This window comes from Bidens hawaiensis, unplaced genomic scaffold, assembly GCF_021521415.1.
Source record: "Bidens hawaiensis isolate Kalapana, Puna unplaced genomic scaffold, B.hawaiensis_p1.1 tig00001206_1, whole genome shotgun sequence".
NCBI lineage: Eukaryota > Viridiplantae > Streptophyta > Magnoliopsida > Asterales > Asteraceae > Bidens > Bidens hawaiensis.
In genome coordinates this window covers 46441-118529 of record NW_027491069.1, presented here as the reverse complement: position 1 = coordinate 118529, position 72089 = coordinate 46441, and the positions used below count along the sequence as shown (strand labels likewise).

Genomic DNA, 72089 nt, shown 5'->3' with positions numbered 1-72089 from the left:
ATCAATGCAAGCTTTAGAACATAAACTGCTGAATACCTCATCGCTATGTGATGCCTCTGAACTTGTAGCTGAAGATGAAGATGCTTCATGGTTTGAAGTAAAAGCCATTCCTGCCATGTTGAGGTGGTTCTGCAGCTCTTGAAACTGATCATCCCAATCCATACCAGCCTGGACCTCTGTCTGAGAGACAAGGGCTCTTGAGTTTGAACCTTGATTGCCCTTGTGTGGATGATTTCCAATCTTTGGAACTGAAGAGCTGGGTTTGTCTACAACATGCTTCTTCCCAATTGGCTTGTTGTTATCTTCATCAGTCACTTTTGTCACACGAATGTAGTTTGCTGGTTTGGGAGGATTTGTGCACTCCCTTGGAAAGTGGCCCAATTCACCACAGTTGTAACACCGAAGCTTCTCTTTATCAAACCCAATCTGTTTCCTGTCGGAGTCCTTGAAGCTGTCTTTACCATAAGTCTTCAGGAAGTTTGTGGCTCTGTGTACTGCCATGGCCATTTGGTACTTGATATCCATCTTCTCGAGATCCTTCTGGTTGATGTCTTTTAGATCTCCAGTCTCAAATTGTGGTGGCAACAGATTTCCTTGCATAAACTCTTTATAGCTTGACAAGAATGCATGAACCAGTGATGCGTTGAGTCATTTAACAATGGAAGAGCTTCACAGTAACTTGAACTTTGTACTTTGCTGAGTTTTTGAAGAAGATGAGATCCCATGGGCTTTTAAGGCTTGTTCAACCGCACTATCAATTGCCTTCTGAAAAGAGCCTGATCCAGATTACGCAGATTGATTGATAGTTGAGATAACTGTTGTCGTCTGTGGTGGCACACTTGAGGAGTACTTTGGAGTAGTCACTGGATACACATTTTGCTGAGTTTTGCTTATGAAAGCTGTTGGCATTGATGAAGCAGTACTCATCCTAGCTTGATTAAGAGAACTCAGATGATTATTCATTCTCATTTGCTCATCCATTTCAAATGATTTGATAGTGGAAATCAAATCAGTATTAGTCATGGCATTCATGTTGGTAGTTCTCTTGATTGTCATGGTGGGTTGGTACTCCAGCTGTACGGCAAAGAATTCATCAGCTTGTGGTTGATTTCAGAGTTCGTGATGTTGACACTAGCAGCTTTGATTCTTACCATCAACTTTTCAAATCTCTTTATCAAGTCCAACACATTCTCACCTTGACGAAGATTACACATATTGAATTCTTCTTTCAATAAAGCTTTCTTGTTTTCCCTTATCTCAGAATTACCTTCTACCTTTTCAACAAGTGCATCCCACAAACCTTTGGCACTTGTGTGTTCACGAAGATTCTTAGTAATCTCATTGGAAAGACAAACAGTGAGAGTGAGGTACACCTTCTTGTCTTGCTCAATAAAGGTCCTATTATTTTGATCATAGTTTTCAACGGGTTTTGGTCGTTCCCCATTTACAGTGGCTATCATGGGAACATGAGGACCTATCTCAAAACACCTCATCAACTCAGAGTCAGTCAACGAAATGAAGTTCATAAACCTCCACTTGAAATCAGCAAAGTTATCATCTAAGGTCATGTATTTTGGAGGTTTGGTAGGGGTTCCCACTTGGTTCTCAAGCAACAAATACCCCTTCAACAACTCATAATCAGTACTGGTCATGGTTACAATAGTCTCAAACACTAACAGTCCTTAAACAGTTGAAATTTTAGCAAAAACAGGAATTTCGCGCGAAACAGATTGTGCGAAGCGAAATGATTCCAGGCGAAGTGAAACTGTGTTATGCGAAGCGAAAACTGTATGCGAAGCGAAACTATTCCAAGCGAAGCAAAACAGTGATGCGAAGCGAAAAACCTAAGCGAAGCGAAATGATGAACAGTGATGCGAAGCGAAAAAGGTATGCGATGCGTAATAATCTTATGCGAAGCGAAACACAATCTCAAGCGAAGCGAAATCCTTTCAAGCGATGCGAAACAGGGTGGTGCGAAGCGAAAAAGTTCAAATCTTCCAGAAACAATCTTTTTCGGGATTTGTGACACCTAACTTGTCAGTTTTTGTCTAGAGTTAGTACAACAACCCCATTTTCATGCGATGCGAAATTTTAACCTTTTAGTTTTTTAACAATTTTAAAACCCGAAACTTTTAGATCTTAGACTTTTATACTTGTTATTATCACCAAGAACACTTTCTAAGTCATGGTTGTAAACTGGAAGCCGATACTTTTTATATTTTTGTGGTTTTTCTTGCAAGAACACTTTCTTTCCTTTATTTTTTAAAGATCAAAACCCAAGGTTGTGATCCAAAAACCTCAACTAGTGAGCCGAAGCTCTGATACCAATTGTAGGTCCCAACGCGGGTGGATCTAACAACCTGTCTTGGATCAACCAAACTTGATGCTAGCAGAATATCACACCAAACACCTTGGTCTTGGATCTTGAGTGTTATTTTTGGATGGAGAGGTGAGAGTGAAAGAGAGAGAGAACAAGAGAAAGTAAGATAGAGTTTTTGGCAAAAGGTTCTTGTTTCTCATGGCATGTTTCCTATATATAGGGAAGCATGCATGAGAAGCATGTTTATATTCATCAATGCCCAATAGGCTTTTTACAATGGACCTTGGCCCAATACATACAAAATGACCAATAGGCCCAAATACATAAACAACCAATACAAAAGACTAAATAAACAAAATGGGACCTAACACTTTGGTAAGGATGTTTGTCCTTTGCCCATACAAACTCACGAACTCTATTGGGATTAACTCGTTCTCTAAAGATTCCCTGATAGTGAAACTTCACGTTGATGTGTTTGCTTCTTTCATGGAGCGCCGAGAGCCCAAGACTAATGGACATTAATGTGGTGTTTTTCAAGATACGTTTGAGACAATAGGTGATACGTGGAAAACAAGAATGTGTTGAGCCGACGAGCTTAAAGCCACTTAGCAATAGAAAGCTAATCAGTTTGTGTTTGATATGGTTAGATTCCACGCGTTAGCCTCATCATCTCCATGCCCACTTCCACGAATCCACACCCCATGGTCTTATGCTTCTAATTTCCAACCTTCATGTCCAAAAAATTACTTACATCAAAAAAACCTAGACATTTAATTGGCCGTATGGAGGAGCTACCTGGTCATATAAGGCTAGATCTGCCCATTATTTCCCTTCGTCATTAGCCAACTATAATGCTATTAAGAAATATTTTTTTTTCAAAAAACAAAATAATAGTTATATTTCAAGAGCTGAATTGGAAACACGAATTGTTAGCAACCACCCAAACGATTATTGTATTAAGAAACTCACTCAAAACTTAATTCCAATAATGAAAACCCTACACGGTTTACATAGACCAAACCTAGACACGTTTGAGTCTAACTAGGATTCCTAAACAATAGGTAAATTAATTAAAATAAACCTAACAATCCTAAACCAACATGTATTAGGAAGTATTAGGATCCATATGTAACTTGTGCATTGCTCGCCAAGTTACTTGCCTTGCACTCCAAGGCTATGATTAGAAATTGTCAACATTCCCCCCCCCCCCCAATTTCTGAGTCGTATAGGGTAGGTCTTCCAATTTCAGTAGGTCCCACATCTCCTTGAACTTAATTCGCGCGAGAGCTTTGGTCAAAATATCAGCCCGTTGTATTTTGCCACTTATGTGTTCGACTTCCACCTCCTCTCCTTCAACACATTCCCGAATGTAGTGGTAACGGGATTTAATGTTTTTAGTCCGACTATGAAACACCGGATTTTTCACGAGAGCAATAGCGGATGTGTTATCTATATATAACACCACTTTCTGAGGTGGTTTCCCGGTTAACTCGCTTAACAACTCCCTAAGCCAAACCGCTTAAGACGCAGCTGCACTAGCTGCAATGTACTCTGTTTCACACGAGGATAAAGCTACGGTCCCTTGCTTTTGAGAACACCAAGAGATCGGTGAAGATCCATAATAAAATATATGACCCGTAGTGCTCCTTCCATCGTCTTCATCAATATTGTGACTACTTTCACTGAACCCAGTTAACACGGTTCTTTCTCCTCGGTCATACTTGATACCATAACTCAGTGTCGTTTTCACGTATCGAAGTATATGCTTTATAGCATTTTCGTGTGACTATTTTGGCTGCTGCATGTACCGACTAACAACCCCAACAGAATAAGTGAGATTGGGTCGGGTTTGTAGCAAATACCGAAGGCATTCGACTACCTTTCAGTATCCGGTGGCTTCAACATCTGTCTCGTCTTCAGCTTTTGACAGCTTCAAATTGGGATCCATGGGTACATAAGCTGGGTTACAATTTTCCATAGCCGCTTCTTTTAAAATTTTCGAGCATACGACTCTTGTTTAATTTTGATCCCATCTTTGCTTTGCGAGACTTCGATTCCGAGGTATAGTAAAGTTTTCCTAAATCGGACATATCGAACTTTGATGCCATATTCTTCTTGAACTCGTTTATCACATTCAAGCAAGAGCCTGTTACAAATAAATCGTCAACATAAACCGCGACAATTAAAATGAAATTCCGGATATTTTCCGATAAACGGCTTGTTCTTTCATACACCGATGGAAATTCATCATCCTCAGTATCCCATCGAGTTTAACATTCCAAGCTCTCGGGGCTTGCTTTACACCTTATGCGCTTCTTTCAATTTCTCGAACCCCTCCGGTTGGTAAACATAAACGGTTTCTTTTAAGTCACCGTGTAGAAACGCCGTCTTCACGTCTAAGTGGTGGATTTCCCATCCGTCATTGGCTGCAAGAGAAATTAAGAACCGTATCGTCTCGATTCGTGCTACTGGGGCAAACACTTCGTCATAGTCAATCCCGTGTTGTTGCACGTAGCCTTTCGCCACAAGCCGCGCCTTGTGTTTATTTATCGACCCGTCAGGATTTTGTTTTACTTTGAATACCCATTATAAACCGATTGGTTTAACACCTTTTGGTAACTCCGTTAAACTCCAAGTTTTGTTTTTCTCGATTGACTCGATTTCGGCCCGCATCGCTTTCATCCACTCGGGTTTCGATTTCGCTTCGTTAAAATTGCTCGGTTCATCATTCGTTAACAGTAACAACTCTTCGAAAAATTCGTTGGAATTTAACTCATAATCACCATATTTTACGGGTAGGACCGAAGGGCGAGTGGACCGTCTAACCGGGGTTTGCGCAACATCATTCACGGCTACATTACTGCTGTTTGTGACGGGGCTGCTGCTGTTAGCGGTAGTCTCGTTGCTGCTATTGCTATTAGCGACAGATTCATTGCTGCTGCTATTGCTGTTTGCGTCAAAAGCGTCGTTGTTGCTGCTGTTTGCGACAGATTCGTCATTGTTGCTGCTATTTAGCCCAGAATGGTCGCTATCTGCTACTGATTGGTCGCTACTGCTGCTGTTAGAAATTCAAATCCGGATTCGGCTGGGTTGAGCATGATCAGCCCAGTTCCGGTATCAACGATATTGCCCCACATCATAATGAACATACCCGGTTCTTGGTTATTATCGGGTTCTTCTGTTTTATCGCAATTCCACCCTTCTTTCTTGTTAAAATTAACGTCTCGACTGACGATAATTTTCCGGTTTCGTGGGTCATACAACCTGTACGCCTTGCTACCCGGCTCGGTTCCGAGGTGAACGAGACGCCTCGATCGATCATCTAATTTTTTCAAGTAGTTAGCTTCAATTTTAGCATAAGCAACACACCCAAATACGCGAAGATGTTCGAGGTTCGGTTTCATTTTCTTGAACATCTCGTATGGGGTTTTTCCTACCAAGGTTCGTGTAGGAGAGCGGTTGATCAAATACGTCACGTGTCGAACCGCCTCGCCCCATAAATAATTCGGAACATTCATTGCCTTCAAGATGCTTCGGGTCATCTCCATGAGAGTTCGGTTTCGCCTCTCGACCACACCGTTTTGTTGTGGCGTGTACGGTGCGGTTAAATGTCTTGCCACGCCTTCATCTTCAAAGAACCGATTTAGTTCATGTGAAGTGAACTCTCCGCCCCTATCGGTTCGTAAAGTTTTAATCAAGCACCCGGTTTCCTTTTCGACAGACGCCTTGAATCGTTTAAGCATCTCGGAAGCTCCGTTTTTTTCTTTCAACAAAACCAACCATATAAAACTTGAAAAATCATCAATTAAAACTAAAACATACTTATTACCCGTTAAAGTTGGAGGAGTAATCGGTCCACATAAATCTCCATGGACAAGCTCGAGTACTCAGGATGCTCGATAAGATGTTTTGTTCGGAACGGTTTTCTCGTCTACTTTCCCACCATGCATGATTCACACCATTTATTTTCTTGATGAATTTTAGGGATGCCCGTAACCATTCCACTCATCGTCCTCAATGTTTGGAAATTGAGGTGACCGAGTCTCGTGTGCCATAACCATGAGTCTTTGTTTATTTTTGACAATAGACAACCGGGCTTCCCACTTTTAATTTAATCTTCTAGAGCCGACTTTTGTTTCTTGTGACTTTCATTAACAACACCCCATTTTTGTCATGCATTGTTAAGTAATCGGCCCTCATCCGAACATCACACCCGGACTCGGTTGCTTGCCCAAGACTTATAATATTGTTTTGCAAGTCCAGGATATAGTAGATGTCGGTCAAGAGATTTTTTTCTCCAGTTTTGCCATCGAATAGGATGGATCCTTTTCCTTTTATCATGACACACGATCCGTCCCCGAATTTAACCCGACCGGTAATACGATTGTTGAGCTCGGCGAAATAAGCTCGGTTCCCGGTCATATGGTTACTCGCGCCATTATCGAGATACCAAACATCTTTATCACTCGAATCGGCTTTGAGTTTGTTCGGCAACACTTTTTCTTCGTTGAGGTGGACGGTCTCTTGAATGCTATTCATCATAAAAAACGCACCGTCAACTTTCGGTTCATCCTCGTTCGTTTTCGCCATATTTGCTTCTTGTTTGAACTTCTCCGGGCACTTGGAAACGAAGTGCCCGAACGTGTCACACCGATAGCATTTAATATGTGAAAGGTCTCGTTTTCCCCTCTCGTTTTGATCGCGCCGGTTTTGATTACTTCGGGTTTTGGTTGGTTCCCGGTTTCGGTCTTGCCCAGCATCACGGCCTCGACCACACCCCCTGGATGAGGAAGCTCCTCGTCCACGACCTCTATTCACTTGATCACGAGAGCTATTTCGGTTAGTATAAGAATCGGATTTATGAAACATCAACTTACCTCGGCTGTCGGGTTGATCCTCGTCTCTTGTTCTCTCTTCATAGGCCTTTAAGCGTCCCACAACATCCTCGAAACTTACGGTTATGAGATCTAAAATTTGTTCGAGCGAAGCAACGATGTGGATAAATCGTCTTGGCAAGCTCGTGAGAAACTTCTTGACGAGCCTCTTTTCTTCAAACGGTTCTCCAAGCGTTGATGCTTTTGACTTTATTCCCGTTATCTGCGTGGCGTAGTTGTCAATTGTATCCGAATCCTTCATCCTCATAACATCAAACTCTTCAATCAATGTTTGAAGTCTAGCTTCCTTTACCCAATCGGCTCCGAGATGTCGAGACTTGATCGCTTCCCACATCTCCTTAGTCGTGTTCAAATCACCGATTTGCAAGATTTGATCTTTGGGAATTGATTGAAACAAGACCGCGGTTGCGATATTGTTTTGCTTCGAGTCGGTATTGTCGGGTTCGATTGCACCCCAAACACCATGAACGTTAAAAATTACCTTCATACGCATCGCCCAAATAGTATAATTTGTTGCGGTAAGCATCAGACATTGAAACGAGTTCGGGTTCGTGTTCGTTTCTTTGGCCGCTTGACCCTCCATTCTTGGTTTTCGTCTACTGTAGAAAATCGAAACAGATTTTCGTGAAGAGGAGCCTTGATCCAGCCCTTTGAATCACAGCTGGTCGTAGTCCCTGAGCACAGACTCGATCGGTAATAGATTCCGAATCAATATATGCCTCTTCCTTCGTAACTTAATTTAAATCCACAAAAGACAAAACTATATTGTTTAACTTTTTCATGATTTAATTAAAGCTTCAACTAACTGGAAGTCTCTTGGTCATGGACGCCAATCTTCAAATCACGGGATCGTAGCTTAGTTTCTTGATCGTGCTCTGATACCAATTCAAGAACTGAATTGGAAACACGAATTGTTGGCAAACACCCAAACGATTATTGTATTAAGAAACTCACTCAAAACTTAATTCCAATAATGAAAACCCTACACGGTTTACATAGACCAAACCTAGACACGTTTGAGTCTAACTAGGATTCCTAAACAATAGGTAAATTAATTAAAATAAACCTAACAATCCTAAACCAACATGTATTAGGAAGTAGATCCATATGTAACTTGTGCCTTACTCGCCAAGTTACTTGCCTTGCACTCTAAGGCTATGATTAGAAATTGCCAACAATATTGCTATCAGGAATACAAAAGGGTATTTAGCCTAGCGAAAACAAAGTGTTGAATAATTAATGCTTTGTTTTCTTAAGAGGTAAGGGCTTAAATACCATGGTAGCATGGGATGAAGCTGTGTTAGCTGTTATAATAACATAGATAATTTCTTAAATGTTTATTGTCTCACTGGCCCACCACTTATTCACAATTATCATAAGTATAAACTATAAAGCTCACCATACTTGTGAATGAATCATGAGTTTTGTTTTAACTATACTTTTTTTGTTTAGCCTTTGGAGCTGATTCTAAACTAATGACTGCAAATGCAATTGCACTTTTAACTGTTTCTTTTAGATCTTGTAAATCCTATCATAATTAAATGAGGTTCTTTGTTATTTCTTTCAGTAACTCCATATTGACATGAGTGGTAGCATAAACAGCAGTACTGAAGAGGTAGGTCCCAGCAGAGCCCAGTTGGACCCGCAAGACTCACCTTGAACAGGGACGTCTGCGCGATGACCAACTGTTCCAGCAGGACCCACCATGCTCAAAGAACCTTACGCGCAGTACGCCAGCTGTACCCGCAGGGAAAGCCTCCCAATGGTGAAGTACCCCGCCTGTTCCCGCAGCTGCGGATACAAGCCATCAGGGAAGGCTACCCGCACTAACAGCAAGGCTACACGCACAAGGCATTCGTTACTTCAGTTGTCACATGAAGGAATGAGCAAGGCGGGAACACTCCCGCCTAAATGAGCCAGTCCGTATGCTTCTGGAAGGTCTTTCGTACTATACCTACTAAGGTATGGGCGGAACAGACAGTTTGACCAGAGCAGCCCATGAACTAATCACAGGGTGACAGCTCACCGACAACAATACGAGGAGGAGCACCCTCTAGTACTGTTTGTCACTATTAGCCGCTGCCTACTCACCAACCCTTATGATGGGACGTGCGCAGCCTACAGTTGGTGGAACAGTATACAGCCGACCTTATTACTGTTGGCCGTAACCTATCCACCAACCAGCATGGCCTGTGCATAGTCCACTGTTGGTAGAACAGGAATACTATTCAGCCGGCTATACCTGCTTGGAAACCTACCTTCGGCTATAAATACTCCAACACCTTGGAATGGTAAGGACATCATCTGTTATCTCAATCTTATCTAGCAATCTCTTAATATACACTTATATTCAGAGCAATCTAGTCTGATTCTCACGCCGGAGGGTGGTCACAAGGAGGAACCCCCCCCCCCCCCCCCTTCTCAGTGACGAGCTTACGGTGTCTGTTTTGCAGGTCTCCAGAAGAACAACCTTCTCTGCCAGACCTCATCCGTGGGAAACATTACTTAACCCCCAGATTATCTATAATCTGCCTGTGGGTTCACTTAGTGTTTCTTCATTGGCGCCATCCGTGCATAAAAGCTAAAACTATTTTAGTTTTTTCAAAATTTCTGAAGAAATGGTTAACGTTACTCCGGTCCTAAAGCCAGTAACCGACCAAGAAACCCCGGTAACCACAACCCCAGCAACTGGGGGGAGCACCGGCGGTTATACAAATCTTACGAACACTACCCCGACTACCCAAGCCGGGGCAAGTGCAGTAAATATTCCACTGGGGTTCACTGATGCCCAGTTGGAAAAACGACCGAGGGCCCCTCGCCAAACACTAGATCAAGTGAAGGCCTGGGCCGAAACACGTCAAAGAGAATTCCAAGCTGAATTGGATGAACGCTTGCGTTCAGTTCAACAGGCTGACGAATTCGGCAGTACTCGCCAACAGCTCAATATGAACAGCGAGTGCGAGTACTCAGACGAGGAGAGAGAGGAATCCGACACCGACGCAAACCCTCGCCATAAGGCGAAAGGGAAGCGTAAGGAAACGGATTCCCAGCCAAAAAGGAATTTTGGGGAAGCTTTTAAACCAACAAATGCGGAGAGAAACCCGCGTGACTTCTCAAAAACCTTTAGGCCAACTGCTACAAATGCAGGAAAGTCAAAGTTTGCAAGGGACATTGCGGAAGCAATCGCCCCGAGAAGTGCCAAACAAATGTCTAACATTGGCACTTATGATGGTCTATCCGACCCAGACGACCATTTGAACAGGTTCATTGCGGGGGCTACCGTCAGCAACTGGACGGAACCCACGTGGTGCTACATGTTCCAGATGACTCTGGTCGGAGCGGCCAGGGCATGGTTCGATCGTTTACCGGTCCACCACATATATGACTGGGCGGACTTTCAGAACAAGTTCAGCCAGCACTTCAGCCAACAGAGGAAGTACACTGAAGAACAGTGGACGATCCTCAACTGCGTAAGAGAGGAGGATGAATCTTTACTAGACTTCATCACCCGCTTCAACTCCAAAAAGCTAAGTCTCGGCAACATAAGTGAAGATCTGGTTCGCGCCGCTTTCATCCAAGGCGCCGAATACCCAGAACTTATCCGCACATTGACGGGTAAGGATGGCATGCCATCAACATGGGATGCCATCATAACGGCGGCAAAGCGCTTTGCCGAGACGGAAAAGCAACTGGGAAGGGATCTTCCCCAGAGTACACACCTCTACACGCAGAGGACAAGAGAGAACAATGTCCGGATCGCCCGGCAGAACAAAAAAAGGAAGCTAGGTATCTGGCAGTCAAGGGTAAACTTTGACACCTCATCTAGCTCTCGCCCTCTTGTTGGCGGAAGAAATCACACACACCCTTCAAGCCAAAAGCACCGGTGGACGCCACTCACCAAAAGCGTCACGGAGATATTTGCCACTGAAAAGCTACCGTGGCCAAAAGCTCCAGTGATCAGGCACAGACCTAATGCGGATCAGAGCAAATCCTGTGACTTCCACGGGACAAAAGGTCATGGTACGGAAGAGTGTACATCCTTGAAAGATATCGTTGAAGCGTTCGTCAAGGATGGAAGATTGGCACACCTGGTGGCATCAATCAAGAAGGGAGGACGGAACGACAACCGGTACCGGGGCAACGGACGAAAGCCCGTTGACATCAGCATCAACATGGTTCATGGCAACATCAGAGGAAGAAAAAGGCGAACGCCAGAACCATGCGCGTGGAAGGAAGCTGAGGTGCGCTTCCCGCGAGTGCCAGGAGGACCCAGCAAAGAAGGCCCTATCGTCATAAAAAGCCAGCTGGGGCACTACATCACTTCTCGCACTCTTGCTGACAACGGCGCCTCGTCAACGGTGATGTACAGGCAGTTCTTCGACAAGCTAGATGACGAAGACAAGGAGCGCCTGGAAACGATCTGCGCCTCGATGGAAGGGTTTGATGGCAGCACAAGCACCTCCCTGGGTATCCTATCTTTCCCCGTCACTCTTACAGATGGAAAACACTCCCGCACAGAAGATGTGGACTTTGTCGTGATGAGGAAGCCACACCACACGTACGACATTCTCTTCGGGAGAGACGGGATGGCAAGATTCAACGCCGTGGTATCCTCAGTCCACGGCATGATGGGATGGCCAACAGCTGAGGGTGTAGCGATGATCACCGGCATTCCCCAGGTATGCATCGCATCTGTCTCATCTAAACCCAAACCAAAGATGGCTAAACCAACCATCACCGAACCAGAAAGATGGGCCTTCAATGGCAAGTACCCTGACCAGGCCATAACCATTGGCCCAACAATTGTTGATCCCACACGCACCTTACTTAAGCGCTTATTACAAAAGAACGCCGACATCTTCGCGTGGACACCAGCTGACATGACTGGTGTACCCCGGAGTAAGGCAGAGCATAAGCTCAAATGCGATCCGGCTGTCACACCGATCGTACAAAAGCGCAGAGTAATGGGGCCAGAACAAACTAACGCGTGTAGAACCCAAGTCAAGGAACTTCTTGACGCAGGCATCTTACGCGTTAGTAGATATCAAACTTGGGTTGCAAATCCCGTTATGGTACCGAAGAATGACAAACAATGGCGCATGTGCATAGATTTCAAAGATTTGAACAAAGCATGCCCCAAAGATTGTTATCCGTTACCTGAAATTGATCTTAAGGTGGATTCGTTGGCACCATTCCGCCTTAAATGCTTCCTGGACGCGTATAAGGGGTACCATCAAATCCACATGGCCGTTGATGATCAGGACAAAACCGCTTTTAGGACGCCCGATGGCACATTTTGTTATCAAATGATGCCATTCGGACTTAAGAATGCCGGGTCCACATACCAACGCCTGATGGACAAAGAGTTTCATTCCCAAATTGGGAGGAACTTGGAAGTCTACATGGATGACTTGGTCATCAAAAGCCCTGACCCAGAAGCAATGTTGAAAGACATCGAAGAAACTTTCAACACGCTCAGGAAGATAAACATGAAGCTTAACCCGAGCAAGTGTGCCTTTGGAGCGGAAGAAGGGAAGTTCTTGGGGGTCATCGTCACTAAAGATGGCTTCAGAGCGAACCCTGAAAAGGTCGAAGCCATTATCAAAATGGAATCACCTACTACCATCAAACAGGCTCAGACACTGAACGGACGACTAGTAGCACTTAATCGCTTTTTGGCAAACCACGCGGATAAGTCGTTTCCCTTCGTGTCAACGTTGAGAAACTGTTTGAAAAAAACGCACTTCCGCTGGACACCAGAAGCAGAAGCAGCTTTTCAGGAGATTCGGTCACGCTTGATCGAACTCCCAACACTCACAGCACCAGAAGCGGGAGAGGAGTTAATCCTATACCTTTCCGCAACTAATAGAGCAACCGGGGCAGTCCTGCTAGTAGAGCGAAAAGGCATCCAGATGCCAATCTATTATGTCAGCCGTATCCTAACAGACGTAGAAACCCGGTACTCTACCCTCGAAAAATTAGTCTTAGCACTTTTACACGCCTCACGCAGGTTAAGAAGATATTTCCAGGGTCACCCAATCACCATCCTCTCCAACTTCAAACTTGCAAACGTTCTAGGCAAACCCGAGTTGTCGGGACGCCTAGCCAAATGGGCAATTGAGTTGGGAGAATACGCGATAAAGTATAAGCCAAGACCAGCCATAAAGGGCCAGGTTCTGGCCGACTTTATTGCAGAAGTGCCTACATCGCGGGAAAAAGAGTGCCAGGAAGAGGCTCAACCCTCTCCAGCACAAGACATCAATGATGTCTGGCGACTCTACACTGATGGGGCAGCCAATAACGAGGGTTCAGGCGCAGGGCTAAAGCTAACCAACCCAGCGGGCCAAGAATACACATACGCTATTCGATTGGATTTTCCAAGTACGAATAATGAAGCCGAGTATGAGGCATTCCTGGCTGGGCTGAGAATTGCGCGTAAGATGGGAGTGAAAAACTTGGAAGCCCACGTGGATTCCATGTTAGTAGCCAATCAAATCAACGGGACGTACACGGCCGTGAACGACACAATGGCCCTGTACCTCGCACAAGCAAAATCCCTTATGCGCGATTTCAATGACTGCAAAGTCATACACGTCAAGCGAAGTGAAAACAAATCTGCGGATGCGTTAAGCAAGCTTGCTTCATTAGCCTTTACCCACCTAGGAAAGGATATCCGCATTGAACTCCTCGAGACACCTTCGGTCCCGCACAAGGAAATTTGTGTCATCCAAACCGGCACGGAAACGTGGATGACACCAATAATAAAATACCTTGCGACAGGTACACTACCGGAGTCTAAAACACAGGCAAGAAAACTACGCTGTAAGGCACTGAATTATCAACTCGTCAATGACATCCTTTACAGACGTAACTTTCTTGGCCCACTCTTAAGATGCGTGGACAACCAAGATGCTGACTACCTCCTAAGGGAAGTACACGAAGGCATCTGTGGAGTACACGCAGGTCCCCGCGCTGTTGTAGCCAAGCTAAACAACGCGGGATACTTTTGGCCGGGGATGCATACGGATGCACTGGCATACATCAGAAAATGCAGGTCTTGCCAGCTTTACGCACCCAACAAGCACCGCCCGAAGAATGAACTTGTTCCAGTCACTTCTTCATGGCCATTTCAGAAGTGGGCCATCGATGTGACAGGCCCATTTCCTACAGCAGCAGGAAATGTTCAGTTCCTAGTGGTAGCCATCGACTACTTCACCAAGTGGATAGAAGCAAAACCTTTAGCCCAAACAACCGCGAAACATATCAAAAAATTTATTTGGGAATTTATTATTTGTCGTTTTGGACTTCCACAGAATTTGGTGAGCGATAACGGCACCAACTTTGCTGACAAGAAGCTACAACAGTGGCTAAAAGAACTTCAAATCACCCACACCTTTACCTCAGTGGCACACCCGCAAGGTAATGGTGAGGTGGAAAGAGCAAATAAGAGCATCGTCGAAGGCATCAAGAAGAGACTATTGGAACACAGATCCGGCTGGGTGGACGAGCTTCCGCACGTCCTTTGGGCAAACAGAACGCTGAAGAAGGCCAGTACGGGAGAAACCCCGTTCAGCCTCACTTATGGCACTGAAGCCATGGTCCCGGTCGAAATTGGTCTACCCTCACCAAGGGTCTTGATTCAGCCAGAAGACAATGATGCGGAAAGACGGTTGGATCTTATGCTAACCGAGGAACGCAGAGACTTAGCCGCAGTGCGTGAAGAGAACTACAAACGACAAATGCAAAAGTACTACAACACGCGGGTAAAACTCTGCAACTTCAATATAGGAGACTACATACTGCGTAACAACGAGGCTTCAAACCAAGAGCGCCCGGGAAAGCTGGCCCCGGTCTGGGAAGGGCCATACATTATCAAAGAAGTCCTGGGAAAGGGCGCATACCGGCTCGAAAGGCTCGATGGCACTCCCATCCCAAGAACATGGAATGGAGCTCAATTACGCAAATGTTATATGTAGATCAATTCCAAAACTTGTAAAGAAAAGGCCTAGAGCCACTTCTAATGGAAATGATTCTCCTTTCATAATGTGTTTACCTTTATACTTATGAACTTCCCACTGGTGCCGGTATTCACCGCATAAACGGGAAGAAGTAAGTCGTTACGTGTGGAAGGCGGCAAAACCCGCATAAACACAATGTTAAAAATAAGGGAAACCTACACGCAGGCCAGAGGTAAGTAAAGTTTAGCCATCCTTGTAAGTGCAAGTGACGGTCTTACCCGCACAATCACGAACAAGGAAGCAAAACTTCAACCTATCATCTACCACGTTCAAAGGTTATCCTAAAAAAAAAAAAAAAAAAAAGGATAAGGAAAACCTACACGCAGGTCAGATATGGGTAAAGTTTAGCCATCCTACTAAGTGCAAGTGACGGGCACAATCACGAAAGAGGAAGCAAAACTTCACACCTATTATTTACCACGTTCAAAGGTTAACTTATCCTCAAAGATGAGGAAAACCTACACGCAGGTCAGATATGGGTAAAGTTTAGCCATCCTACTAAGTGCAAGTGACGGTCATACCCGCACAATCACGAAAGAGGAAGCAAAACTTCACACCTATTATCTACCACGTTCAAAGGTTAACTTATCCACAAAGATGAGGAAAACCTACACGCAGGTCAGATGGTAAAGTTTAGCCATCCTACTACGTGCAAGTGATGGTCCTACCCGCACAATCACGGAAGAGGAAGCAAAACCTCACACCTATCTACCACGTTCAAAGGTTAACTTATTCTAAACACTTGGAAAATTGCTAATTTAAACTAAGGTATGTAAGTCATATAACGTTTATAAAGCAAGGAATCCAATAAAACAAGCGGTCTTAGCCGCACAAAGATTTACATTTCATAAATATTCGTTACAAGAATGGCCGGGTAACTACCCGCCTACAAGAAAGTAAATCTATACAAACTAAATCTATCATAGCAGCGAGAAGGGATCTTCAGGATCAGGCTTCAGGGCCACTTCCACTTGGACCAGCGCCGTCAGTAGAGCGTGGCTGTTCAAGGAAAGCCTTAAGGATAGCTAGCCCATCATCAGCAGCAGCAACTTCAATCACCTTCTCCACCACCGGATGCGGGAAGGCAGCATACTGGTTCACTGCTTGGTCATAAGCAGCTTCAGTATCCACATTATACAAAGGGAAGTTGGAAGGCGGGACGCCTTTCTCAACGAACCCTAGACCAAGCAGGAAGCCGACCCGTTCCCCATCCTTGTGAGAAGCGTTGAGGGCTGCGCTCATAGCATCGTCGTAAGATGTCTCTGAGAAGACCCGATGCACAACCTACATAAGGAAATATACAAGTGTCAACACCCTGTTTACAAAGAAAAGCGTGAAGACATGAAGATAGACCTACCTGAGACAACGCTTCTCGAAGAAGCCATTCCTTGGAAACCAGAGCCTCTTGGAGGGCAGCTTGAGCTTCGTTACGGGCGCGTTCGGCTTCATTCTTGTTGAGGTTGGCAAGCAACACTTCTTTAGCCGCAGCCTCTTCGACGCCCTTTAGCTTACGCTCGGTATGGTCAAGCACCCCCCTCTGGTCCAAGATTTCTTGAAGCTTCTTAGCATCCTCCATCGCCAAGGCATCATTAGCCTGCTGGAGAGCCTCTAATTTGGCTTTAAGTTCTTCATTCTCCACGCGCAGAGGCTCAGCAACAGCTTCAGCCTTGGTGGCCCTCTCGGTTGCGTTCCTCGCAGTTTCCTTAGCCAGCCGAAGCTGTTCATTAACAGCTTGGCCAGCCTTGGAACGGGCCTCGAGTCGTGCCTGAACTTCAACCTCAAGGGCCTTGAAGGACTTCTCCTTTTCCGCAGCTATAGCGGAAAGCCTTTGGTTCTCCTCCCGGATGGCCCGCGCCTGAGCAACTTCTTTAAGGCGAGCTGCTTTTAACTTGTCGTTTTCACGACAAAGCAGCTCGACGCGCGGCTGCATCCGAGCAAGGAGAACCCGAAGCTCATTGGTTAGCCTACCCTCCTGGTAGCTAGCCATGGCTTCCCCCAACGCACCACTAGGAGCAGCGTGACGAGCCCATTCCACGCACTCCACAGGGGTGCGAAGGGTTGTTCCTCGGCGAATGTTCCATCGTGGAACATACACTTCATTGGAATCCGACACTGCAAAAAACAAAAAGCAGTTAGCAAAGGATGATAAAAAATATATGTAGAAAAATGGGCCAAAAGAACCCTACGCACCTGTAGGGTCAATTACAGGCCGATAGCCGCCGAACCCATCACCTGAACCCAATGGAAATCCATCCAAGAGGTCAGGCAGATGGGGAGGTGGCGGAGAGATGCGAGAAGCCCCACGCGTACCTGATGGACCGGCCGTCGTTGCCGATGGTGGGGGCATGGTTGCAGCCGCCGTGGTCGCCACCGCGGTCGCTGCCGCAGAATCCGCAGCAATAGTAACCGCCGGCTCTGTGAAGGATGCTGTAAAAATCGCACTCACAGCCGGCGGTGACGTCATCTCGGCTGGAACAGTCGGCTCAAAGGAGTGAGCAACTGATCCAGCGGAAGCAGGCGCAGGCGCCTGGGTCAACGCCTCAGGTAGGCTGACCAAGCCTACCGTCATTGGCGGAGAGGTACTACTAGGCGCTTCACCCTGGAATGCGCCAACATCCACGCCTGCGTAAGAAGAAAAGTGTTAAAACAGATTAAGCTATGAAGATAAAATCTAAAGGAAAGTTGTACTTACGGGTTTTCTTGAGCCTAAAGGTACGGAGAGGCGGGGACGGACCCGATGGAGCCGGCCTCTTTGCGCCGGTCACCGTCGTCTTCTTTGGCTCTCCGGAGGTGACAGTCGCAACCTCCGGAGCTGTGGTCTTACCACCACCGGGATTCCCCGCCACCTCTTCGCTGTCAGTCTCCGAGTCAGACAGAGGCACCGGATCGGCAGTGGAGGCCACCTTCTCCTTTCCTTTCCCGCCGGCAGCCTTCTTCTTCCGCACCAACGGAGGACCATCTGCGGATTCCTCATCAGAACATACGATTAGAGGAATTCCAGCAGAGGTTTCAGCATTGAGAGGTCGAGGGGCGAAGAGCGCCTTACCTGGCCGACGGGCACTGAGGATCTCATGGCCTAGCGGATAGACCTCCACGAACCGATCCGCCGTTTGTTCTAGGATGGGCAACTCGTTCTCGTCTAGAGCGCGAGTACCCATCCGGGCGGGACCGTCAGCCTCCCTCGGATTAAGGAGCGACTGCAGGTCGTTCCCCTCTGAAATAAACAAGAAAAAAGTTAGAAGAAATTCAAAATCAACAAAAGGGAAAAAGGCATACCGTAAGGAACAGAGTTCGAACCGTATTCGAGGACGATCGGAATCTTGCGCGCATCAGCCTCCTTCCACACCCGGCTCATCCCCAGCATCACCATCCCGGACTCCGCAAACCGGTAAACCGGAGATTGGACCCGAGATATCTTGGCAAACCATTCCGCCTCCTGGTAGCTGGAAGCGTGAAGGCTTGGGAGCGCTTGCCCATTCTTGAATTTCATGGCAATGGGGATGGCTCGGGCGGATATGAAGAAAAACTCCCTCTTCCACGCGCGAAGACTGCGCTCGGTCGCACAGATCTTTAAACCCTTAATCCGGGTTGTCAACGTGTACCACCCCTGGATGCACCTCCAAGTGTAGAAGGTCATCAGGCGGTCAACATAGGGCTCAACGCCCAGTCTCCGGCACACCCACTCAAAATGGCGAATCTTGGCGATCGCCATGGGGTGCAACTCGGTCAAATGAACACCGTGCCTCTCAAGGACACGGTAAACAAACTTTGTCAATGGGAACCTAAGATTCCCATAGACAAAGAATGCTGCATAAACCCCGATCTTGCCTCGGGGGGCATCGTACACGGTCTGATGGGGTTCAGGAAACTCAGGCTCGAGAGACTCGAGCATGAACTTCCTGACAACATACCGGTACAGATTGCCAGGCAGAGCACACTGGCACTCGCCAGCAGTACTCCTGTCGTCAGCTATAGAATCGATATCACGAGACATCGTGTAAAAGAAGAAAACGATTTCGGGAGAATGCTTGCCTGAAAAGGATAAGTATTCGCCGGAAATCGCAAAGATGAAGAAAAGAGTGAAAGTGTGGATTACAAATAACCCTCTCCCCCTTTATATACTAATCGCAATTAATGCGATGAAATTAATGCGGAAGAGAGAGAAAACGAAGGTGCAATGAAACTATGACACGTGGCAAAAAGCAAGCTGGCAACAGCTGTTGATAGGACGCATACCATTAATTTCGCGGCCACGCGCCCGAAAAATCGCGCCCACGCGCCTGAAAAAGCGTCTGGAATGACCATGTACCGTCACGTCACCATAACTTCCTGCACGTCCTGACACAGTCAGAAGAAACCGTCGCACGACGTTTCAGATGTTTGGACTGTTCCTATCTTTCCACCAACTCTTCGAATTTCAAAAATTCAAAATTCAAAAAGATTCAAAAGTGAGCGGGAAAATACCCCTTACCTTGGCAACCAAGTAACCATAAGACGGATGCGGGTACAGTGTTAAGGCAAAACCCTTCACATACCTAGCACCCGCAGGGAATTGAAGCCAAGAATAACTTGGCAACCAAGTAACCATCAGACGGATGCGGGTACAGTGTCAAGGCAAAACCCTTCACATACTTAGCACCCGCAGGGAATTGACGCCAGGAATACCTTGGAAGTAAAGTAACCGTAAGGCAAGTGCGGGTACAGTGTCAAGGCAAAACCCTTCACGTACTTAGCACTCTGCAGGGAATTCAAACCAAGAAGGATCTTCTGGGCCATGCTTGCGGAAACGTGAATAACATTCCCGCACGACGGGAACGTCGAGAACTATATTGTTTGAAACTCCAATATGGAATTGGTGGTTTTAGCATAAATGATCACTATGTCGAAAACCACCAAAACCTCATGGAGAATCCACACAATTGGGACTCAACACTCCTGACGCGCGAGGAGGTTAAAAACTTACCCGCTTCACGCCCAAAGATCAAGCAGAAAAGTCGGGATTTCTGCGTGACATCAGGAAAACCGCGGGATGAATCACCACGGAAAACCGAAAAACTAAGCCCTTTTCAAAACCCCTTGCTAAGTCCAAAAGTTCACCTCACTTATTAATAATTCATGAGAAGAACATTGGACTGGGGGGACTTGAAGAGGTAGGTCCCAGCAGAGCCCAGTTGGACCCGCAAGACTTACCTTGAACAGGGACGTCTGCGCGATGACCAACTGTTCCAGCAGGACCCACCATGCTCAAAGAACCTTACGCGCAGTACGCCAGCTGTACCCGCAGGGAAAGCCTCCCAATGGTGAAGTACCCCGCCTGTTCCCGCAGCTGCGGATACAAGCCATCAGGGAAGGCTACCCGCACTAACAGCAAGGCTACACGCACAAGGCATTCGTTACTTCAGTTGTCACATGAAGGAATGAGCAAGGCGGGAACACTCCCGCCTAAATGAGCCAGTCCGTATGCTTCTGGAAGGTCTTTCGTACTATACCTACTAAGGTATGGGCGGAACAGACAGTTTGACCAGAGCAGCCCATGAACTAATCACAGGGTGACAGCTCACCGACAACAATACGAGGAGGAGCACCCTCTAGTACTGTTTGTCACTATTAGCCGCTGCCTACTCACCAACCCTTATGATGGGACGTGCGCAGCCTACAGTTGGTGGAACAGTATACAGCCGACCTTATTACTGTTGGCCGTAACCTATCCACCAACCAGCATGGCCTGTGCATAGTCCACTGTTGGTAGAACAGGAATACTATTCAGCCGGCTATACCTGCTTGGAAACCTACCTTCGGCTATAAATACTCCAACACCTTGGAATGGTAAGGACATCATCTGTTATCTCAATCTTATCTAGCAATCTCTTAATATACACTTATATTCAGAGCAATCTAGTCTGATTCTCACGCCGGAGGGTGGTCACAAGGAGGAACCCCCCCCCCTTCTCAGTGACGAGCTTACGGTGTCTGTTTTGCAGGTCTCCAGAAGAACAACCTTCTCTGCCAGACCTCATCCGTGGGAAACATTACTTAACCCCCAGATTATCTATAATCTGCCTGTGGGTTCACTTAGTGTTTCTTCAAGTACTTATTGGTTGCACGAATTAATGGTGCTATACATCAACTTGTATTTTACTATAATAATTGATCATGATTAAAGTTAACACCCTTTTTGTTTAATCATGGATGATGTACAGTAATATGGAACTCACTGTTTTAGTTACACTAGTCGATTTTCGTGTGTTAGTCGTAAAAGATTTACCTCTTACTGATTGAGATTTTTTTTTGTTGGTAACTATGAGAACCCATTAACGGAAAACTAAGGGGAACCCACCCCGCCTATAACCTGCTAACTAATGGAATCATGTAAATCACAACATACGTGGGCAAGGTTGTTTTCAAGAGGTTTGGTAAGAAACCAGTAGAAGCAAGATTTGAACCTGAGACATCTCCTAGTGGGGGTATCAAGTGTTACTAATGCAACACCCCTTGAAGGTTCTGATTGATTATTTGGAATTAAGGAAACTTCTAAATCATTAACCACATAACATATTCAATTTTATATAAAGCAAACAAGTTCACATGAAGAGAACAAAATATTCATGTAAAACTACCATCTAAAATATAGAATGACATAATGTAAGACTGCTTGATAGAGACATTTGCCTTTTAGATAAGAGGTTTCCAGGTTCAAACGTGGGCAACGTTATAATTTATATTTATTTTTGTGATAATGTAACATTATACGAGTAAGATTTGCCGTTAAAAAAAAAACAAGTAGAATGAAAAACATATCATTATCTTAGATTTCTTTCATGTTATTACAATTTGTGCTGACCAACTTTGACTGCATCTTTTCAGGCTTACTGACTGCTACACTTTTTTTGTATGCTAAAGCTATAAAATTATATAAATAACCATGAACATTAGCTAGTTTGATTCAGGTATGCTATCTAAAACAGGCTTCCATCTTCCACAACTTCTATTGTCTTCAATCACAACATCCTCATCTGAGTTTTCTTTCTTCATATGAGAAGCCAAACCATCTACTGAAACCACTCCTTTTTTCAGCATCACCTCCAGGTCTTGTTTGGTTATCATCAGCTTAATCCTCACGACTCTATCCCCGCCTTCTGTTTCCACCTGATTCAGAAGTGGCACCGGATAATACGTCTGGCCACCTAAATCTTGGTGAACTTTCATGGATTCTTTATGATTAGCGACTTCTTGACTCGTTTGCATGGTCTTGTGTTGTCTAATTATACAGTTACCCATTTTTTCGCGTTTTGTTTTCAGTTTTTCGAATACAAAGAGAGCGTTTTTCGGTATCCAGACATGAAAGGATTACAGATTTTTTGTTGTATTTATAGAAATAAAAGAGGAAGATGCCCTTGTAGTTTCCAACATTACAGAAATGTTATGTTGCACTTTGGACCCCACATGGATTCTTTGTTGGTGCTCATGCTCAGTTGATCTTCTCATATTGACTTGCAAAATTCAATTTTGATTGTTGCTTTGACCAAAATATGTTACTGAGCTATGCAGTGTATAAATTAGATGATAGTTCAATTTACTGCATAAAAAATATGGGTTAATCTGGGTTATGTTCAACGGGTCGGATGAATGATATAAAATATATGTGTCGAGCCATCAAAGTGTACGTACTTCCAAATCATTTTATTCAGAAATTTAGGTTTTTATCGAACTAATATATTTTTGTAATCGTATTTACTTCACTGATAATTTATAGACGTCCTAATTTTGTTTGATAAGAAATATTCTACGCCAATTTGTTTCCACCCGAAACAAAATTTACCCATCTTAACCGAACCATGTGACCTAACTCACTCATTTTGCCATGTCTAAAGTTTACTGTAAAGATTAATTTTCCTTTCTGTATACAACTTGCTGGCTAGTTTTACACTGCATCTCCAGTAAGCAATAATGGTGCCTTAATGGTTTCCTAGCTGGTTAAAAGATTAAGTTGGCCATTAATTAATTTGGTGTGGTTTTACTGTTATTGTGGCTCTTTATCACTTTATGGTAACCAGATTGTTTTCACACGCTAAAAACTACATCGGTATGGTTGGTCGGTTTAAAAATGATATTGGAGGTAGGACCACTAAAGCTTTACATCAAGTGGTTGACTATTGCACTTACAATTATATTTCTTTAGCACTTCTGTATCTGCACAACATTGGCCATTTCTTAGTTTCCTTTGGGAAATACACTGAATAGGAATTATAGGATATTGATACTCAAACTTGTATGCGCTCCGCTTGCGGTGGGCAAAAGTAAAATTGCATTAATTTTGACGTTATTTTACTAATCTCGTGAAAATAACATTAAAAGTGGCGGAAGGTATAAGGCATCATGTACGTGGTGGCGTTGATAGCCGAAAGACAAGGGTACATACACCAATCGACCGGTGTGCCGATGGTTGAGTGTTATGTGTCTTATGTTTGATGCAAAACTACTATCGAGCCGGGGGCCTCACAGGAATCAGTCTCTCTATTCCTACAGGGTATAGGTAAGGCTGTCTACATCTTACCCTCCTCAGACCCTACCATAGCTTTGCTATTGGTGTGATATACTGAGTACGATGATGATGACGACGACGATGATACTCAAACTTGTATGTTTAAGCTTTATATAAAAAATAACGGGCGGGGCTCAAGGCTAGGCCTGTAAATGAACCGAACCGAGCCAGAGTGGGCTCAGACTTGGCAATACGCTCACCGACCTTTGGGTGATATTTCCCCCCTGATCAAAGTGAATAAAGGATACGAAGAGGAGAAAGTTGTCACGTGCAACTATAAACTTGCCTAGTAAAGACAAATTTACATGAACATTATTGCAACTCATACCGCGTCCACCACACAAAGGAACGAGTATGTGGTTTGTGACGTTGCGTTGACAAAAGCTATGATATAACCCGTACGGATAATAAGGTTATGCATGACCTATTTATGTGTAGTTTGGTTGATTAAATTTTTTTTTTGGGAAAGTGAATACGGTGCTGTTAGTTTTGATCTAAAGTTTCCTAATTTATCTAAAATCACATATGATAGTGAAAGATTTTATCAATTAGTTACTTGCCAAAAACAAAAAAAAAAACTTACATCTATATAATCATCTTTCATTCATGAATAACTATTATTTTGTGAATAAAAGATGTAAAGACTAATGTTGCAGAAATACAAACAAAAGCATTAAAGATCTTTCTTGAGGTGGCGTATGATATTTTTTTATGCTTGATTTCATTCGAGTTCAATTCTTTGATAATTTACATGAATCGTGCACACATACTAACAAAAAGGGCTTTTCCCAGATTTGATAATTATACATTAATTATGAAAATCATTCAAATGTATCGTACACGAAGAATAACAAACAAAGTTTTTCCTAATTAATAATTATTAAGGTAAAAAAAATGCATGGCAATATAAAAAAAATGCATGGCAATACAAAGTTTTTCCTAATTAATAATTACTTTCTCCCAAAACCTATTGTATGGTTTTCATGTGAAAGAGCACGCTAACATATAAAAAAATATGTAGAACCATCATTTGAAGCTTTAAAAAGGCTTCAGATTCAATGTTTTTTTTAACTTAAATCTTTGCTTAAACAGGTTCATCATCTAAATCATTATTTCTGACTACTTTTTTTATTGGAAAATTTTTTTTTCTTATTTAGCCCTAAAATTATGCAAGTATCTGTGTAATAATTGAAGTTATAAAGCATTAGGAAGAACATCGACCTCCAACTCTTGTTCTCAAACAAATATAATTTAATTAAATGTATTTTAGGAAACTTTAAATCAAAACTACGTTGTTTTAATAGGTTTTTCGTATAAGTTTAGACGGCTAACAGCACCGTATTTACTTTCCCCATTTTTATTTCACCTTTGGTATTCTTCCAATCGGAACAAATCAAGAAATAACGTGTTTTCAATTGCCATTTAAATAATTACTTTAAACTGAAAAGGATAGGGATCGTGAGTTAGCTCCTTAAAAATTCAGATTAGTTCATTCTCATTTTGGATAATGGTAAGGTGGTTAAGGTGTGACATGAACATATATAAATATGACAAGCTTAAAAAATAATTACTTTCATGATATTTTGTGTACGAAACACCCATCTATAGGAGGGGTTTTTTTTATACACGATATCATGAAAGTAATTATTTTCTAACTTTGTTATATTTATATATGTTCATGTCATGATAATTTCACAATATAATAATGGGAGACGTGAATATATAATCATAGTTTGTATATTTATTCCCCTAAATGCTTAATGCAAATATCTATACACGTGTTTACCAGGTGTTAACATGGCATGAAAAAAAATAGCATTTTTTGCTTCTTCACTACGAATGCCCTAATATACATATAAAATAAACCAAATGAAAATTTGATATGAGAACTTAGAAAATAGAAAACAAAATTATCATATTAAACTAACATGTTATAAATATCATTTTAGCAAATACTAAAAATAAATTCTATGATAATTGTGTTTAGTTTTCTACTTTTAATGCATATTCATTTTCGAGATTGGGTTTATCCAATTAGGGAAAACGAGCAATGTTTTACTATTTTTTATATCAAGCCTAGAGTCTCTATCATCTGTTGTCACTCCCACTCCATAAGAAGCAAAAGAGAAAATAAGCGGCATTTTTCTACTAGAAATCATTTTTTAAATAGCAACTCATGCTAAAAGGGAAAAGTTTAGGGATAACACTTTATTAAGAATTTGTATGGCAACTTCTAACATATACGAAGAAATTTATCTATAAACTTTATTTACTTTTAAAAATCTCTTACATCTTATCATCGTATATATCCATAATCAATTATACAATACAGTAATACACATTTAACAAAAGATATGGAATGAATAGGACGTGAATCCCAAAATATACTGATTTACTTTAGTTTTTCATATAACTTTGGGTAATGGGGGTATGGGGATGGGGACTCCATTGTATGAGTGAAAAGTGAACAAACTCTCATACGTTCCCTTATAATTTTATGTATGTGGAAGGAGATGTTTGGATGAGAACTCCATTGTGAATGCTTGTCCCAGTTATGTAATAGGTTGTTAAAAGGGTCGTTTCACATGTTAACATGTAAGCTTGATACAAACACAAAAATTTGATATGTCTCGGGACACATACTAAGAATACGGAAATTTTGTAAAGCACATGAACTTTAACACAACGTGAGTTTTCACAATTGATACGAACATGGCATGTTAAACCTTTTTTTAAAACTAATACTCAAATTGGGTTTTCATGACCGGACCAAACCAGCCGGTCAAATGTGGAATCAGATCTATCGCTAGTTCGGTTCGATGGTTTATACCATTTTTATTTTTCTTTTCTTTAGAAAAGTCTTAAGATATTTTTCATTAGTCAGGATTTGAACACAGGCCTTTTTTACGAGTGAAAAAGAGCTTTTGCTAATTCTATTAAGAATTTATTAATGTCATAATTCTTGATATACATATAAACTAAATATATTGTAAATCATTAATTACGTTTATATTTTCTAAATTTAATTATGATGTCATTAGTTCTTAAGTATGGTTCAACCGGCCGACTAGTGAACCAACCGCACTTTCCCTATGAATAAAATATTTATGTTTAAGCTATCAAACTTTATACTCATTTCTCATTTAATCTTTTAAAGGTGAGCATAACATACACAATCAACTTAAGTTGCAACATAAAAATGACTTTAAAAAGTATAAAGTAAATAGGTCAATTTGTGAACTGTCAAGTGAATTGAACCCGAGATGTTTAACACAACATAATTACAAGTTAACCGTGAATTGACGTGAGCATGCTACCAAACTCTAATCCATTGTGTATTAATTCGATGCTTTAATCTAGATTTCTTTTTACTAGATGACTCAACTATGCACAATGACTCTTACGAACCTATGACACACAAATCAGTAATTTGAGTTTGAGGTACAAAAGCGGTTTTAAATCCAAACCGAACCGGTTTATAAACCAAACCGGTTTGGTCAACGACTGGTCAAAACGGGTTTGACTCAAACCGGTTCGGTTTATAAACCGGTTGGAAGCAAGATAGGCCGACATGGTCACGTCAGTTCGGTCCGGTTTATAAACCGGTTTAACCGATTTTTAACCTGTTTTAAACCGGTTTTTCTCAAACCGGTTCGGTTTTAAAACTGGTTTGCTAGATCTTAAGGGGAACCGGTCCTAAAACTGGCGGTTTGGGTCGGTTTGGGAACCGGTTTGGGTGAAACCGGTTTTAAACCCAAATCGGTTCGGTTCGGTTTGCCTAAAACCGGTCCCAAACCGGTTTTTTTATACACCTCTAATTATATATATAGTATAATTAAGAGGTTTGGTGCCACAAAAGATTTTTTAATTATTTTCTTTGCTTTGTTTGTACTTATTTAATTCATTTCGATGCATAACCAATTGAGATGTCAATTGAGATGTCTTTATGTGTTGGTTGTCTTGCAAAACCTTTAGAAATTTGAAGAAACTATGCACGTTAGGCTCACATGTTGCAAAATTTCTTGGGTTTTTTTAGTGGAAAACTAACTCCTTTCTTCAAACAAATATATTTTTTGTTTTCTTTTTTGTGTTGGTTTAGTTATTTTATTTGTTTCTTTTGTTTAAACATGTTAATATAGAAAAGAGTTTTTGGTGTCATAAATACACTATTTGGCCACTTGACAACACTTTATTGGTGTAAGAATTTTTTTGTTTTCTTTTTTTAGTTTCCGCCTATATCGAGCGTAAAGAAGACAAACATAATGCCAATTTTGTTTTTATTTTATAATTTTAATGTTTTGTTTTAGTTCCAGTACCTTAATAATGTGTCGAAACTGCCCGAATTTCACCGCGTTGTTTTAGTTTAGGTACCGTAACGAATGTAACGAAACCGACCGAATGTCGATTTTGTTTTTTTCAAGTTCCGGTACCCTAATGAACGTGACGGAAACCGGCTGAATCTGCGTAGACTCATCGGCTTAATGCCCGGGATCGACAACAGTTGGGTTTTACCAACGCTCAAATTTACAAGGGGTGTTCATCGAATAGAAATAACGAATTTTCAAGTTAAATCGAATCGAACAATCTGAATATTTGTTTTTTCGCCAGTATTCGTATTCGATTAAAAGTTGAACTATTCGATTCGTATTCGTATTCATATTATATGCCCAATTCGAAATTCGATTCGAATTCGTATTTGAAACTCGAATTCAAATCGAATTCGAATAAGTTTGATTTTAATTCGAATAAATACGATCTAATTCGAGTTTACCTATGCCTAAAATTCAAAAACCATAATCATAATTGCAAAACAAACATATAAATTTAAAGTATCTACAATAACACATGATAATAAATGCAAAACTAAAGTACAAATAATCTAAAATTCAAAATATTCAAAACGAGAAGTAAATAACACCCATATTAGTATGGGCTAAGAAACAATAATGTTGCCTATTGGGTTAATTAATTTGTAATTGATATTTATTATTTATGGATTTGACACAAATATAAATAAATAATTATATATACACACACATATATATGTATATATGTATATTTAATTTGAATTCGAATGTCGAATGGAATCGAATAATAAATCATAAATTCGTATTTGATTCGTATTCGATTAATATACTCGAATATGAATCGAATAGAATTCGAATTTTGTAAAACCGAATTCGAATCTTAATAATTGAATTCGAATCAAATCGAATTTCGAATGTTTCGAATGCGAATCAAATTCTGAACACCCCTAAGTTTTACCAACCGACTTCACCATTTATTTTTTGTTTTAGTTTCGATACAATAACGCACGTAACCAAAACCGACCTAATTTGTGTCAAGTTACCAACTTAACGCTTGAATTTTACCTGCCCGGCGCAACGCGTCAGGTAAAACTCTAGTTTGAGACCAATGAAAAGTAAGAAAAGAAGGTTAAAGGTATTAATGGTCCATTTCAGTTAAGAAGCACCCCATTGCAGACTGCAGTACGCCCACTTCCAATTTTCAAAGGTCCATTCATGAGGTTCAAATCTTTGAACGGTCCAGGCCTAGCTGATCCACATGTTTCATGGCCCATTTTATTCGGTTTTTTTTAGTTCTCTCTATTATCCATATCTATATTTATATCTATACTATATATAATGAGGGAGAGATGGGCAAATTAAGATATATGATTTTAAGTAAAATACAAAATTTAATACATAAGTTACAAACCTGTAAAAAAAGGCAATATAGTCTTTTGAATAAACTTCACATGCAATTTTAAATCATTAAATATAGTTACAATTTTGACCCCTTAACTTTAATCATCTTTTATAAATTTAAACAAAACTTACAACTATGACCCTTAAGCTTTTACACATATACTCTTTTTATTTTCACTTTTAACTCAATTTCCCCCACAAAATTTGAACAGGCGTAACGTTTTTCTACATTAATATTTTATATAAAACATTGCACTATAAAAACGAGAATTTTATTATCTTTAATTTGAGTATCATATTGCTATAGTTTTTTCAGTTAAAAAAAACTACATTTTATGTATGGGTGTTTGTGGGTTTTTGTGGGTTTTAAATTAAACCGTGATCCAAACCGTTTGTAATGTTTTTTTGTCGTCGAAAACCGAAACCATCCCGTTGAAATTTGAAATCGGCTGGTCAAAGTTAAAGAAAAAAAATCAATGTAACATCAAGCCAATGACCGGTTTGAATGGTTTCACAGTTTCAAACCGAACAATGAACACACATAAACTTGTAATGTGATTACCAAAGTCCGTGTTTCCCGCTGCATCGTGCGGGCACCCGTATAGTTTATATAATATATGCGAGTTAGGACTTCTTAAATTTTAATAGTTACTTAACTTGTTGCTATAAGTACAACTTCTAGAGTATCAATTTTTAAATTTTAATGGCTATATTTGTCTTTTCATCAACCAATACTACGTAACATCTACCGATTTATGGATATAATTACAATATTTATCGTTTATCTCTTTTTTTTATAAATTTAACCAACATTTGCATTTCAAGCCCATCATTTTTATCCACGTATTCCTCAAATCTATTTTTCTTACTATTTTCTTTATATCTTCGAGTATATTATGATTTCTAAAACATTCAAGCATGCCATTGCAATGTTTTTATTTTTATCTACGTTTTGATATAAATTTTATTTAAAATCGAGGTGCGGATTGTAGTACAAATTATAGTTACATCTATTTACAAGTGCTTAAGCATAAAACTTACAACTTTTCATATATAATTTTAGCATTAGCAATTGTGTTCTCTTAAATGCAACTACCTACATTTATAAAAAGATTTAAATAAATAGAATAAATTAAATATGTAAATTATTTGTTACATATTTACTTTATTTATTAAATTACTTATTACACAACTAAAATAAAAATATTACACACCAAATTAACTCAAATAACACACCATATTACAAATTAAATAAACTTGCAAAAACTTTTATTTAATTATGGACTTGATGATCCTAGCATGTTATCCACTTTGGTGGCAGTCTGTCTTTGTGCATCATTGAAGTAGGTTGCACAAAAATTAAATCAAAATGTTAATAAGTTATTTTTTTCCGGATTTCATATTCCAATAAAAATGGTTCAACAGTGAAGGACTCGAAGAACTACATACAAAGCCCTCCAACAATGGTCAGCATGGATAATCCAGTCACACTCGCATCTAGGCAAAGTTACCTAGCCACCAACACCAAAATAATTATAAAAATAAAAATGATGGTTTTAACTCAACCTTTCTTGACTCAGCTTGTGGTTTAGCATTTTGGGAGGTTACCCAAACGTCAATTTTTGCTTCCTCTCTTTAATACCTACATAACACATAAGACTATTTGGTTATATAATTTGTTTTCAACCTTCAAATAATATTACAATTTCAAATTACTTTTTGAATAATCCTTCTAAAACATAATATAAAAAACACACAAACTCAACAAAAGTAACAATTTCTAAAAGCTACAAATTATAGTCACATTAAAAACCGTCCAATGGAATTGCGTGTTGCCCATAAATTATTATTATTAGTTACATTATCACGATCTGTATCATTTAACTAATTAAAGAAGCCCGTATTATGTATAAAGTTTGAAATTTTTTATTCCCTCTAACAAATTTTGACGCAAATTAACTGTTAAACTATGTCACATGTGATTCAAATATTATTATTTGTTACACATGGTAGAATTGTATTTGTTAGGCAAGTGTAAATGAAAATTAATTAAAGATATAATCAGTTGTTAAAAACACCCCTGCAATGTCTCAATCTGCTTCTACGATAATGAAGATAATCCTAAAGAGAACACACACAAATCACAAGGTAATATTTAATCCAAGTTATTCATGCTTGCATAAGTTATACTTTTGCACATTTTTCTAACTATTAGTTTTTGTTTATCTTGTATGTTAAGTAAAAGCAGTTTAAACGGCTACAAAACATGACGCAAAGGAAAAATCAAAAATAGCAAATAACAAAAGAAAAGTTGAAGCATTCACCTTCCATAAGTATAAAGTCTGTTGGTTTTTTATCTCATTTTTTACTTTATATAACTTTTGTATATCCACTTTTTGCAGGCTACTTCTGATTGTGTTGATATCATTTCATGTGATCTTAATTTGGATCCTCACAAATCTCCTATGCAGCGTGGAATGAGTTAAAAGGTAGCTATATTTTTTTTTCTCATTTGCTGCTTTAGAAAAATGCTGACTATATAGATTCAAGAGTTTGAAAAAAATGCCAAGAGACTCGAAAATCTTTCAAAATGGTGTGGGAATGAAGTTATTAATGTTGATGACAATAATGACAATCAAGATAATGATGGACTAGCTGATAAAACTGACTCGGGGTTAAATCCTAAGATGAAAATAAAAAAAAAACTCATGTCTCTGTCCAGAAGCAAAAGTAAAATTCAAAGTTTTTTCTATGTCAAAGTTTCTAGGCCGGATGAGTCGGGTCAGTTTGATCATTCTATCAAATAAATAAAATTCAATGTCACTATAATAGCAAAAGTAAACCATCAACATTCAATAAAATACAAAGTTATATCAGCACTTGCCATTACATGTAGAATTAATGCTAGTTACAACAAACCATAAACCAACAGATATTGGTGACTTGCGATGGTTGAAACCTTAGAAGAAAACCGGCGAAGGCGATGGCTATCTTGATCGGTCGCTAAGGCAATGACCGTTGTTATTGTTTTTCAATTATTGTTAAATTGTTATATAGGTATTTTGTTTAAGATTGTTAATTGGGTTGGGCTTATTGACCCATTCAATGAATAATTTTTTTTTAATAATCTATATATAAGTTATTATTGGCCCATTTTAATGTTTGTTAGTAAATTTTGTAGATTTTGTAAGTTTTTTATATTTTATAAAAAGGTATTTATTACTAAAAGAACTTTTAACTAAATTTTTCATAAGAGTTAAATGTCATTTTAGTACCAGTGGTTTGTTCAATTACGCAACTTTAGTACTGTCTTTGAATTTATTGCAAATGGCTACATCACTTTTCTAAAACTTGCAATTTTAGTACTTTTTTCTAACCCCGACTATTTTTTCGGTTAAGTCAAGGATAAATTAGTAATTTTGATTATTTTATTTATTTTCTCCTTTAAGCTAATTGTCATTTCATACCTGTGGTTTGTTCAATTATGCAACCTTAGTACCTTTTTTCAATTTATTGCAGCTTGATACTATGATTAGTTTTGGATAGATAGACAAACCAAAAGAAACATTACATATTACAATTAAAAGATAACTAAATACATGATATAAGATGAAAAACAACCATGAAATGTATAACATATTTTTTAGCCTTTTGTTCTTGATGTCAATTTACTTCTAGTAGCTCAAGATCTGAATTCGTCTTAGCCATTTTTCTTGCATTTTCTTTATGTGCATTGATTTTTTTTTCAAAAGTTCGGGTATAATAACAGCAACTCTTTAACACATTGGAGGATCAAACCAAATAATAATCAAACAACTTCGCACCTCTTAGTATAACATCAATTGAACTTGTAGATGAATGGCGGTTAACGAATCACATAGACAAAACAATATATCGTAATTAATTGAACTTGAAGATGAACAACGGTTAGGGTTTGAAGGATCAATGAGCGCGGGAAGGGGGGTTGATCTGTTCATTTAGAGTTAGAGATGATATTTTAATTGTAATATGTAATGCCTCTAATGGTTTATCTGTCTATCCAAAACCAATCAAAGTATCTAGTTGCAATAAATTCAAAAAAAAGTACTAAAGTTGCATAATTAAACAAACCACATGTATGAAAATGACAATTAGATAAAAGAGAAAATAAATAAAATAATCAGAATTACTAATTTACCCCTGACTTAACGAACAAAATAAACGGGGTTAGAAAAAAAATACTAAAATTGCAAGTTTTAGAAAAGTGAGGTAGCCATTTGCAATAAATTCAAAGACAGTACTAAAGTTGTATAATTAGACAAACCACATGTACTAAAATGGCACTTAACTCTTTTCATAATCAATGGGTTCGAATTTATTTTTTTTAAATGATATCGGGTTCGTTCAAAGTAAAAGAATGGGTTCGCTCATTAACTCGATACTATATGTTATATATAAAACTGGAAAAAGGCGGGGTTCCACCGAACCCGATGCACACTATGTGGCTCCGCCACTAGCAGTAGGCACAGATTAAAATAAAATTATTTTAAACCAATTCAAACCCTAAAACCATCTATAAATCAAAAACCATCACAACATTTAGTTCAAATAAAATTAGGGAAAATTCTCAAAATAGGTCATTTGAGGAGAGAGGGTCTCAAAATAGGGCGCAAGTTTCAAAACTTCCATTAATAATCCACCGAAACTCATCTCTTCTGTGACATTTGGTTTCCCACTTATGATTTTCGTCCCCCAATGAAATAATGACACGTGTAAAGATGTTGACCCCCACCAATGAGATTTCAAAGGAAATCCGTCTGACCCATGAGATTTCAAACCAAAATAGTCTCCTCCGTGAGTTTTTGAAAATAATAAATCCACCTCATTCCACCATTGATTCACCACCACCACCGACGCCGTGCCCGCTTGCGGGAAAAAGGAGAAAACGACAGAGCCATTGATTCACCACCGCCACCATTTGCTGGAAATCGAAGAAGACGACGGAACCATTGATTCACCACCACCGCCGCCACTTGTCGGAAATCGGAGATGACGACGTGATGCAGATATGTTGATGTTGGAAGACGACGGAGTTGATTCGCTACGAAATGGAGGCTAGCACGAAGACAACGGTGGCAGGATATGTTGGTGTTGGATGGTGAAGGCGACGGTGGCCAAATATGGTAATGTTGGATGGTGAATATGAAGATGATTGGAGATGGTGAATGCGGCGGTGGTTGGAGATAGTGTAGCCGACGGTGGCCGGAGATGGTGATGTTGGATGTTGAAGGACGGAGATGGTGACGAAGATTAATCGGGATTATTTCAAAGAAATGAGGTGGTGGTGGTGATGAATCAATTGTGGATAGAGGTGAATTCAAACCTTTTTTCCAAATCTCATGGAGTAGATGGTTTTTTAGAAAACGGTTTTGGTATCAAAACTCACGGATCAAACGGATTTTGCTTGAAATCTCACGAGTAATACGGATTTGGCTTGAAAATCTCATAGGTCAAACGGATTTGACTTGAAATCTCATGGATCTGGCACGAACCCAAATATGACCAGCCAGATAGATTTTCTTTGAAATCTCACAAATTAATGAATCATTATAAGATTTTTCAAATTTTTTGAATTAAATTAAGAGTCTCTCTCCTCACTTAACCTATTTTAAGAATTTTCCTATAAAATTATTTTGTGAAGTTACCTTTTCATAAACCAAAAAGTATCTATAGACTAGGCAGTGGGCACGTATTAAACTGATGATTTACATAAATACCCACGGGACCACATCAAATGTAGAAATCACCCAAAATCCCAAAACCTAGGGTTGTTTGATTGGAGGTAATGGAATAAAAGGAGAATGAAATGAAAGAAGGAATGGAATGAACAAGGGAATGAAATTCATCATTCCATTCATTTGTCTTGTTTGGTTAACCTATAAGAATTAAATAAATTATTACTTTATGTTGTTTGGTATCATAAAAAAATTGTATGATTGAAATAAAAATAATAAAAACACTTCTATCTCAAAATAATTTTTTTTACAACAAAAAAAAATAAAAAAAAATTCGCAATGGCGATGGTGGTGGTGTTAGCTCCGGCGACGAAAATGGTGGTGGTAGTGGTGACGGTGGAAGTGGGGGTGGCCATGGTCAAGCGGTGGTAGCATTGGTGGTAATGGCAATGGTAGGGTGACGGTGATGGTCAGGCGGCGGCAGTGACAATGTTTTCGGTGGTTACAACGACGATGGTGTCGATGGTTTCGCTGGTGGTAAGGTGGTGGTGGCGGAGGCGGTGGTGGTGATGGTGGCAGTAAGATGTTGGTGATGGTGATGGTAGTGGCGGTTGTTGTTGTTGGGTGGTGATGGTGTTGTTAAGAAAGTAAGGTGAAGGAGGAATGGAATAAAAAAAACAAAGAGGGTAAGAAGGAATTGTTTTAATGTAATGGGATTCCATGTGTAATAGATGATTCTATTCCATTGAGCAACCAAACACCACTTTTTTCATTTTACATAATAAATAATTTCATTCCTCCTATCATGCATGCTTAACAAAAGCTACTCTAGTTCCCACTTGTGAAGTAGTTTCAGCCATCGACACAAGACCACCGCCAAACGTATTCCCAAACACCCTCAATCCCCAGCCAACCACATCTCGCCACGTCACCCCCTAATCCTCATCTAAAAATCCCACTACCACGTACCCTACGTCCCGTCACACCCGATCCCTCCCTTGTGCACACGTGTTACGGCAATGTGACACCAGTACTTCCCACCATCTCCTCTACATATCATCTTCTTCTTCCTCATATTATTATTATTATTGTTGTTCTCTCTCTTAATTCTCTCTCTCTCACACACACACAGTACACCTTCATCCGGACCAACTATGGCGGGTAGGAAGCGAAGGAAACTCAGATTGTAAGCTTTCTTCAGCCAATTCCATTCAATTGATTTGAAATTGGATTAGGGTTTTTGGGTTTTAGGGTTTGTAGATGTGAGATCTGTGTCTGATTTTGCAATTCAGCTACTGGGTATGCTCAATTCGAGTGAATTTGGGCTAGAATGTGTTTTTATTGATATCGTGATTGGATTATGTGGGTTTTTGATGGTGGTGATTTTGATTGGTTTATTGACTTGTTGCTATGAAGAATTGAAGATTGCCCAGTTTGGGTTTTAGGGTTTTTTGGTAAAGACTAGATTTTTAGGGTTTTGAACTGAGTTGGTTGTGTTTGGGCTTGTAGCAAGATTTGATTTGTGTTTGGTAGTTGAATTCAAGGGTTTGTTAGTGGGTTGTGTTTGATGTATGCAAATGTAGGTTCTTAATTTGTCATTTGTCAAAGTTCAAGACTTTGTTCTCGAAATCTTTGTTTTTTCTCTAAAAATTGAGCCACGGTTCTGATTTGAGCACGCCGCAGTGAATTCTGTATGTATAAATGTAGGTTCTTGATTTGTCAAAATTTAAGACTTGTTTCTCAAAATTTTGTTTTACATCTAAAAGGTGAGTTATGATTTGTTTTGAACACACCCCAATCGATCATCAATGTATGAATGTAGGTTCTTGATATGTCAAAATTCAAGACTTGTTTCTCAAAATCTTGCTTTTGCCCTAAAAAGTGAGCCATGGTTCTGATATGAACGCGCCCAGGTTAATTATAAATGTGTAATGTAGGTTCTTGATTTGTAAAAATTCAAGACTTTTCTCAAAACTTTGTTTTTTTCCCTGAAAAGGCGTGTCATGATTTGTTTTGAATGTGCCCCATTCAATTTATAAGCGTATAAATGTTTTTGATTTGTTGAAGTTTAAGACTTGCAAGTCTTTCAAAATCTTGTTTTTGTACCTTAAAAGTAAGTCATGATTCCTTATTGAGCACACCCCAATAAAATTAGTACACCATATCACCAATGTTCCTCTTTTGAATCTATGATTTTGCATTTGTAGGTTGTCGGAAACAATTAAAGATGATAAAAGATTGGCAATGAGAGAAGATAACGAGGAGGAGCATCACGAGTCATGGTCAGTCCTTCCGGTAGAACTTTTGGAAATAATAGTATCTCACTTAAATTTAAAAGACAACATTCGCACCTCTTCTGTTTGCAAAAGATGGCTTTCGGTCGCTCTCTCTGTCAGAAAAGTGAACAAACCACCATGGCTCATGTACTTCCCAAAACTCGGTCGAGTTTTTGAATTTTACGACCCGTCACAACGAAAAACATACTCTCTCGAGTTACCCGAGTTGCATGGGTGTAGAATTTGTTACAATAAAGACGGCTGGTTATTGCTATACAACCCAAGAACGCAACGCATTCTATTCTTTAACCCGTTCACACGGGAAATGATTAAACTACCAAGATTTGAAATGACCTACCAAATAGTGGCATTTTCAACTTCACCAAAGTTACCTGACTGTATTATTTTTACAGTTAGACACGTGAGTCCAACCGTTGTTGCTATAAGCATGTGTCAACCGGGTGCAACCGAGTGGACCACAGTCAACTACCATAACCGGTTGCCATTTGTTAGTAGTATTTGGAATAAGCTTGTTTTCTGTAACGGGCTTTTTTATTGTTTGAGTTTAACGGGTTGGTTGGGCGTTTATGATCCGGTAGAGCACACATGGAGTATCCGTATTGTGCCACCGCCTCGGTGCCCCGATAACTTTTTTGTGAAAAATTGGTGGAAGGGGAAGTTTATGGCTGAGCACAAAGGGGATATTTTTGTTATATACACTTGTTATAGTGAAAACCCGATTATTTATAAGTTAGATCAAGTGAATAAAGAGTGGGTTGAAACGAAAACGCTCGAGGGTGTGACGTTATTTGCAAGTTTTCTGTCGTCACATGCGAGAACCGATCTTCTTGGAGTGATGAGAAATAGTGTTTATTTCTCTAAAGTTCGGTTTTATGGAAAACGGTGTATATCATACTCGCTTGACCAAAAACGATATTACCCTAGGAAACAGTGTCATGATTGGGGCGAACAAGATCCGTTTGAAAGTATTTGGGTCGAGCCGCCTGATGATCTTTCAAGCTTCGGCTGGGAAAGCTAGTGTTAATTTGCTACTTCTATTTCTCTTTGTATGTGGTCCTGATTTCTATTTAATGCTATATGTGTTGAAGTTTATTTGTCAACGGCATTTTTCTTTATATGTGGTTAAAACCGTGTTTATTTGTTCTTTGCAGCGTTTTGTGTTGATGTTCTGAGCCACATGAAGCAACTATGAATAAGTAGTCCATTGGCAAATGTAAAACCTGAATAAGTAGGATGGAAGTAATCTCAGCATTCATGTGCATTAGAATTTATGCTTAAACTGGAGCAGAGCAGCCCCCAAACAAGATCGCAGCTTCTAAAATGGTTCATAATGCTGAGTAGTAGCAGATAAGATAGCTATATGGTTATATAATACTTGTTTATGTACCCAGTTTTGATCAATTGATTGATGCATGTCAGTTTTGGTGCCAAATTATTTGCATCTTTGTTAACTGGAGAACTTGTTAGTAATTTGAATTTGTACTATGCTTAGATTAGTTTGATATCAAGGGAAACCAACTATTCGGTTTACCGCACCTGTTTTCTCTTTGTGTGTTTTGCAAGAAACCGGTAGACTAACGGACTTGTGTAATCATGTCCAAATCATCACAAAACAAGACTAGTATGTTGAAACAAAAGGGTGCGCAATGTAACTAAACATATTTTTACTGAACCAAATGTCACAATAGTAAATCCCAGTAAACAGAAAAGGAAATAATATTTAAGAGGTTAAAATCAACATAAGGGAGCAACATAACATTCATCTCTTCTGATCCAGCTGTTGAACACCATACTCCTCAGATAAACAAATGCCTGTACTCTCCATTAGCAAGTTGGCAAAGCATGTTGAAGTTATTTGTATCTGTAATGTCAGTATGCATAGAAAAATAAATACACAATAACTGCAAAAGAGAATTCAACCTATCAAGAAACAATCAAAAAGTAAATACAATGAGTGCAAAAGAAAGTTGCACAGATCATAAAAAAATCATCACAATACATCATGAAAGTTTATTTTGCTTTACTGCAGCTCAGATAACACAATGGGTAACTGGGTACTTGAATTTATTATCATCTCATTATTGTCATGTCAATTTTTAAAGTCGAATTTTAATGCAGGACACACTACACCTGGTCCATGAAAATGCCACATAATTGTCCTTTTTGTGATGTCCAAAGAAGAAACATTTTCCTTGGTTTGCAAAATCGTAGACCATATTTATGTGTAGCTAATGTAGCTCTTAGTTTTCATAGTATCCGTGATTTACCACTCATGTGGAGCAGTGTGACCAAATACTGTGTGACTCAGCCTGTTTAATTCATTGCAGCAACAAGAATAATAGATGTCTTTGGTTTTAGTTGGTACTCCTTGATTTGCAAATTGAAACCAAACAACCAACTAAAACCAGAAAACCTGATGGCTGGCACTTCAAACTTCTTATGGATGCTTCATTTTGAAGAGTTAAATAAGAACATGGTCCCTCGTAAATGGTAGTTAGCCAAAAGTAAGGATTTAGAAAGAATTTTTCAAATCATGCCCTAAGGAAACCAAAAACAATCCGGCGTTTATAAAAGAGCACTAAGGTTTTTTTTCTGACAAGTAGTCACATGAAGCCACTTATATCAAGACTGAGGCATTTTATACAAAACTTAGTGAAATGGCCCATGTAAGATGGTGTATGGTCTAAATAAGATTGACAACATTTCAAATTTCCAATAGCACAAATAAAAAAAATCTTCATCTTTTATGTGTAGTAAATTTAGTGATATTTCAATTAAATGATAAATAAACAACATATTAATTAATGCATACTTCATTCAGAACCAACATTTCAAAAAACAAGAGCTTAAACTTTGAGCAAAAGGCATACCGAATGAATCACCAAAGTTGGTCGCTATCTCTGCATGAATGGACTGTGCACTGTCAGCAACACCAATTACTTCAACAAACGTAGTAAGAGGAGCTGGCATTTGACCCTTCACCACAATTTGCTTTTCATCCGTTGATCTCCCGGTCAAACCACTAGCTTCAGGTCGCACTACCTGAATCACTGTCCGCACTCTTTGGCCGACATAACTGCGAAGAAGGTCACCATTCACAAGGACAGCTGGGTTTGAAGTATCCATATCCTAAACACAATAAAGTTCATCAATTTAAAAACCAACATTCTTAAAACAACAAATAAAACTACATAGCAAAAACCCACAGAGGACTTTCATCGAACATGTGGTGTGCATAAATATAAGATAAACCATTGTACCAATTTCTTCAAAAGATCAACAAAAGGTCATGACCATAGCCAATATGATTTCATTACTAACACTGGCATTCAGCAAAAATATTACAAACAAGTGAGCAAAGAAAGATTATCAACATATCATAAGAACAAACAATAACCTAAAACAAGAAATTAAACAATTAAAAAGCAAAAATACACTGAGGACTTTCATCAAACAGGTGGTGTGCATAAATATAAGACAACCCATTGTGCCAATTTCTTCTAAAGACCAATAATAAACAAAACCATAACCAATATGCTTTCATTATCAACACTGGCTGGCATACAACAAAAAGATCACAGGCAAGTGAATAAAGAAAGATTATCATCTTATCAAAGTAAAAACAATAACCTAAAACAAGAAATATAACTACAACGCAAAAGTACTTTCATCAAACAGGTGGTGTGCATACATATAAAGTTCACAGCTGTACCAATTTCTTCAAAAGATCAACAAAAAGCATAGCCATGACCGGTATGATTTCATTTCTAGCACTGGCATCCGACAGAATCATTACAAGTAAGTGATTAAAGAAAGATTATCAACAGATCTAAGTACAATCAAATAAATTTATAACACGTTAATAAATACACTCGTAGAAGGATTTACTACACACCTGAAGTTGTGCGTTGCGAATTTTGCAGAGGTGATCGGAAATAAACAGGAAGTCAAGCAGGTTGAGATTTATAAAAAGGGTTGGTTTTATATATTTAGGGCATATGGGCGGTAAAACTTCCCGCCAACCCGTAACTACAGTGGACTAGGTCGCCTTCGTAATAACCCGACCCGGTTATCAAGTTTTAGGTTTGTGTACTCTTTTATAAGTGTGAGTCTATGTCGAAAAATATCGAAACTTAAAAGAAATGAAAGTATAAATTGGCTTTGCCCTCGATTTTAGCATGTCTTATAAACTGGCTTCACGCTTGATTTTAACATGTCTTGTTATGTTCAAACATGAAATTTCTTTCAAGGGGCACAAAACATTTATCAACTTACCACACCTCTTGATTTAAATAGCTAAAAATAAAAAATAACTTGATAGCCAATGGTGGGCAAAATCAATTAGTTTTCCGAAGTCTTTTTCGTATTTTGTTTTCTTTTACATTTTTTTTTTTTTGTGATTTATATCTTATGAATGCACTCGATTTTTTAACTCATGATTCGTAGTTTCAAATTGTCATATTAGCTTTTTCTTTGAACGGTCTGGTTATAATAGAAAGAAAAAAGTATCAGCTAGCTATTCTCACAGGTACATATTAATTCAAAAAACAAAATACGCCAAATTACATGCACACCTGACTACATTAACTCGTAACGAGAACACTAATATGATATTGGGCCCGTAATCCAGCATACCCAACACACCACAAAGGTCGATTACCCAACCATAATGAGGGTCCATCAAATAGTGTTCAATCCGGCCAAAATAATGTTGCATGACAACCGTCAAGGATACATAATTCAAGGGTTCAACATTTTATTCATAATATTTTCCATAATATTAGTATTTCATTTAATGCTCGTATTTTCCATTGCTATTTTCGTTTAGTATTTATTGTCTTGTAATAGGAACAAGAGAATACGTGAAAGAATAAAATTGTTTAATTCTATTCTTTAATATATCCCCTAAGATATCTCCATCCCTCGAAGTTGCGTTGTGGACTTGTGGTCGTTGGTTGAGAAGCACGATCAATATTTTATGACCACACTCCCCAACTACGCATCACTAATTAAATAGGTTGCGCTACCATCCCGGACCCTAAGCTAACACCCACACGCACACAAGGAAAAAAACCCCAAAACTAACCCCCAAGCGTCCCACTTCCACCGCCTCTAAACAACGCCCAAAGCAGTGCCTATCAAAACCATAAATGTAACCAAAACCAACCAACAAATTTGCTTCTGCACCTACCAAAAATCTAATCCGCAGCCACCCCCACCACACCCAAGTTGTGTCATGATGTAACACAAAGTGTACATCTTATTACATCGAATTATCTTCATATTTATCCCGAACTCTATGCAAATTCATTATTTTAAGTACTTATTTGAGTTATTTGTGAATTTGCAGGTCTGGGCGCCCGCCCTGACAAAGAAAACATGAAAAGATGGCGTTTCGGGGACAAAAACAAGCAATCTGCCAGACCTGCACGCCCATGCCAGCCCGTGCATGGGCCCGTGCCAACCTGGAAATGTGTCGGTGCAAGCCAGTGCATGTTCTACAACTGAGAAAGTTCAAAATAACCAGCCCGTGCACGGCCGTGCATACCAGTGCATGTTTTACAGCTGAGAAAGTTCAGTATAACTAGCCCGTGCACAGCCGTGCACGCTCGTGCAAGCCCGTGCCAGAACAGAGAAATCTGACTTTTTGGTCAGACTAAAGCAATGGGTTGACTTTCCACATTAGTGCACGGTCTGCCTGTGCCAAACATCCAGAATGCATAAATACACTTCCATTGTCCTCATTTCAAGTGTGGAGCCTTAGGGGAATTCTCTAAATTGCTGGAAAATTATTGTGTATTTGCTAGAGAGAATTCAAGGCTTCCATCTTGTATGATCATCCTTGCAAGTAGCATTCATCATTCATCTTAGTTTGCAATTTCTTGTTCCTAACAATGCTTTGTAAGACTACTTTGATTTTGTTTGTTGTATCAAGCCTTATGGGCTAAATACTATTGTTACTTAGATTATGTTGAAGCTTTTGCTTATGTGATATTTATTTATGCATGATTTTGACAAGTTGGTGTTCTTCAAGTTTATGACATATTATTGAATAGAGTTTGATGGTTGAATGCTTGTTTTAATTCCTAGTCTTGTTAGTTTGATAGATGTTTAACCATAATATGTTGGAAAACTATGTATTGAGCATTTGTTTATGAACTTAGTTTGTGTATGCATACTTTGTTTATATCATTAAGTTAGGAATGACTAGTTGAAATTAACTTGGTTATGAATTTTAAAAAGCATGAAACCTATCACTTGATATTGGAAAATTGTATGGTGATAATATGATTCTTTGTGTTGGTTAATATTTGCTAGGGCTTAAGGCCATAATTCTTGGTTCATATTTTGCTAATTAAAAGTTTCATGTGTTTAACCAGTGTTCTTGAACTTGTCTATTTTACATGATTTTAGGTGGTTAGTTTGTTGTTTTCATTCTAGCTTTCCTTTGATTATGAAATTAGGTAGTTTTGACAAACTTACTAATCTATGGTTATTAACTTGTTGAAAACCCATCATGTTGTTTTGATGCTAGTATCAGGTTGCCTTGATTGGTATTTGATGTTGGTGCTTAATACATGATGTTTGTCATTATCATTGTTATTCTGTCACTAAGTTTAAGTGGATACATAGTCTAAGTAGCTTTGTTTGGATTGATTGTTAGTTGTATTTTATTTGCTTTGTTATTGTTGTATGCTAGTTTAGTTACTTGAAAAAATTATTTGGATTGTTTGTTTGGTTAAATTAATTACAAAGATTTAGTATCAAAAGTTAGCCGTGCCCATGGATTAACACTCGGTTCTTATCGATACTTTACTACAAACGATAGGTACACTTGCCTTTCGTGTGTGGTTTGGTTGTTGGTGAAAACCATTTTTAAAACCCGATTTGTGTGAAACTTTTATTCAAATTTTATATATATATTCGCATACGTCATGTCATTAACCAATGAGGCACTAAAGGGAATAGAAACCTGTGAATGGCGATCACCGTGGCACTACGTCACCAATAATGGTGACCATCTTGGGGGAAACGATCCCGTTATTGAGGACAACGACGTTTTTCATGTCACACCCCAACCTAAGACGGAAATACCGGGGCGTGAGCATGCTTGTTCACAGCTCGAATATACTATCATAAAATAAAAGTGACAATATCTATAAGTTGATTATTTTATTTCAAGCAATGCTTACAATATCCAAATATGACAGAATATTCCAAACAAGTAAAGATAATTCAAATAAACTTAAACAATGATTGTCTTCGTTAAATCCTAAGGTCTTGTCTAGGTGTCCAAACTTCAATATTCAATTTACATGTTAACCTGCATATGCGTAGAAAATAATAGAGTTTGTCAACATAAAGTTGAGTGAGTTTACCACTAGTTTTGCAATGATATGATATAGTATGATAAATAAGCATAACGTAGTAAATTGCGGTAAATAAATCAAATCATAAGCAAGTAGTTAGACCGTTAACAAGCGAATCGAGCGTTGGTCAATAGTATGATCACACTATAAATGAGAATATGTTGGACCCCTCCGAAATACAAATGAATGAATATTAGCACATAACAAGTAACACATAGCATTCGATCGAAATACACACAATTACACGTTTGTTATGTTTGAGATATATAAATAATACGAAATACGGATAATACGCATATGTCCCCAAAAACTTGTGAAAATTTAGTAAAACAGGGGAATGATAAAACTCATCTTAGACAAAAGGCAAGTGAATACAATTACGAATAAACGAGTTAAAGATTAAGCGAATCGTCCACTACGCGTCAAACGAGATAAACAATAAGAACTTGAAACTTTGAGATATGATAATATAAGTAAAAACGAACTCATTGCCGCTGGAATCAATCCAAACGGATGTTTAGAACTCAACTTATGTTAAATTTAAGATTTAAATGAGTCGGTACTGACCAGAATCCGAACAACGAGTCGGAAGTCAGTTTTTGGTAAGTAGCCTTAAAATTTCTTTTCGAGAATAAAATTCTTCTGGACCGAACGTTGAATCCGCCAAGAAGTATGAGAAAACGTAAAGTCAAATTTGTTGACTGTTTTGCTCTTTAACGAGTTTTAAACGAATTAACCAGCCAGCACCCTTCAACCATCGAAATTGATTGAAGGCTATTGACTAGGGAGTATGTATGAACGATTACTCAGTTTACAACTTACCCGAAAAGTAAAAGAATCAAGAGAAACAAATAGTCAAAGGTCCAAAAGTAAGCAAAGTCAACCGTGTGTGCTTGTATCTTCAGCAATAATGCAAAAACCGAAGAGTTCTAAGAGGGACAGAGGTGAGTGGCGGCTGGAGGAGCTCTATTAGGGTTAGGGTAAAGTTTGTGGCAGGTTAGAATGATATGTTTATATAGGAATTACAAAAATGAACCAATTATAGTCATTATGCTCGTTAAAGCAACCAAATATGAATTTAATGAGAAAATCGATGAAATAAACCAGAGATTTCGTGCTTGATCATTAAGTTATGAATATGGACTTGTATTTTAGTTAAAATCTTTTTCTTATACCTTAATTCACTCAACTTATGCCTAAAATAGTGGATTTTTATGCCAAAAACGAGTTAGGAAAGGAAATTGAGTGTGAAATCTGTGTAGGTCTTCCACCATGCCACGCGGCCAACTAGGGAGGCTCCCATCGCGCGGCGTCCTAACCGCCATGGGGTAGAATTTTCAGTTTTGATGATTTTGGTCATTGTGGTTTGTTAAATGGTCAATTATTGAATCTTTTATGCATAAAATAAGAAATGAACAACATGTAAAGTATGAAGGGCATAAAGTGAACATAGAAACTTAAATACTTATAAATATTTTATTTTTGATTAATAATAAATATCTAAAGTATTCCCGGGTCAGGTTAAACGTAGACGAATACGAGTTCGAAAAATCCGAGATGTTGCATTTTGGGTCAAGAGTATTGATACGATATTGTTTCTCATTATATTAGTCTTTCATTGAATGCTCGTATTTTCCATTATGATTTTCCTTTAGTATTCACACTTCACAGTCTTGTAATATGAACTAGAGAAGGCATGGAAGAATAAAAATGTTTAAGTATATTCCTTGATCTATTTTTTTTCTTACATGGTGGTTATCTCGAATCAACCGTATCACGCACTATGTACCTCCTCTAAACCCCCCATCTTCCCTTATTATTAACCCACAAGAACGAGAGACGTCTAATGTCTTTCTTTATTCTATTCACTAGTGCTTGTGTATTATTGAAGAGTGATTCACTTATTGTCTTACACAAACACCAACATGTTGTAATAATGGATTTGATAACCTTCTTTTTACCTTCTAGACCCTTTATATCTGTATGTTGTTTAAGAAGATCCCGTACCTCGAACGCATATACCGACGAGATTTGACATCAATCTCTTATAAATTGCCAAATGATCGACACCACATAAAAGTATACTAAAACATGCTCCATCGATTCGAGTACCTCTTCACGTAATGGGCAAGTGTTGTTTACATTTAAAATGCAGTGCCCTTGTAATGTATCCAATACATCGAATGGTAAATTTTATGACACGTGTGTGTGTATAGAAATAGGATCAAACACATTTTATTTTTTAACATTAAAACAGTGAGAACCAATTTGCTGTTATTATTAGGTTTATTTTTATAGGTTTTTGTTGTTATTTTTTTATTATGAGACGTTATAAGTATTTGCTGATTTATATTTTGTTGTTATTGTTAGATATTTTCTTTTGCTGTTGTAAATATTTGATGGTATTTGCTGTTATTATTTTGTTCTTGATTTTGGTTCTTTTGTTGTAATTTTTAGGTTTTTTTCTTTGTTATTATAGATCATTGTTTATGTAGATTGATATCGTAGTTGGTATTGTTTCTTACGTTCTTATGTTAAGATTAAAATGTACATGAATCTTCCCCATATATATATATATAGGATCATGATTATGTGATAACCTTTTGGGAATTAAGAACTTCGAGGACAAAAAAAAAACCAAAAAAAAATCATAAAACAAAAAAAACACAAAAATAAAAAAAGTAAAAAAAAAACTTATTTATCATCCTGGTTTCAAAAAAAGAAACATAAATTTTTTTTTATCGGTTTAGCTAAATTATACATATATGCATAACTAGCTTTAGAACCCGTGTGATGCACGGGATGCTAAAAAAATACAATAAACTATAGAAATTAAATAATTAAATTAAAAAACATATATTTTATCAAATTAAATAGTTTAACAAATTAAGGTTATATTTTATAAATTAATATTCATACGAATACGTGATTAATTCTCACGCAATTTCTTCATAATAATGAAAAAGATGAACATAGTGATTTTATAAGTTGGAATTATATTTTTTTTAATGGAATAATGAATTATAACAAAAGATGATATAAAAAGGGAACATTATATATAAATTAGCATGACAATAGAAATACAATAAACTATAGAAATTAAATAATTAAATTAAAAAACATATATTTTATCAGATTAAATAGTTTAACAAGTTAAAATTATATTTTATAAAGGAATATTCATAAGAATACATGATTAATTCTCACGCAATTTCTTCATAATAATGAAAAAGATGAACATAGTGATTTTATAAGTTGGAGTTATATTTTTTTAATGGAATAATGAATTATAACAAAAGATGATATAAAAAGGGAACATTATATATAAATTAGCATGACTAAATCATACCTTTGTATTACAATTTTGAATGAGAACTCTATAGATTCATGAAGATTGAATGCAAACGTGACAATAAAATTGTTATTCATTCATAATTTCTTCTTGTTTTTATCTTCTTATATAAATATCGTTCATTATTGTTTACTACATTCAACTTTTACACTGAAAAGTATGTATATATTGATTTAATAAAAAAAACAGATATGATTTCATTAATATATAAATATTTTTATTATACTGACATAAATATTCGTATATTTTTAATCTCTATAATTTAGGTAATTAGTTATTTGATTAAATTATTTATTGATATGTTTTGATTACAAAGACATAAATAAGTTTAATTAAAAATAGAAAAATAGTTTGAGCGGGAAATTTTGGCTAAGAATGATCTCACAGTGACATGTGTCTTGGTTATTTTATTTTATTAGAATAGGTAGATATGTACATATATGTACACATATATTTTTTATTATATATCTATAAAATATATAAACGAAACTCCTAAAATCCTGCGTGTCGCGATGTGGTCGCTCCCCCTTTTTATGAAAGTCACCAGATTGCTTGATTTTTAAATGAATGTTTCTCATTGATTTAACTCAAATTCATGGGTATGGGTCTTACCAAAACCAGATAGCTCTTAAATGGGTAATAACATCTCATTAAATTAAAAAGCAATCTTACCAATTATTTGATATGAAAATCCTATAAAATAGGGATATACTAAAATTTAATATCCAATTTAAAATGAAAAAGATGTTATTTATAATTAATAAACAATTTTATAGTAAAAACATAAGCGGGTTACGGATCACCAAATCCAGATAGCTTTTAAGCAGTTTATAACATATCATTTATTTATGAAACCCTTTCATCATCAAACCCTAAGTATATTATTAACTTTCTAACAATAAAGAAAATTAAAATCCAAAAAATAAATACTAAAAAACGAAAAATGTAAAACAATTATTCTCTCAAGCCATCAAATTGTTTTATTTGTAAATAATGTCTTCTCACGCATTTGACCCGAATTCACGGGTAAATGTCTCACCAAACCCATATAGCTCTTAAACGGGTTATAACATCTCATTATATTAAAAATTAATCTCATCAAATATTTGATATGAAAATCCTATAAAATAGGGATATACCAAAAATTAATATCCTATTTTATTTAAAAAAAAGATATTATTTATAATTAAGAAACAATTTTATAATAAATAAAATAAACGGGTAATGAGTATCATCAAACCCAGATAGCTTTTAAACCGAATTATAACATATTATTTATTTGTGAAACCACTTATCATCAAACTTCAAGTATATTAATTATTAGCTTTCTTACAATAAATAAAATTAAAATCCAAATATACATATATAAATATTAAAAACGAATAATGTAAAACAACCCCCATAATACGAGGAATCAAATCTAGTATATGTATAGTTTAAGGTAAATGAAATGTACATATGTGTATATTACGTAACTAGAGATTAAATGAAATTATACACATGTATATAGGTATAATACGAATTAATTATTTTTTTTTGTTTTTTTATGAAACCTGAATGAAATATAAGAATTTTGTTTTTTTTACTTTTTAAAATTTTTGTTTTTTTTTGTTTTATAATTTTTAAATATTTTTTTAGAGATTTTTTTAATAGTTCAAAATGGTTATCAATTTGCAAAGGATTCTATTTGGATCCTTACTATACACACACACACATACATACTAGGTTTTATAACGGGTTGTTTTACATTTTTTTTTTTGGATTTTAATTTTCTTTCTTATAAAAAAGTTAATAATATACTTAGGGTTTGATAATGAAAGGGCTTCACAAATAAATGATATGTTATAACCCGTTTAAAAACTATCTGGATTTGGTGGCACATGGCCATCTTTTTTTTATTATAAAATTGTTTCTTAATTATAAATTAGATATTTTTTTTTTAAATCGGATATTAATTTTTAGTATATCTTATTTTCTAGGATTTTCATATCAAATATTAATTTTTTAATTTAATGAGATGTTATAACCCGTTTAAGAGCTATCTGGGTTTGGTGAGACCCATACTCGTGAATTTTCGGGTCAAATGCATGAGAAGTCTCAATTTAAAAATAAAGCAATTTGATTGCTTGAGAGAATTTAGGGAACAACTAGAGAGTTTTTAAAGGTTTAATATATATATATATATAAAGGATAAAATACAATAATCCTTTATCGTACATTACATACGCGACACTTCCAATCGTTAGATTTTCAAAACCCAAAATCACAATTACACTCATCTGCTCGTCCCTCTCCCTCAATCAGTCTCCACCACCAGTCGCTGACATCAACACACCTCCTTCACCTTCGATCGCTGGCGCCATCAACACTCTTCGTCACCATCATCGTCGTCGACAATTAACTCATCGGAAAAACCTGTCACAGGTTTGGTTAGTTGAATTGAAATTGAAGCCAATCGATCGGTTAATCTTGAAATCGATTCAATTAATCATTTATTTGAAGCTTCAATCGATCAATTTTGAGTTATGGATGATGGGTTTTTGACATTGAAGTATTGAACGTTTAAAGGTAAAAACGTTTTAGTTGAACGTTTAAAGGTTTAAAGCGTATTAGCTGGAACGTATTATACGTTTTCGTATTATACGTTTTGATAAACCGTTGTATTAATACATTCTAGTTTGAAATAAAATTGATTTCTTCTTATAGTTTTGATAAAACGTTCTTTTAATACGTTCTGGTTGAAATAAAATTGATTTTTTTAATACGTTGTGAAGTTTTAATACGTTCTAGCTTCAATCACCTTTAGTGTCCTTTTTAATACGTTTTGTTGCTGTTGCAATCACCCTTAATATAAGTTTTGAATTGCAATCACCTTTAATACGTTTTTGGTGTCCTTTTATATGTTTTAATAAGTTTTAAAGAAAGTTTTAATACGTTCTAGTTTTAAAAAGGGGGCTTACAGAGGTTGCAGCGGCGGTGGTGGCGACGGAGCTCTGGCGGAAGAGAAGAGGATAGAAAAGGGGACGAACACATACATACCTAATTCCATGTGCCAAACAATGACACTTTTAATACGTTCTTCAATTTCACACTTAGGGCACAAGCTGTAGCTTTGTCAGTTTTGAAGTTACTTACAATTATGCCACCGCGTGAAATTGAAATCGACGTTCAAAAAGCTCGCGTACTAATGTACGATAACCAATTATTGTACGTTAACCTACCCCTATATATATATGTATTGAATGACGTTTGGATCAATTCTTAATACCTGAGTGAGTTTTTCTTAGATTGATACCAACCCATCACTGTAGGAAAACCCTATTAAGCCAGTTTTGAATCTGAGACCTTAAGGATCCAAGTCTTAACCATCAGCCCGCTCATTATCATTGATACAGGAGACCAGTTGCATTTTATGACACACATTAATAAGTATTTAATAGTATTTGTTATTTGAAAGTAAATTAATTGCTTTCTTGAAGACATAAGGTACGAAAAGGATGTACGAAATTTCCACAATTCGTGGTGAAGACTCTTTCTTAGTTCACTTTCATTGTCGCACGTTACGGAGACCTTCTAAACCAATGAGATTTTTTTAGTGTTATTAATCATTTTATAAAATGGATTTTATTATTTGTGTCCACGTTCATCATCCCACCCGTCTTCAACTCCACATCTTAAAATATATTATAATTTATATGTTTACGTAGTATCCATTAATTTATTTTTGACCCTAAAATAAGTCAGAATAACACTCTAAATTCATTCAACCAGCACAATATCATAGGCCCACGTTCATTATTTCAAAGATAAAGTCAAAAGGTTGACTTTGTTTAAAAATATTCCATCCCACCCACCATATATGATACAAATGCCTCCACCCAACTTTGCTCAGTCTTGCCATTACACAAACCATCTTTCTTGTTGTCAAAAAGAAAATGTTGGGGAAGAAGATAGGTTCGGTGAAGAACCTAGCCAAGAAGGTTAAGGTTCGAGGTGCCAGTGAGCCATCACTATCTGAATGGTTACTTAGGGATGGTGAGGAAGAAAGAAGTTTAACGGCTTCTTGTTCTTCACCATCATGCAAAACGCCGACTGGGTTTTTCACTCTATATGTAGGCGACGAAAGACATAGGTTCGTCGTACCCATGGGCTACCTGTCTCACCCTCTTTTCAAGATGTTGCTAGAGAAATCATCCGAGGCGTTTGGGTTTGGCCAGAAGAACGGATTGGTGGTTCCATGTAGTGTCAATGCTTTTCAAGAGGTAATAAGTGTTGTGGAATCTTGTAAGGGAAAATGTGATTTGAGTAGCTTGGTTGAAGAGCTTATTTAGAGCATTTTGCACCAAGAATAGTAAATACATGTCATAGCATTGTGTGTTGGCCATTGATACAAAAATATGTTTTGTCGACCTTTTGGTTGGTAATTTTTATTTAGAAATAAATAAGTGACCAAGAACATTTATGTTATATGGGTTATTCTTAATGAACTTGGTTTAATACAACAACTTTAGTCATTATTGTACATGGTTTGGTGCTTCAATATTATTTGTTTGATGACTTAAGTTTCATTTATAGCCCCATGAGACAAATGTATGTATTTTGATTCGAGTCGTATTCTACGGTTACGATTATACCATACACGTCTCTATTGTACCGTGATCAAGTCTCAATGAGAAAAGAGGTTTAGTTAAGGTAAATACGAGTTAGAATTTACACAATTGTATGAAATAATTGAATTTCAAATCCATCAAATGACACAGATCAAAGGGTTAGTGGAGTTTGATTTATAATTGCTTAAGAATAAGGTTTGGTGAAGTTAATCATATATCGATCAGATTGGGGGACCAACCCCCCCCCCCCCCCCGGGGTGCCCGCACAAGTACCAATTGCTTCGCAGAAGCAATTCTTCTTTGGTAGCAAATGGTTATCCATTAAGCGGAGGAAATTTTTGTTAACATAGACCACTCTTGCAAGAACGGACTAATGGGGGTGGGGGGCTGGGGGGCTTTGTCAAACTAGAAAGCATGGAACCATGTGGTGAGGTGAGTATAAATGGAAACAAAGAAATACCCTACTTTGACAAAATTGTTGGAAATAAGGTCAAAGAACACATAATTTGATCTCAACCAATGTCGACTCATTCTGTTTATTATAATTCTTGACATACTTAGATACCCTTAACCATCTATTTACACTGAATAACTTCCTAAACATATTAGGACTCAAGCTCCTAATATATAGTAATTCACCTAAGTGTAAAACATTCAAAAACTAAATAGATAAACATCCTAAATTTTCAAATTATTAATTAAATTATGTCTAATCCAAGCCTTTCAAAATACCCATACAACTTTCGTTTTGTTTCAAAACGACCCATTAACTTTCTTGATGACTCATTTCAGTATTAACTTTCAAAAATAGACACTTAGATAGGGTGAGATGGACCGTGATGGGAGGGTGATGTGGCGGTTCGGGCACCTCCCCACCCCTTTTGGCACCGCATCTTATCTGTCTCATTGCCGTGCTGTTCTGTGTCTAAAACCACGATCCTAACGCTCACCTTCAAAGTCGACACTACAAAAGCAAATCGCCCGGGATAATTCAATCACAAAAACTTCATTTAAACAACCGTCCCATATAACCAACTAGTTATCCAGACAAAACCGAAAACATGTTAATTTCCGTTAGAACAATCTATCTACGGACAATGACTACTAGTAGGCTAGCATCTTGAACTTGAAGTAACACTTATGTTGGTCGTATACTGGCCCATTGGGCCAGGATGGTTCATTATTTGGAAGCTAAGCCTACAAATGTTAAATGAACGGTGAGATCAAAAGCCTTCAAATTTCAAAAGACAAAACTCATCCCGCTCCATTTCATTTCCATCTTCCTCAAATCAAACACAACACCTCTGTGTGTGTGTGTGTCCAGAGAAAGAGAGATAGATCCAATTTGTGCCTAATCATGTCCGGTCGTCACGATAAGGGCGTCAATGTCCAGGTGCTTCTGCGTTGCAGGTACGGCCACTGTTTATTATATTATACGATCTACCACTTCTTCTATCTAGGGTTTGTGGTGTAATGTGTGTTGTATTTGTTTAATAATAATAATAGGCCGTTTAGTAACGATGAATTGAGGAACAACGCACCTCAGGTGGTGACCTGCGACGACTATCAGAGAGAAGTCAAGGTTTCTCAGAACATTGCTGGCAAGCTAACCGATAGGGTTTTCACTTTTGACAAGGTACCTTATTTGCTATTATTATTATTATTATTATTATTATTATTATTATTATTATTTTATTATCAATGTTGTAAAAGTAGGTTTACAAGGCCGAGTAGTACTCGCTACAGGTATGTCGCCGAGGCGAGTTTCTTTAATTCCATCTAGTTACTAAGAATCTATCAAAGGTTGTCAACCTCTGTCAGAATCACATCTAGTCGCTGAACTTGGGCCGATTTTGATTTATAAAAGTAATTCGTATTTCGATAATATTAAGGATAAATACCATTTTTTTAACTAATGATTAGTAGTTTTTAGAATAATTTATCATTTAAAAATGTATTTCTCTTATTTATATTGATATTCACCTATTTTGTTATAAATATTAGTAAACTTATGACATTTGATATATATATAATATCCAAAAATTAATTTCCGTTATATTTACCATAGGATCCGCCTAGCGACTTTTGCAACCTTGATTATTATTATTATTATTATTATTATTATTATTATTATTATGTCTTTACTGTTTAATTTTATCCATGAACTCTGTAATTAACAACAAAATTATTCAAGGAATGGAGATATGTTATAGTTTTGTTTTGAGTTTTAACATAAAAGGGCTATCTAATTAGAACATTGTTGTATCTGTTTTTGGAATTAGACATCTACGGGAACAGTAAATTAGTCGCTTGTTTATGGTTGATAATGCGAAGTTAATATGTAAATTTATGCAGGTATTTGGTCCCACAGCCCATCAAAAAGATTTATATGAGCAAGCTGTTATTCCAATTGTAAAAGAAGTGTTAGATGGGTTCAATTGCACCATTTTTGCTTATGGACAGACCGGCACAGGAAAAACGTACACTATGGAAGGAGACTGTAAGAGGTCTAAGGTATAATATATTGCAGAAGATGGTAACCTTAAATTATGTATTAACCATATGTTTTTACTTTTGCTGTTAACTATGCATTACAAATTGATTCTCAGAGTGGGCCAAATGGAGAGTTGCCATCAGGAGCAGGTGTGATATCTAGATCTGTGAAACAAATATTCGACACACTGGAGGGTCAAAACGCTGAGTACAGTGTCAAAGTAACGTTTTTAGAGCTTTACAATGAGGAAATCACTGATTTGCTTGCTCCTGAAGAAATATCAAAAGTTTGTATTGAAGATAAACAAAAAAAACTTCTGCCTTTAATGGAAGATGGTAAAGGTGGAGTTCTTGTGAAAGGCTTAGAAGAAGAGATTGTAACAAGTGCCAGTGAAATATTCACATTACTTGAAAGGGGATCCGCCAAACGTCGAACTGCAGAGACGTTATTAAATAAACAATCAAGGTTATAAGTCTTCTGCAGGATATTCTGTTTTTTTGGTAACTTATAATCCGTTAATGCTATATGTAAAGCTTATTTTTTTTACAGTCGGTCACATTCACTGTTTTCTATCACCATACACATAAAAGAGTCAACCCCAGAAGGTGAGGAACTTATCAAATGTGGGAAGTTAAATCTGGTTGATTTAGCTGGCTCAGAAAACATTTCTCGTTCAGGCGCAAGGGAGGTAATACTATTTTATTTTTTGTTTTCAAGTTACTGAAAAGAGTACACATTTTTTAATACATATGGTAAAAGTTAGTAACATTTTGTAACTTTTAGGGTCGTGCAAGAGAAGCTGGAGAAATAAATAAAAGCTTGCTTACTCTGGGACGGGTTATAAACGCTCTAGTGGAACATCTGGGACACATCCCTTATAGGTTTGGATTATTTTTTTGACTCATGTTTAGGATTCATTTATTTGAGCTGTCAATGTCTGTGAACAAGTCTACAACTGATATAATACCTTTTTCTGATTTTTTAAAAAATTCAAATTACAGGGATAGTAAACTGACTCGTCTACTTCGTGATTCGTTGGGTGGAAGGACAAAAACTTGTATCATTGCCACTGTGTCTCCTGCTGTTCATTGTCTTGAAGAGACCTTGAGCACATTAGATTATGCCCACAGAGCAAAGAATATAAAAAACAAGCCAGAGGTATTGTGCTACTGTCTGTGCATAAATCATGTTATTCTTACTTTTGTTTATTATTTGATCACTTCGTCTTCATTCATTTGTTTAGTCTTAACTGTTTTAGTTAAACAAGGAAATTTAATACTTCAATTGCACAATTTCTGTGTTATGTCTTGTTTTATAAGTAATTATTATGTTGGTTTTGAGAAAACTGTAATCAGGTTAGCATCTTTATCTGTGATGATGTTGCCATGTTTGCCAGCTAGATCACTCACTTTTAGTGCATGAGTGATACCCTAAAATGCTTATCTGGTTTGCTTAAGTTTCGCAACTTAGTTTTTTGTTATTTTGGAGGTCACTGACCAAACCAAATATTTTTCTTTCAGTTTATATGACTTCTTTTGTTTTGTCTATCTGTAGGTAAACCAGAAAATGATGAAAACAACTTTAATCAAGGATCTTTATGGTGAAATTGAAAGACTCAAAGCTGGTAAAAACATGTGTTGTTTGATAATGTATTTTGAGATTTACAATGAGAATTACTTTGGAATAACTAATGTGTAATTCTTTTTTGATAATTTTTTTCCCAGAGGTTTATGCTCAACGTGAAAAAAGTGGTGTTTATCTACCAAAAGAGCGTTATGACCGAGAGGAAATGGAGCGAAAGGTATCAAACCTTTTAGCTGTTATGAAATATATATTGCATCCTAGCATTTTTGCAATGTTCTGGTGCTGTTATAATTCTGTGCATTCATTATTTTCTAGTTTTTAGTTTCAACTAGGAACTTTTGCTGCATTGTTTTAAGTTTTAACATAACATGAGCCTAATCTTATATTATTATACTTGGTTTAGGCAATGGCAGATCAAATAGAAAGAATGGGAATCAAGATAGAAAGCCAACAAAAGGTTTGCAAATTCTGGTTAGTATAGTTCACTTGTTTCGGCATTTTTTCTTACCTTTTCTTTCGTGACAGCAATTTGAAGATTTGCAAACTCAGTTTATCGCTCGTGTAGAAGAGTGTTCTGACTTGAGCTGCAAACTTGAGTTTACACAGGTATCTTAAAACTTGAGTGATTCTTTAACTTTATAATAAATCTTTGATAAGTAAAACCTAATCTTATTTTTTTCCTGTACATAGACCACATTGAACCAAACCAATAAGGTGTTGGCTAATACAGAGGAAACATTAAAGAAATGTCAGTATGCTCTCAATGAGCGGGATTTCATCATACACAAACAGAAACAAGCAGGTACATTTAGGACTTGATTGTTTTTGGTGTCAATACATTTGCCACCTTGTATTTTTTTACATACGTTTGAATATTGTATACAGAAAACGCATTAACTCATCAAGCATGTGTTCTTCGGGCCGACTTAGAAAAATCTCTTCACGACAATACATCATTGTTCATGAAAATTGGTATGTACAATATTATACATACATACACATACATGTTTGGATATTTTACTATAATCTTTTCAATTGTACGCAGCAAGAGAAGATAAATTGAACGCTGGTAACAGATCAATTGTAAACAGGTTGGAATCTGAGCTGGCACAAGATGTTGGCTCTCTTTGTAACATGGTGGCTACATCTGTATCGAAGCAAAGCGAACAACTGAAGTGCATTGAGAAGTTTTGTGACACGTTCATTAATATTAATGATAAGGTGCTACTCTATTTCTGTCATGGAATATATAATGTGTGCTTACAGTCTACACACCATTGATATTTAACTATATTTATGATTTTATAACACAGGCCATCTCTGACTTAAAGAAAAATGTATCTGCATCAAGAAATTTATATATTTCTCATATTGAAGACATGGAAAATGTTGTACGTTTATACAAAGCAAGTGCTAATGGAAGTTTAGAAGATATTTCAGCCAAGGCAGTTTCTAATGCTCATTGTGTTGAAGAAGTAAGTACAGATAATACTGCAGCATTCATAAAACTTAGTATCTAATTTAAGTTTTACTTGTTTTCTGTATTAGCTATTGGCAGAAGAAGCTGCAAAAGGGCAATCTGTATTTGATGAGCTACAAAGTACTATATCAACTCAACAAGGAGAGATTGTGGCTTTTGCTAGAGAGCTTCGAAAGGTTTGCATTTTTGAGTTTTCATGAGAATTTAAAAGGTATTTTTGATCATTAATTTTGAGTTTGTGTTAACAGAGATTTGGTGATAGCATTCATCATACAACAAATATATCTGAGTACATAAATGGTATATTTGATAAGCTAATAGAAGAGTCAAAAGAGTTAGGAAATAATGCTAGTCAAGTAGACGCGATACAAACAAAGAATATTGTTGAATTTCAGAAGGCGTACGAGGTACATATAAGTGAATTTTAAATAAAATAAGTGAAATATGAAATAACATCTTTTAAATAAATTCTTTCAGGAGCAATCAAGGTCTGATGCGCAGAAGCTAATTGCTGATGTGACAAGTTTGGTCTCGAGTCATATGAGTAGGCAAAAAGAGATGGTTGATGCTCGCTTAGTTGGCATAAGAGAAACTGCTGCTGGAAGCAAGACGGTTTTAAACGGGCATGTTTCTTCAATTGAGGGAATCACAACAGACGCCAAACGAAAATGGCAAGAATTTGCTTTAAAAGCAGAACATGATGCAAGAGATAGTGCTGACTTTTCTGCTGCTAAACACTGCCGATTTGAATTATTGTTACAAAAATGGTAATTAACAACTTTCAAGCACTCATATTTATTGTTGTTAATCAAATTAACTAATCTTGCATTCTTGCTAACATTTTGTTTCAACTTGCAAATCCAGTGTTGATAATACAGAAATGGCATTGAACCATTCAAAAAAGACACAAGAATCTGTGACTAATATGGGTCAAGAACATGTTTTAGCTATTGAGGAGCTGGTCAGGTGAGCTATGTACCCAAAAAAAAAAAAGAAAATAGTAAGTACTTAAACTTTTGAACAAATGTGTAGTTTTTAATATTATTTAAATTCTGCAGAAGCGCTTCTGAGAACAACGAGCTTCACGATGCTGAGGTTAGCGCCGCAAGGAAAACTGCCGAAGAGGACATGTTAAAGACCTGCGAGGACATCATTAGATACATGGAGGGTAAGTTTTGATGGATTATATGTTTACTTTCGCTGAGGTGGTATTTTGACTTTGAACTATTTGCCACTAATAATGTTTACATGTATGGATGCTCTTTACAGGCTCATCACAACACGAGCAAGTGGCTGTTCATGGAATATTAGAAACCACAAAAACACAAACAATGTTTCTTGAATCTTTACAAAAGGACCACACTACACAATCTGGTTCAATACAGCAGAAGACACATGATACCTTTCAGCAGAAATATACGGTAAGATTTCTTAATGAGTCATCCTTTGACATACTGGCATTTGATATTTGATGATCATAAAACGTTATTTTCGTGCAGGATTATGAACCATCTGGAAATACGCCTGTAAGATGTGACACCGAAGTTCCAAGTAAGGTTACTATAGAGTCACTTCGGGCATTGCCAATGGAAACGTTATTGGAGGAATTTAGGGAAAATAATTCATTCGAATCATTTGAACTTAAGGACGCAAAGATTTTTCCTACCCCTCGATCACCTCTTGCAGAAATCAACAAATTAGCTTAGTGTTATTATTGGTTTTGGCTTATATGTACGTGTTACTATGTATACTGTCAAGAATGAAGAGATAGTGTGATAGATGGATAGTTTTACATAATCCCTGCTTGGGATGTGTTCTGTTTTCACCAATTAGTAGAGTGGGGTTGATTAAGAACTGCATTTGCAATGTTTTATTTTTATTAAAACACATGGTGAAATTCCATGATTTTTACTAGTGTGGCTATGACTAAACAAAACTGTACAAATAAAACATATCCACATGAAATGCAAATGTGCTAGGACATATGAAAATTTCATTTTTCTCTTCGTTTAATGCCCTATGAATTCACAATTTCTTTTTCCTTAATCTATGCACTTAAACTATGCGTTATACTTACCGCCTCACTGCCCAAGTGTCTAATGTAGCATTGAAGGGCTGCCTAGAGTGATTTGTGGGGTTTTCTTCTATGCCGATCAGACGCCCAATTTAACCCTTTTCCACCTATAATCTATTATTTTAATGTAAACCTAATTCTTGTTTTATTTAAGGAGCGAAACAGAAAGTTGCTCACGTATTTTCAACTATCTCTCTCTCTTGTCTCTTTATCTTTCATATCTCCCTCCACCTCACCTCACCTCCCAAATGCATTGTAAATGCAATGCATGAGTGATGGTAGTACAATTCAATTTAGTGTAAATTAAGCTTTTGGCCCCTATTTGGCATATTTAACCAATTCAGTTCAAAAAGAAATGTTTTAACATATCATGGTCTTAAGCTTAAATTTCATAACCTTATGGCCCCTGTTGTCGACTCCGTTTAAATACTTTCCTAATACAACACAACACAACACAAGTTCATCTTGACATTGATTTTAGGATGCCTTTAGCGGAAGCATTTATTTCCACTTTACATCAACAGCCAACCACTTCCCATCAAAGATTCCAACCTTGTCACATAATGGTGAGAATTTACAATGGATCCATTGTGACAATTTTTCAAATGTTATCTATCTTCAACTCTTCTGTTGCTATATATTTTTAAAAGCCGGTATGCAGTTCCCAACATATATATATTTTAGAACATAGTTATTTATCAAGATCCGAGAAGACGACGACGTAGGTGAAAAAAGAAAAATATAAATTCCAATTCCAGTATACATATATATAGAACTTATGAATGAAACTATTGTGTGTTTTCCTCGTATTTGTCACGCCAAGAGTTTGTATTCTTATCACTTGAGTTAAATGAAGACGATTGTATGATTTTTAAAGCATGGGTTTTTTTTTTTCCATAATATATGATTGTTTATTGGATTACATCGAAACAGAAGACAAGCGGGCAACAAGCTGCGCCGCTACCCCTTTTTAAAGCATGGTTGAAGAAGACAATGATGGAGTAAAAACTAAGATATCAACGCTAATCGACAATATATAATCATGACTGAAACTTGATCTAGTAGATGAATTCCACAACAAAACCGTAAAATAAACAATATGATTATATGAAAAGCCTAATACGCACAAGGCATATAAGAGATTTAACGTTCATAACAAACGACCGTCGACCACACTAAGAATCAAAACCGTGACAAAATAAAAAAACCATTGAGACTGAAGAAAAACACATTATTGGTTAGGAAATTCATAAAAAGCATGGTGTAGTTATTTTTAAATTTAAAACAAAAGCATGAGTTATGAATTATCAGAGAAATTGAATAATGAGAATGAAAGTTTGAAAAGAGTGTATCAAGATTTGAGGCAACTGTCACCAAAGCTGACCAAACTGAATTGAAGGTACCATTTTTAGTAAACTGTTCGCATTTGGATAAGCCGTTCCTTGACTTTCAAGACAACAAACATCTTTTTTGATGTAAGGGTTACCAATTATTTATTTTATTAATAAAATGACAAAAGTAGAGAAAATGAAAAAGGGATGGGAGACGACAAGTCAACTGTTTTGAGTCGACAAAAGAAAAAATGAAACATTGAATATTAATAATTAATGTGTGATTCATACCGATTCCCCCAAGTTGCAACCTACGACCCTAACATGCGTTCACAGCTAAGTCGTAAACTTAATGGTCTTTTTTTTCATATCTAATTATTATAATAAAGTAACATGGTTTTCACATGGCCTTGGGCTATTCACATAAAATTCCACCTCAACAATTTTTAAAATTATAATTTATACCTAATAAGCTATTTAATTTTAATCTACTTATAAATCCATAAGATTAAAATATGTTATATTAAACATATTTTTAGACATATAAATATATTTTAATATGTTTTTGAGACGGCAATGTATGTTATTACGTATATTATTAATTTAACTTTTCTGTTGTATTTTTTTAACCATCCGTGTATTACACTGCTATATCCTAGTATTATAATATATTAATAACACTGTTATTAGGAGATCTAGAGTTTTACTTTTTGACTAAGAAACAGAATTGAAAGACATGTAAGGGAATACGGATTTTACTTTATATTTCTCATCATATTTAATATTTGGAAAAGTCTGAGCGTAATGTTTTATTAAAAAATATCAGTCAAATGAGTGACGGATTGATTATCGACGGAAGTAGCCGTCTCAAATTGGCCCTTACCAATAAACGGAAAAGCTTCCCTGGATGTCTGAAACTAGTGACGAATTACCGGCTGATCTTCGGTCGATAGAAAGTTGTCACAAAAATCAACCAGACGCGTCATTCGTGTGACACCCCGTCCTAACATGCCGAGCCACGACAATATTTGTTTCATAGCTAAAAGACACTAAAATAATACAGTAAGCGTCAATATCTAATTTATTTCATTCATTCACATCAAAGTACACAAGTATATAAAACAAAAGAAATTACAACAATTTTTCTATCCTTATTAGTTTTCCTAAAGTATAATTATAGCGTCTCCACTTAAATTTATACAACCTGCATTATGCATGAAAGTAATTTGTCAACAACACATGTTGAGCGAGTAACCACGGTTTAGTATGATGATGATGATGATGATGATGATGATGCTGCTGCTATTGATGATAAATAAAACAATTCCATGCGTTAATGAATAGCATCAATTAACATAAACAAATAGATGCGTCTTTTAAACATGTCACTCGATTTCGGACATGTTTACTCAGATAGACTCGCTACCAATAAATAAATGTGTCTTTTCGATCATGACACTAGATTCGATCAAGTCTACTCGGACAACGTATGAACATGCTATGAGGATGTGGATGGGAATGAGATACAAACCAACCATAAAGCAGTAAACACATAAATCATATAACAATCAACAGTTAATCGAGCAACATCACAACCACGCAACTAATGGAATTGCGTTTTGAGTATAAGCGTATAATAGTAAATAGTTTTAGTACGCATAGTGCCCCCCAAAATATGAAATAGTGAAAAAGGGGATGTGATTACTCACCTTAGAAAATAATGTAGATAGCGACGTAACAGTGGAAACGGGAAGGCGTTAAAGCAAACATGTTAGTTAGTTCCTAGAGAAGTCTTGGCGACAAGTCCTAATTATAACGGTGCAACTAAATCAATAAACTAATCATAAAAACGAACAAGAGTTGATAACAAAGGTTTATAATGGGTTTGAGATTTATAAAACGTTTAATAAGTTTTATGTTAATTTTATAAAAGTCAAAATAAACCGTAAATGATCTAATATTATTAGGAAAAGATATTAAGTATATTTATTTAAATGGTTTGTTTAGATGAGATGAAAACTATTTTTAGTTTATCATATTAGGTTAAGTTGTAAAAGAAATCTATAGATTTATAAATAAATAAAAAGTTATATATATATATATATGATCAGGATCATGTGAGAATCTTTTGGGAATTGAGATCTATAAGAACTATTTTGGATCACAAAAAAACCCAAAAATAAAAAAAAAATCATAAAAAAAACACAAAAGTAAAAAAACCAAAACTCTTATTTATCATCCCGGTTTCTTAAAAAAAACGTAAAAAAAAAATCTCGGTTTAGCTAATTATACATATATGTGTAATATGTACACATATGTTTTTTTCCTATAGACATATGTATAATTTAATGTAAATGATAATACACACATGTGTACATTACGTAACCAGAGATTAAATAAAAATTTACATATGTGTATAGGTATAATACAAATTAAAAAGAATTTTTTTTTGTTTTTTTAATGAAACCAGAATGAAATATAAGAATTTTGGTTTTTTTACTTTTTAAAAATTTTTGTTTTTTTTATTGTTTTATAATTTTTAAAATATTTTTTAGAGGTTTTTGTTAGTGGTCCAAAATGTTCTCAAAGTTTCTCAATTTGTCAATGGTTCTCATATATATATATATATATATAAATATATAGAGAGAGGATCAAGAGAAAGCTCATCTTTAGAGAGAAAACTTAAAAACTTTTAAAGAATTATTTTTAATTAAAAATAAAAAAATATTTTTAAATTTCTGTTTTTGCCATTATTCTTATATTTTCTTACCCTTTGCTCAAAAAAAATAAAATAAAATAAAAAAACCTGCTGTAATGCACATACGTATTACTGTGCGATACCGTTGTGTTAAACATGTGTATTACTATATATTTTTGAGTTTAATAGTGTTTCATTGCATATATTCAATATTTGTGTGTTGTATATGTGTAGTAGTGTTGTATTATATGAAAAAAATTAATAATAAAATAAAAGTCGATGTGGTGCACATGTGCGTTAATGTTGTATTACACATACGTACTAATGTGTATTCGATGTGTGTATTAGTCTTATATTGCATATATACAATAGTGTGTATCAAATAAGCGTAATAGTGTTGTATTCTATGCAATAAAAACACTTTTGCATATATGCAATGCACACTATTACACATGCGTACTATACCGACGAGGTTACCGGCAAGGTTTTTTTTTTGAACCAACAACATATAAGAATAATGAAAAAAAAAAGAAACTTCAAAAAAAAAAATTTTAAAAATAGTTTTTTAGGAGTTTTCTTGTGGGAATTGTTTACTTCAATGATTTCATTTAAAAGAAACGAGAAATCTCGAAATTTTCCAAGTTTGTTTTTACGTTCCATAACTTCATTTTTGCGATTAGAAATACAGGTTCGGAGTCGAAGAATCTCCTTAAAATGTTGATCAACAACGATAATCTTACACTGAATCTCAGTTTTGAGATCATATGATTGCTTTCAGACAGATTTTGAATTTTAAGTGTTGATTGTTCTAGTAATTTTGATTTATGTCTATAGCATTCATTGATCATAAAATGATCTTTTGTGAGAGTAGTGTTCTGATTTAACGCTGTTTCAAGTTTAGCTTTAAGATCAGCACATCCAGAGCACTCAATCACAGCAGCCAAGGATTCAGTTACATTAACCTGAGGTTTAGGACATACCTCTTCGATCTGAGCCATGCAAGCATAAGATTCAACTTGATCAGGATTTGAATTATCAGATTCGACTTGCACAGATGAATTGTCAGATGAACTCTGATCAAAATCAGTTTCAGAGTCTGATGTGTCACTCTCTTCAGATACTTGATTACTGCTTGCATCTTCAAATTGATCAACTGGTTCAAATACCGCAAGGTTGGCCTGATTTCCCAATAACCTTTGAGACCAATCAACCCCTTCATTTGCGACAAGAGCTTGATTGTTGTTTGACTTATTCTTGTCACCTTCAGAAGAACTCCTTTTACCTTGATCATTTCCCGATGAATTCTTTCCTTGAGATCTCTCAGCATTGCGTGGACCAGAATATTCTTTTCTTGGTTTATCACATTCTTTGGCAAAGTGGCCAAAGTCCCCACAGTTATAACATTTAACCTTCAATTTATCAAAACCGACCCGCTTATTCAGAGTCGGAAGGTCTTTTCCTGTTCTTTGCATAAACTTCTTGACCTTTTTGACAATCATTGCCATATTCCATTTGAGATCCATCAGTTCAAGGTCATCAGGATCAATTTGATCATAGTCTTCATCGGTTAACTCAGTTTTGAGATCATGATTGCTTTCAGACAGATTTTGAATTTTAAGTGTTGATTGTTCTAGTAATTTTGATTTATGTCTATAGCATTCATTGATCATAAAATGATCTTTTGTGAGAGTAGTGTTCTGATTTAACGCTGTTTCAAGTTTAGCTTTAAGATCAGCACATCCAGAGCACTCAATCACAGCAGCCAAGGATTCAGTTACATTAACCTGAGGTTTAGGACATACCTCTTCGATCTGAGCCATGCAAGCATAAGATTCAACTTGATCAGGATTTGAATTATCAGATTCGACTTGCAAAGATGAATTGTCAGATGAACTCTGATCAAAATCAGTTTCAGAGTCTGATGTGTCACTCTCTTCAGATACTTGATTACTGCTTGCATCTTCAAATTGATCAACTGGTTCAAATACCGCAAGGTTGGCCTGATTTCCCAATAACCTTTGAGACCAATCAACCCCTTCATTTGCGACAAGAGCTTGATTGTTGTTTGACTTATTCTTGTCACCTTCAGAAGAACTCCTTTTACCTTGATCATTTCCCGATGAATTCTTTCCTTGAGATCTCTCAGCATTGCGTGGACCAGAATATTCTTTTCTTGGTTTATCACATTCTTTGGCAAAGTGGCCAAAGTCCCCACAGTTATAACATTTAACCTTCAATTTATCAAAACCGACCCGCTTATTCAGAGTCGGAAGGTCTTTTCCTGTTCTTTGCATAAACTTCTTGACCTTTTTGACAATCATTGCCATATTCCATTTGAGATCCATCAGTTCAAGGTCATCAGGATCAATTTGATCATAGTCTTCATCGGTTAACTCACTTGTGGCAATTTTGCTACCAACCAGTTGCTCATATGAAGTCATGAATGCACGCACAAAGCAAATTGTTGTTCAGCTTCTTGTAGATTTACTTTTGGCAAAGAACTTGATGCATTGGCAGTTGACTCAGACTTAGCACCTTTTGCCATAAAGCATACATTAGGTGAGCTGTTTACATTAGAGGTCTCATCTTAAGCTTGAGCAAAGAAAGCATTAATTAGAACAGAGCTTGAAGAATTGTTTGCTGGCATTGCTCCCCCATAAAATGAAGGATTCTGGGTTTGATTATCCTTCAATGAGTTTTGGCATTTCAACTCAAATTCTCTTTCTTCAATTTTGTTAATGAATTGCACTGCAGTAAGCTCCATATTACGAAAGAAACCGTTCTCTTTTAACACAAAGAGAAAAATAGAATATGACGAAGGCAATGCATTCTTCAAAGTATCAATCTTGTCAGCTTCAGTTGATTCAAGATTTACACTTGCCATTTCCACAACCAGATGACTAAAACGATTAATCATCTCTTCTACTGTTTCATTCTTCATCAAGATAAAGTTTCTAAACTGAAACTTCACAAGTGTTTTCTTGCTCTCAAGCGTATTACCCAGGCTTCTTCTCTTCAGTGTATCAAATAAGGATACACAAATCTTTATGGTGCTATATTGGTGAAAGATTTGTTCTGGTAGAGCCATTGTGAGAGTCGAATACGGTTTTGTCTCATTCTCAAAATCTTTCAGTTCTTGTGCTTCATAATGTTTAAATTCCTTTGGAGTCCAACCCATATTGTCACTACCAACAAGAGGTGCTGCATAAACAACATCGAGATACCGTACGTTGCTTGGATGCACCGATCCCAAATGAGCACAAAACCTCGGTTCCCAACGAGCAAAATCCGAAAGTTTCAGAAGTTTAAGACACTTGTTGTGACTTCCAATCTCGTTGTCCATCGTCAACATTGTTGCATTAAAGCATTCTGGGATGCTAATGCATAGAATGAAGCATTCTGAGAAGCCTTGAGATAACAATTTTTGAAATTCAGGGACCAAACTTGTTCAAATGTTAAAACTTAGGATTACTATTAACAAATGAAATACTGTTCAAACGAATGAAAGAACATTAACGAATGTGAGTTGCAACGATTAACGAATGAATGATATTCGTTAATGATTCAAGCGAATGTGACTGGCTAACGAATGAAGTGATATTCGTTATGAAGTGTAACGAATGTGAATAAAGAATATTGTTCAAACGAATGGTGAATGAGTTTAGCGAATGTGAGGTATAACGAACGAGTTTAGCGAATGTGTATCACGAATGTAGAATGAATAGCGAATGGGATTAACGAATGATCAGTTACTTGATTAACGAATCAGAATTCATCAGTAACGAATCAGTATTCAAATCTTCATCAGGTCTGAAATTCAAACCTAAATCCAAATCCGCTCAAATCCGTCCAATTCACCCTAAAACCTATATCAATCTGCTCGGAACTCAAATCCGAACCTAATACTACTCGTCCGTAATCACAAACTTCAACTAATACTCTCAGTTAACCAATCCGTATAACCGCCATTAACATTCAATACCATTTCCAATTCAATTCTTATCAATTCAATCAACTTGCTAGCCAAATCACCTCAATTCAAACTCAAACATCTATATCTCATTCCAGATTACCTTAATAATGATCCAATACACTTAGCACAGTTCAATTATCAGTGAAAACACAAATCTCTGTTTTTATCCAAATCAATTAATACTTCAAATATGATCAATTCATCATGAAATTAATCTAATACATGATGAATTATACATGTTAAACAACGAGTAGCATCGAAGATCAGATCACAGGCCTGATATCACTTGAGAGAGCCTAATAGGATCTAGATCTCATGATTACATCGATTTCATCGTTGATTGGGTATACGATTATGGATGATTACGTTAACTGTGTGTAGTGTGTGTATCGAGAGGAGATTTGGGCAGAGTAACGAGAGGGTAAGCGGAAAATAACCAGAACTCTTGATTAGAAATAGATTACAGGGGTATATATAGAGCATGACCTCATTCGTTAAGACAGACTTAACGAATGAGTCATTTGTTACATTAACTTAACGAATAAACATACTTATTCGTTAATACATTATCATAGCAAATAGCCTTCATTCGTTATGTTCCATTCGTTAAGCTGGGTTAAAGAATGGGACTTACATTAATACGAATGTGACCCATTCGTTATGGAGTAACGAATGTGTCTTACAATTAGGCGAATGACATATTTACATTAAAACCCCTATAATACTAAACTATTACATTATCAGACAATAAAGACCGAGACGTACAAAACATGTATCAACACATACCAAATTTATGGACACACAGGTTCGTTAATTTCTTGAACAATATTCATTCTAATTTATTTGTTATAAATTTCTATTATCCATCGCAAGTAAGGTATGTATTATGTGCCTATTTAACGATTTCTTATACCTCTAATTAATTCATTTGTGTGTTGCAGATTCGATATGAGTTTATTCAATATGGGCTAGATTGCCTCGAGAAATTCACTAGCTTCCAAGGAAGCCTGTAAAAGATCGACGATTGTGGTACGTAATTGTAACATTCGATTTGATTTTAAGAGAATCACTACTATTTTACAGGTTGCAGGGTCCTACTAGCAGCATGGCTAGATGATAACATTTCTATCTAAATGGTTTATTTATTTATTTATTCTTCTTAAGTTTGTGAATATAAAATGTGACCAGGACCCAAAGTTTAATCTAGATTAATCTAAGACAATATGCTGAAACGCTATGCTGATTGCACAGTTTATATGTGAAATGCTATGTTGATTGCACTCGTGATGATGACAAGAGGCAATGCATATATAAAAGACAATGTGCTGAATTGAGTTCTGGCAATGTAATTTAGTAGAAGTGAACCTGGATTTGGTGAGAAAACTTCAATAGATATGGGCAGACATTGATTGTTAAGTGCTTCTAACTTGGTGAGATACTAATATTCAAGAAACCAAAAGGTGGATTAAAATCAACTGAAATTTTGATTGAAAGATTCAATTTGCTTTTTAGTGCATAGGGGCAATCTAGGAAATTTCGGTTTATTAGTAAACTTCCGAGAGAAAATAGATTCAGAAAGTCAGCAGGTACAACTACAATTCCAAACGCAAAGGGTGCAATTACTGATATAGTGTATTAGCTTTGGATACTTTTTGATCATGTGTTTCATGGTTTGTTAGATATTGGACGCAAGGTTTGTTAAGGTCAACAAGGGTATTTGATTAATCAATTCAAATTGTAGGTTATAGTTCTAAGGGGAAAAATTGGTAATTCAAGTTCCACCCAATTGAAATCTCATGTTTATTTTAAAAGTTTTTGTTGACTATTTGATAGTCAAATTGAAATTTGCCACCACTGTGTGCCATAAAAGAAAGTTTTGGCATAACTTAACTTAAATTGATATCCTACATTGCAAAGAGTATTGTTCATTTAACAGCTAACATTAGCCTGCTCGATTCAGCTTTAGTGCAGATCAATGTTGTGCCGAAAATTTGATACGTTGATGTGATGTTGCAATGTGATGCAACCCGCGTGGGTGAAAGTACCCTTCAACTACAACAATAGCTACACAAATACCTACACAGATATTGTCTAAACAATCTCTATGCCTAAGTAAATTTCAACTACCACTGAAGAAACACTAACCAGACCCCGGGCAGATTACTGGTAACCTGGGGGTTAGATAGATGTTTCCCACGAGGGGTTAGACCCTTAGAGGATGGTTCTTCTGATAACCTGCAAAACAGACACCGTGAGCTCGTCACTGAGAAGGGGGGGGGGGGGTTCCTCCTTGTGACCACCCTCCGGCGTGAGAATCAGACTAGATTGCTCTTTAAATATAAAAGTATATTAAGAGATTGCTAGAGCAGATATCAGGTATATTATGATGATAATGTGATAATGTAAATGTTGAGATGATCATACCATTTGGGGTATTTATAGCCGAAGGTAGGTTTCCAAGGAGGTATGGCCGGCTGCTATAGTGTTCCTGTTCATCAACAGTAGCCTACGCACGTGCCCTGCTGGTAGTTGGTGGGTAGGCAGCGGCTGATAGTGATCAGGCCTGCTGTGTACTATTCCCTTTCCACCAACTGCCGGCTATGCACGTGGTATGACAGTAGTTGGTGAGTAGGCAGCGGCTAATAGTGATACAGTATAGGAGCATGCTGCTCGCCATACTGTATCAGTGAGCTGTCGTATCTCTGATCAGATCTTTCGCCCATACCTCGTCAGGTACAGTAAAAGATCCTTCAGTATACGGACTGGCTTATTTGGGCGGGAGTATTCCCCCTCCCGCCTCTGTGCGGGATTGCTCCCGGCTTGGCTCATTCCTTCAGGTGACACTGAATGATCGAGAGCTAAGTGCCTTGTGCGTGTAGCCATGCTGCGCGGGTGGCCTTCCCTAATGGCTTGTATCCGAGGCTGCGGGTACAGGCGGAGTCCTTCACCATTGGGAGGCATTTCCTGCGGGACCAGCTTGCGTACTGCGCGTAAGGACGTCACGTCTCTGAGCATGGTTGGTTCTGCGGATCCAGTTGGTCTCTGCGCAGACTTCCCTGTTTAAGGTGAGTCTTGCGGGTCCAACTGGGCTCTGCTGGGACCTACCTCTTCAAGTCCCCCCAGTCCAATGTTCTTCTCATGAGTGTTTAATAAAGTGAGGTGAACTTTTGGACTTGAGCAAAGGGTTTTGAAAAGGGTTTTGTAAGGTTTTCCATGGGGATTCTTTCCGCGGAAGTCCTTGTCACTTGCAGAAATGCCCGAGTTTTCTGCTTGGTCTTTGGGTATGATGCGGGTAGGTCTGTAACCTTCTCGCAAGTCAGGAGCATTGAGTCCCAGTTGTATGGATTTTCCATGAGGTTTTGGTAGTTTTGAACATAGTGATCAATTATGTTAAGACCACCAATTCCATCCTGGAGCTTCAAACAACGTAGTTCTCGACGTTCCCGCTATGCGGGGATGTTATTTCCGTTTCCGCAAGCATTGCCCAGAAGATCCTTCTTGGTTTCAATTCCCAGCGGAGCGCTAGGTATGTGAAGGGTTTTGCCTTAACACTGTACCTGCGCTCGTCTTACGGTTACTTTACTTCCAAGGTATTCCTGGCGTCAATTCCCTGCGGGTGCTAGGTATGT

General features: G+C 37.3%; 5 protein-coding genes and 1 pseudogene across 6 annotated transcripts; 3 read left to right on the top strand and 3 right to left on the bottom strand.

The window, feature by feature from the left end:
- Positions 1-6439: 6439 nt before the first annotated feature.
- LOC143563595 (uncharacterized) lies at positions 6440-7798 on the bottom strand. Its single transcript, XM_077051100.1, has one exon. The coding sequence runs from the start codon at positions 7796-7798 to the stop codon at positions 6440-6442; it is 1359 nt and encodes a 452-aa protein (XP_076907215.1).
- A 14368-nt stretch (positions 7799-22166) lies between these two features.
- LOC143563584 (uncharacterized) lies at positions 22167-22511 on the bottom strand. Its single transcript, XM_077051093.1, has one exon. It carries the CDS (start codon positions 22509-22511, stop codon positions 22167-22169), a length of 345 nt encoding a protein of 114 aa, XP_076907208.1.
- A 13810-nt stretch (positions 22512-36321) lies between these two features.
- Positions 36322-38512, top strand: LOC143563574 (F-box/kelch-repeat protein At1g57790 pseudogene; annotated as a pseudogene). Its single transcript, XR_013140691.1, has 2 exons — positions 36322-36383; positions 37405-38512. The product of XR_013140691.1 is annotated as an F-box/kelch-repeat protein At1g57790 pseudogene (transcript).
- Positions 38513-39290: 778 nt separating this feature from the next.
- Positions 39291-40620, bottom strand: LOC143564204 (replication protein A 14 kDa subunit B-like). Its single transcript, XM_077051556.1, has 2 exons — positions 40365-40620; positions 39291-39355 (listed from the first exon to the last, which is right to left on the bottom strand). Exons 1-2 carry the CDS (start codon positions 40618-40620, stop codon positions 39291-39293), a joined length of 321 nt encoding a protein of 106 aa, XP_076907671.1.
- Positions 40621-52151: 11531 nt separating this feature from the next.
- LOC143563564 (auxin-induced protein 15A-like) lies at positions 52152-52547 on the top strand. The gene has a single exon (XM_077051077.1). It carries the CDS (start codon positions 52152-52154, stop codon positions 52545-52547), a length of 396 nt encoding a protein of 131 aa, XP_076907192.1.
- A 1613-nt stretch (positions 52548-54160) lies between these two features.
- On the top strand, positions 54161-60237 carry LOC143565454 (kinesin-like protein KIN-5C). Its single transcript, XM_077052422.1, has 22 exons — positions 54161-54236; positions 54333-54462; positions 55182-55340; positions 55436-55785; positions 55870-56008; positions 56104-56201; positions 56322-56478; positions 56875-56944; positions 57045-57121; positions 57308-57361; positions 57430-57510; positions 57595-57706; positions 57790-57876; positions 57950-58125; positions 58218-58379; positions 58453-58560; positions 58633-58791; positions 58862-59151; positions 59249-59350; positions 59443-59552; positions 59654-59805; positions 59884-60237. Exons 1-22 carry the CDS (start codon positions 54184-54186, stop codon positions 60088-60090), a joined length of 3033 nt encoding a protein of 1010 aa, XP_076908537.1. The 5' UTR covers positions 54161-54183; the 3' UTR covers positions 60091-60237.
- The last annotated feature ends 11852 nt before the right edge of the window (positions 60238-72089 follow it).

Bases quoted from the DNA above. Each gene is read 5' to 3' on its own strand.
- LOC143563564 (XM_077051077.1), top strand. From the start codon at position 52,152: ATGTTGGGGAAGAAGATAGGTTCGGTGAAGAACCTAGCCAAGAAGGTT.
- LOC143564204 (XM_077051556.1), bottom strand. From the start codon at position 40,620: ATGGATACTTCAAACCCAGCTGTCCTTGTGAATGGTGACCTTCTTCGC. The intron at 39,356-40,364 runs GTATGCCTTTTG...CTGACATTACAG, and splicing joins CAACTTTGGTGATTCATTCG to ATACAAATAACTTCAACATG.
- LOC143563595 (XM_077051100.1), bottom strand. From the start codon at position 7,798: ATGGAGGGTCAAGCGGCCAAAGAAACGAACACGAACCCGAACTCGTTT.
- LOC143563584 (XM_077051093.1), bottom strand. From the start codon at position 22,511: ATGGGTAACTGTATAATTAGACAACACAAGACCATGCAAACGAGTCAA.
- LOC143565454 (XM_077052422.1), top strand. From the start codon at position 54,184: ATGTCCGGTCGTCACGATAAGGGCGTCAATGTCCAGGTGCTTCTGCGT. The intron at 56,202-56,321 runs GTTTGGATTATT...TTCAAATTACAG, and splicing joins CTGGGACACATCCCTTATAG to GGATAGTAAACTGACTCGTC. The intron at 57,877-57,949 runs GTATGTACAATA...AATTGTACGCAG, and splicing joins ATCATTGTTCATGAAAATTG to CAAGAGAAGATAAATTGAAC.